General features: G+C 42.0%; 2 protein-coding genes across 4 annotated transcripts in view; both read left to right on the forward strand.

Annotated features, from left to right (window-relative positions):
* The first annotated feature begins 22,814 nt into the window (after positions 1-22,814).
* TSNAX (translin associated factor X) lies at positions 22,815-44,192 on the forward strand. 3 transcript variants are annotated; one of them, XM_042820584.1, is made up of 6 exons: positions 22,815-22,879; positions 24,959-25,066; positions 27,468-27,582; positions 29,120-29,250; positions 40,635-40,762; positions 42,424-44,192. In XM_042820584.1, the coding sequence occupies exons 1-6, from the start codon at positions 22,864-22,866 to the stop codon at positions 42,796-42,798; spliced, it is 873 nt and encodes a 290-aa protein (XP_042676518.1). In that variant the 5' UTR covers positions 22,815-22,863; the 3' UTR covers positions 42,799-44,192. The 3 variants fall into 3 exon arrangements, with proteins under 3 accessions (XP_042676518.1, XP_042676509.1, XP_042676528.1); XM_042820575.1 differs by having other exon boundaries at positions 22,826-22,885; XM_042820594.1 differs by lacking the exon at positions 22,815-22,879 and adding an exon at positions 22,974-24,016.
* Positions 44,193-62,514: 18,322 nt separating this feature from the next.
* Positions 62,515-71,685, forward strand: part of DISC1 (DISC1 scaffold protein) — a 192,295-nt gene continuing 183,124 nt past the window's right edge. The window contains 1 exon segment of the mRNA XM_042817335.1: positions 62,515-62,596. Within this exon segment, the coding sequence (XP_042673269.1) occupies positions 62,515-62,596 (82 nt within the window).

Genomic DNA, 71,685 nt, shown 5'->3' on the forward strand with positions numbered 1-71,685 from the left:
TTCTTTTTGGGTAAAACAATTTCTCAAGAATGAGCAGAAGCTTCATTTCCATTTGTTTTCCATGTGAACAATGGTGTCCTTCCCTTCTCTTGATCAGTGGGAATATAATATAGTTGTGTTTCATTAAACACTATATACTATATATTACTATATAAACTACTTAGCTTGCTTGCACATCAGTCCTGAAGAGCTTACTTTTTTCAGGGCTGCCTGAATACATGTTCATATGCATAAGCTTTGTGAGCCCCAGAGAGTCAGCACAGTCTAGGTGAGTTCCACGCAGCTCACACTCTGTTTGTAATTCTCCCAGGACAGTACCAGTGTGTTCCTATTGCGTGTCAGAATACAGCATCTTACTGTTCTCCTACATTGCCCAACCTCACTGTCCCACACCATTCCAAGGGCTTTTTGATGCCTTTTCCTACATTTCCAGCCTTCCCAAAGAGGCAGAATTATTCCATGCCGTTCTATTTGCTGACTGTGCTCTTGTGTCCCTCTCCAACATTTTCTTTGGTTTTGCTGCATTTAAGTCAGGGTGTTGAGCTGCTGGCCACCAAAAGAGGTGGTTGTGTGTCGTCCAGCAGCATACTCCTTCACCCTTCCTTACCTTAGCACCACACTTGTCTAGCCCTTGGTGAGTCAGTTCAAGAGAATGGTTTTCTGATGGATTAACAAGTTGGATCGGCTTACCATGTGGTTTGATGTGGTGCAAGAGAGGGTGTGGACCTGCAGGGCCAGGAGTCAGGGAGGGAAAGCTGGACCACCCAAGTCAGAGCAGTAAGCTGACTCAGTCACATTAGGTAGCTTCACCCTTTTTTACTTCATGTTATAGAACTTGACCCTTTCTACTCTATCGGACAGAAGCCTTTCCGTGTGACCTGTTAAAACAGTATGGAGAGAATCAGCAGATCCAAGGTGCTAGATATTGTTGTATACCTGGACAGCTGATTCTTCTTTCTATTGATTTGGGGAGTGGTGTTTTCTTCTGTTAGCTCCATGAACAGCATGCCAAGAACTCAAATGTTGGAGGTTATTTTTCAGATTTTACTAGATGAATGAGTCTGTCTGTTGATTAGAATAGTTCTTAATACTCCAGAACTGAATGGATGGGGAAATGAAAATTGTGATGTGTATCAACACCCAATATGATGGTGCTTCTGCATCCCCTTGTCTTCAGTGCTGACAAGCACAACCCTCTGTGTGAATACTGAGTCTAATATCAAAGTAGGAAGCTTTAGCATGTTCTAAAGTACTTCCCAAGCAATTTAACTTTTACTAAGAACAGATATTTGCTAAAACAGGAGCATAATGGATGTACAGTAATTTAAATACATATAATACTATGAAAAATTGTTGTTTCCCTCCCACAGGATCTGAGCCAATACTGCTTATTTCATCTATTTAAATGGACATTCAGTTGGCACAGTACTGTTAATGACTGGTAAAACATAATGCTGGAATTCTATTAATATTTATAAAATTGTGCCTTAATATTAGGTCCCAGAAAATTAAACTTAACAGGAGTTCTTGCAAACAGACAGCTGAACATTAATTATTAACATCTTTGTTTTGCTCTTGGAGTAATAGAGTACATGTTACTGAACTGTAATTAGGGCTGGGCTGGATCTGAGTCTTCTTATCATGCTGCATCAGTTTGTCCCTGTTGGAAGCATTACCCCTGAACCTGTTCCTGGCTTTGCCAGCCAGCCAATTAGTCACCTAGAGATAAGGTGGCATTTATTGGTAGTAGAAGAATGGCCTTTCATTTTTGTGCAGAAGCAAAAAACAGGTCAACAAGCAAATTACACATTCTTCATCCACCCACAGCTCAATGGAATCAGAGAATCATCGAATTGCTCATGTTGGAAAAGACCTTAAAGATATAGATATAGAATATCTATATCTATATATATATAGAATATATCAGGATATATATGGGATATAGAAGGAGATTTCACTGGAGGGAATAGGCAGAGAGAATAGATAGACTGTCCTCACCTATTTACTGAATTGTAAGTGTTGTTGAAATTCGGGTGGGAGGCAAAGCTCCTCCCTTGTGCAAACAGTAAAAGCCACGTGCTGCAGGCAGAAGTAGCTAAGAGCCTTTATGTCATTTTATTTTTTAAACAAACAGCAACTTATCAGTGTGGGAGACCAGATGTGGCTAGCTCATTTACACACAAAGGCTTGTGTGTTTGCGGATATACCTACTTGCTGTGTCCAGCCTGGTTGGTAACTTATTTTAGACCATTTATCCCCTATTTTAAAGAATATTCTGCATTTCAGTAAAAGAAATGATGAGTCAGAAAAAGCTATAGCATGAAGCTAAAAATTCTCACTTTGTATTACCTTAAGATATTGCTGGATCACAGACCTAGAATAAAAAATATTTGAGATTGTGGGGTCATGCTAGAGAGTCTAATTCTCATTTCTAATCCAGGTGTGGAAGAGGCACATAAAGAAGACTTTGAAGGTTCGTCAATGTGGTGTATAGCACCAAATGTCTGCCCCGTGCACTTGTGTACTGCAGGGGTCTTATGAATGCTATTTCAGGTTGGATATTAGGAAAAAATTATCCTCATCAAGAGTGGTGAGGCAGTGGCACAGGCTGCCCAGGGAGGTGATGAGGTGGTGCCATGCTGCTTGAAAGGGTGCTTTGAGTGTAGCCTTTATCACTGCATTCGTGTAGAAAACGTTCTATTGCTCGGATGGGCTGTCCTGTGTGAGATAATATGCTGACCCAGTAACCGCAAATGCAGCTCTAGAGAACATTCCTGGGGCAGAACACTTGAAACTTTGTTTCTAAAAGATATGTAAATATAGGAAGCAACCAGCTGACTGCTGCAGAGGCTGGGAAAAAAATGTCCTGCTACCACCCATGCCATTAACATAGGTTTCTTTATGGGGACAGCAGATTAAGAAGTCTTGTCTTACCAAACGTAGCCACGCTGTGTTTTCCAAGATTTATCTACAATTTAGACATGGACAAAAATTTATTCTGGACAAACACTGTGTGGTATTTTCAAAAGAAATAACTTTAAAAATGTGATTAAAAAAAAAATTGAGTACGGCTTCTGACACCTCAGCATCATGGAAACATCAAAATCTCTGTTGTTATACATTTGTTTGATTATCTGGGGGAAAGTCTAAAAATACAGAAAAGAAGCTTACTTTTCTCAAAATGCTGTGCTTTAGAACCAACAGTGCTGGTTTGGGAGACAGAATTCTGACTGTGGAAGAAGGAAAAATTAAAACCAATCATTTTCCTGCTCAAAGACTGCATATTGAACAAACTGAATTGCAAAGTTATTATTTGAGCTCAAAAAGCATTGGTGCATAATCGTTAAGCCTTTTTTTCTTCCTGTCTGCATGGTTTTAGCATTAAACAAGATCTTCATTTTGTTAGAAAAACATGGATATTACACACATAGGAGCACTGAGACGTTGCCCTGCAAAATAGTCATCTCTCTGCCCCGCTCCAAGTGTCATCCAGATACAAGTTATTTAGAGGTGTTGGAGGTGTGCTTTGTGCTTCTTTCAGTGTACTAAGTTTTTATGGTAGTGTTTTGAAATCAAAATAACCTAATCTTACATGTGCTGAAGTCTATGATAGTATGTGCTGATTACATGGCAAATTATAAGGAAAACAACAACAAAGAACAAATAACTTAGTCCAACGTATGGCTTCTTAATATGCTGTGGCAAAATAGGAAAAAATGGAAAGGGATTTCATGCAGTGGTGTGTATTAGCTCCCAAACCCTTCCCTTTGCTTTTTGATTGAGAGAGCAAAATGACCCTACTCTACTCCATACAGAGAGCAGGCTGATTTTTTTTCTAGAAACATGAAGCCCTAATGAAGGTCTACATCTTGACTAAAGCCTCACCCATGTTTGTCAAGAGCTTCTTGTGAGAGGAGGTGTTCTTGGACATAGACTTTGAGTCCTGACTTTTGCTATTTCTCAAGATGTGTGGTTCCTTGTCTATTGCAATCTGAAATGCCAGAGTGGGAAGAGTTTTCTTTATGTAAACAAGACTGTTTACATGCATGGGGAAGCAGTCACCCTGAAGTTAGTGTAATCCCTCTGAGCAGCTTCACAGAAACCTTAAGGCTGTACTTTTTAAAGTGGTGCACATACAGTGGATACACGTATGGTGGTTTTCAGAATGTTTGTTACTGTTTTACTAAGTGCTGAAGTACACTGTTCAGAAGTTTAGCTGGCTGCACACTGTGTTGGTATGAGAGTACCTGAGAAGGAAGGGAGAGGCTAGAACCTGCTTCTAAGTGGTTTATTGACTATTAAACTCTTTCAGTCAGATAAAAGCAACAGCAAATAACCCGATACATGCATTACGACAGTACATTGTCTCAGCATCTCCCTCCCTGCATCGTGTTTCCTATCTAGGTCACTGTGCAGTGTGAGGCTGTTGGTTTACCAGATAAAGTTTCTGCATGGTGACCCAGACCATAGCAGTGACAGGAACATTTTCAGGCTCTTTATGCAAACCACCAATATTCTGAGCATGTTCCTGGCACATCTTACCTTCTTATCTTACCTTCTTTCTGGCTGTTTCAGGGCTTGGTGCAGCTTGCCCAGCCCTACAGACAGAGTTGGCTATACTGGCTTTTGAACAGCTTTGGAGATAAAGCCATCTTGCCATCAGCCTGTCACACAAATTCCATTACTATCCTGCACTGCTGTGTAATTAAATCTCCTTCTGCTAGGCATACTCTGGTTTAACAAGTTTTGTGAGTCATGGCAGGAAACTGAGAGTCCCCAAAACCAAGAATGGGCACAAACACCCCCTTGATAATCATCTTATTTAGAGAGAATAAGATTGCCATCTGTCCAAGGCAGTGAACACCAGATCTCCTTGGATCCCTTATCAGAGTGTCTCAAACTGCTGTACACCAAGGTATGCAAAGAAAGTGATCTTGCAGGTCTGAATTAAATGAAGCTTTGTAGTACAGATGCTTGCAAGGAAGTGGTTTGGTTTGCAGCACATTGGTTTGAGAGTGCTTGAGAAGGAAGGAAGAGGTGAGGACTTGAAGATGCAGGTGTTTATTCTCACTAACTGAAACATGAACCTGTCTACACCACAGGACACTACTACGTGTGCAAGGAGAGTATTTCTCCTCTCTGTTGCACAGGCCTGGCAGCCAAGGTTCCAGCATTTAAAGCAGCACCAAACCCACTTATTACTAGCTGCAGGAAATATGGTGCGTGAAAGCAGCTGGAGCAAGAAGGCTGCTCAGTGGCACTGTTCTGGCCCTGGCTGAGGCAGCGGAGAGACTGCTGTGCATGCCCAGGTCCCCCCACACTGCTGTGCTTTCACACCTAATTGCAGCGGGGAGGGACTGTGCCCCAGCAGCATGTGCCAGGCAATAAAGCATTGCCTCCAGCATAGAGATATGTGCCAGCTTTAGAGGAAAAGGCCAGTTCAAGAGGCCTTTCTCTTACTGAAGGCCTCATTTGGTGGTTGTCCTAATCCATCAGCATGAGAGAACAGCATGAACTGCTTTGCAAACACTTGCCAACCTGAGACACGCGTGTGACCTGCAAAAAAGCAGTGGGATTCACACATAGCCTTCTCCTCTAGAAGAAGGAGATTTCCTGCTTCTTCCTTTTTCAGCCCTCCAGGCGGTTCTAGAAGTTGCCATGAAAGCAGATGCTTGAGGTACTGGCAGAAAAGAGCAGCCTGTGTGAGCAGGAATCATGCTCTGTAGGTGAAAAGGTCTAGCATACAGCACCTTCGGTTTGCACATCCCAGGAAAGATGAAACAGTAAATAAAACTGTGCTTTCTTTGGCTTGGGTGGCTGGAGGTTGTGACGACACATGATGTAGTGTAATTCACATTTCATTTCTCCTGTGTGCTGTGAAGTTCATGCTGATTTTCTGTATCTCATGACTTTCTCAGTCTTTACAGGCTTGAGCTCTGATCTCTTTTTAATCCCTGGTATCCATGCTATTTTTAGTCTTGCAGACTATTTTTGGTTAATATATACAAGACGTTGTCTATTTTTAGCTAGCCAAACCAGCATCCTTTCTCTGGCTGTGAGATCCACACATGCATGTGAATAAATGTGAGGGGCTTTCTTTGCTTGCCCTTTAATCAACCTTTTCCACTAACACCCTGATCTTGGTAGGAGAAGTGCTCATCCCACATATGTTGTGGATGAGTGTACTGTTCTGTATGAGCAGGTTGTCTTTCTGCAAAACCAGAGGAGGTCTAATGGGACCACACCCCTAAGAACTCAGTGTGAATGAACTGCTGACCTCCCCAGGACCACCTTTCTGTGTCCCATGTCCCCATGGCTGTCCCACAGAGAACACACACTGTTCCCATGGTGGAGCAGGGAGCCCTACGACAAGGCAGCATAGGGTCCCTGAAGAGCTGTCATTAAAGTCCTCCAGCCTGCAGCCTAATTGCTGTGAGCTCCAAGTGGCCCCAGGAAGTTGGTCGTCCCAGGAAGGCTCAAGGCCAAGTGACCTGGTTTTCTCTAGTATAATCCATGGCTGGCCACTGGGAAACTATCTGCACCTGCAGAGAGCTCAGAGCCTTCTTCCCTAGCAGAGTACCTGCCTGGAGCATGCAGAGATTCCTTGTCACTCACCAGTAATCCTCTCTCTGCTGCGATGCTGTGCATCCCATTTATTGTAAGCAACAGTACAGCACTTATCTGTACTTTTTCTAAGGTGCATGCTGTACATATGAAAATACCATAATGCTGCTCTCAACAAGCACAGATTGAGTTTCCCCTGATTTTAAACCATCAGACACAGCTACTTGCCTTTGCTTTCCAAAACCTTCCAATCCCACCTTTGAGGAGACATTGACACCAACCCCTGTCTGTACCTCTTCAACTTCATTCCTGCAACTTCATGTTCTATTTCACACTGACTTTGCAGGAGATGCTTCCCTTTCCCTTTCCAAAACCTTTCAAACAGTCCACAGCAACACTGATTATAGCCTTGCCCTTGGGCTGGCCTGGCAGTGATAACAGTGACAGTGCCATAGTGATACAAACCACAGCATTCATGTATTGCTAAATGGCTGTGATACCAAGCAGTATCACATACAGAATATTGCTCAATTTCTCTGCTCTAATTTCAGGGCTCTGCAAATATTATTTTTTATTATTTATTATTTTTTATAATTTCTTTGTGACTTCTGTTTTCTTGACATCACACCGTATTTGCATTGCAGATTAAGCCAGGGCATCAATCTATTCTTTTTTTTTTTTTTTTTTTTTTTAAGATGATAGTTTATTTATCCCCCAGACCTTGTTTTAATATTAGTGTTGTACAAAATACAGCAATTATTTAGATATTTTAGCTTGTCTACGATAGAAAATGTTGTAACTATGCAGAATTGGTCATCCCAACCTCCCATGCAGACAGTAAGGAAAAGTATTATAATAGAATAGCAGTTTCCAAATAATAACCAAAAGAAATTTAATAGCTTAAGTCACCTCTCGATCATCAAAAGTAGAGCTTTTGCCAGTATAAACTAGTTTGGTTACAAAACATCACAGTTCTGACAGTAATTATTATACCAGGAAAACTTGTAGATCCGGACTGCCTACAAAAACATGACTGCAGCAGCTGCTGATATCCTGAGGACTCATTATGCCAAAGTCAGTCCAGTTGTAACTCCAGATTTCATTGAGAGTTATTCTAAGAATGACTTTGACCCACTGGACTGGATTCTTTTTCAAAACAGGAGAGTAAAATGCACTTCTAGTAAAATGACATGTTCTGGGAAACATGTAAAAGGCATTTACTTGTTTGTTTATCTATTTATTTATTTCATTTGAGGAAGGGACTATGGGGTGAAAATGAGTCGCTTGTGAACTGTAGGAATTCTGCCACTCTATGAATACTCAGTCTCCCACAAGTGTGCTGCTCTGAGTGTTGTGCAGCTCCAAGTGGCCTCTTTTTTCCCTCCCAGATAGTGCAGCCAGGTCTCCTGGCAAATAAAATGACTAAACAGAACTTTTTTTAGCTTGATAAATATATCTGCTGTGAAGGTATCGCGCAACATGTGCGGATCCAAGTGGGGCTGAGGTGCGGACCGGGCACTGAGCAGCTCAGGACTTAGACAGTCACATGCTCGGCAGGAGGAACTTGCTCCCAGAGAGCACGTAAGCAATGGAAACTTACAGCACGTAGGGCACAGCAGCTCTAATCCCTCTCAGCTACACAGGCTCCCAGCCCTCTGCTTTGGTTTCTACAAGCACTCAGGTGGCTCTGTGTGGGGTGTGCAAGGTTACCTGCTGAGGCAGGTCAATGTCAGCCCCATAAGTTCCCCCCTTTGTGGGTCTTATCTGGGCTTTGCTGGATCCGCTCTGCTGCCCTGTGGATTTGCTAAGTTTGGCAGAAGAATAAAAGCACTGCCACCTTGTTGTCAGGGAAAATGGAGCTTCTTCTGGATACTGAGATGCCAAGGTACGAGGATAACATGAATCAAGCTTGACTCTCACCATCAGCAAAGGAAGCAGCTGGGAAGCAGTGATGGCTTTGCTACATACTGTAGCCAGGCTAGGTAGCAATGCTGCAAGAGAGGCTGGGATAGGAGGGGACTGTCCCTGCTCCCACCTCTGCTACCTCTGTCTCCTCCAGTGGCAGTAAGACAGTGTGTCCAATGCTCCTGTTTGGCCATTTCCATCTTCCTGTGAGGGGCATAAGCAGTTCCCAGCCCTCACCTCTTATCAAAGGAGTAGCAAAAGCCAGCCAGAGTAGGAAGTGAGGCTGAGACCCTGCTGCTGCAGGACTTGACCCATGCACACAGGTTCAACTCCTTTGTCTGTTTTCCTAAAGCACTGCAAAGTTTATGTATTTCATATCTATCCTATGCGCATATTAGTAATTTGTTAAAAGGCTGCTGGATATTCCCCTTCTTTATCTGTTACACTGAACTGCTGTTTATCCAATTTCGGCATTTGGAAAAATCTTGTCACCAAAATTACCTTAGCAGAAGGTGAAAGTGAGAATGGAGAAAACAAGGACAACTCCATTTATTCCATAGATAGATTACTTGTTCTTTTCCTATGGAACAACTGTGGATGTTTTTCTTAGGAAAAAAAAGAATAAAAGAGAGAGAAAAAAAAATTAAAAGAAAACCCCAAGCCCCTCTGGCTAATAACCAGCTTCAACTGCACCAGCTCCGCCCAGCTGTGTGCATGTCACTGAGCGCTGCCCCACAGAGAGGGCACATTTCAGCTACTTTGCTCTTTGGGATTAACTGTCCCTTCCATCAGGTTGGCCCGGACAAACAGTGCTGTTGATCATGTAGTGCAAATCTTCCTGAGAAAGACTCTTAGGCTATTGATTACAAAAGACAGCCATTACACAACATGATTCAACCCCTACGTGTTGCAGGCAGTTGCTGTAACAGATAGGAAATGCTTATTGATCACAGCCAGATATGAAAATACACATCCTTTACACTAAGTGATGTTTAATATCTAGTGTAGAAAGATCAAAGTCACCTTTATGCCACGTGGGGGAAAGATCTCTGCCAGAATGTGAGAGGACGTATATTATCTAACATCCTACCTTGCACACAATGGCTAAGAACAGACAGGAGGAGAATGTGCAATGCTTCTGCTTGTGAAATGCAGTGCCTGAGAAGCAGAAGGGCGTGGATGTACTCCCACCTCATGCTCAGTGCCTAAATGAAGGATCAGTGTCAGGAGCAGAGTCTCTCTTTGAGTGAGCTGTTCAAATTTTAGGAAGAAGAAGTTGCTCTCTGCAGGCACCTCCCTTCCAGGCACAGCAGAAGACCAGCCACCAGGGATGAGTCCGGCTGCAGTGAGGAGGCACAGAGAAGATGCTGCTGGTTGGGGCCATTGATAAGGAGAGGATGAGGGACACCCTGAAATGATGAGCTCAGGATTCCTCTGTCGAGGGGGTAAGACTGCAGCCAGCAGAAGTCAGCGCGCACAGCAGACCCTGTTATCTCCAGCCCAGAGGTGCGTGTGGGAGAAAGGTTGTGCTGGGACAGCCACTGTGAGTTAAGAACCTACTATGATCCCAACCCTGAAGCTATGCTGATTAACACTAGGATGAAAATAGCCTTTGGAGGTTTCATGCTCATGAAAGGTCAGTCAGACTAGGACATCACGACCAGTGTTTAAAGGAGTGGGAGAAATAGTACCTTTTGTCCCTGAGTGCTTAACTTCTGCTCTAAAAATATACTTCTGAACTATTTATTGGCAAGATTGTGTATCCCCTCTGCCCAGAAACAGGTTTACCACTGAATGCTGTCCCCATTCATATGGGTATCAGAGGGTTTTGAGGAGCCCTGGGCTCTAGCCAGGCTTGCATTCTATTGACAAAGAATTTGAAACACAGCCCTGTCCCACATCCACTGCTCTCAATGTGTTTGTTCTCAATCCATCCCTTGTGAATGCTCCCCACAAAGACACATCAGATCTCAAAGCCCACAGTGATCTAAGCCCAGGGCTGCCTCCACAGCAGCACAGCTCACACCCTGGCAAACTGCAAACAAAAATATTCTGTGCAACTCCTCAGAGCAAAGGTATGCTCTCTCTTTCCCAGCAGTGACAGCTCTCACTGGGGCAGAGGAATGCCCTACAGCTGCCCACTCCTTCACTGACAACAGAAGCAGCAGCAGAGGAGGAGGAGGGAGGGTGAAGGGTCGACTTCAGAAAGGCTTTGGAGTCATTTTAGTTGTGGCAAAGCCAGAACTGTGCTGGAGAGGTGGACAATTTGGTAAGTCCAGCTTGGCCAGCAGTGCCAAGATGACATGGGGTGTTTTTCTAAAGTCACTCTTGAGCTTGTGGGGTGGGTCAACTGCGTGACAAAGCAGTTGAGGTAGAAGTGAGCACTGCTGTAAGCACATGGACAAGGCTGCTCCTCAGGAGACAATCAATGGGGCCTGATGCTCTCCAGCTGGGTGGGCTCGACTGACAGTGCTCACACCCCACAGCCCTACATGGACCACTCTCTCCTCTGCCTATTCCAAGCACGGGCCTGGATGTTCGTAAACAAAGCAGAGCGCTCTGTGATCTGCATTAACACCTGGCTGCCCACCATGGCCAATATGTTGTTTTTTAGGTAGCTGGGTCTAGAGAAGATCACATTAAACTTTTCAAAACATGTATTTCTTTCTCCTGACGGTGGCTGACCCACCACAGACATATCCACAGCATGGACAATGAATGGTAGCTGCACACCTTCTTTCCCTCTCGCTCTCTCACTCCCTGTGATCTATGTGTGTTGTTCTGGCACAGGCCCTTTGTGCATTCCAACCAGGCCTGCTGCTTGCTCCACAAACCCTTGTGTCACTACAGCCAAGAGCATGGAACAGAGGCAAGCACAGCACGGGGCAGCTCAGCAGACTGCCTTCACAGTCTGGTTCTTCCCTCCTTCTTGGCAGAGGAAGCACCTGGGCTACAGAAATGAGCCATTTAACTACCACTGAAGATCAAAATGAAGAGCACTTTTGGAAACTGGCAAGTGTTAAGCAATGCCTGAGGCAGCAGGAGAAATAGAAAAGGATTTTGTATTTTGTAGTCATTCTGGAGAAAAGGGAGTGACCTTCCTTGAGGGCTGGGAGACAGAGGTTGAAAGATTTTGCCTCATTGCCTGTGCAATCAGTGAGGCACCTGCTTGTGTAAGATCAGAGACCAGGAATGCCACACTGGGTCATAGGAGAACAGAGGTGCGAAAGGCCCTCTCAGATGGCTGAGCCTGGTGCCCTCCATCACTGCAGGCAGCAGTGTGGCACAGGCCCCTTAGAAACTAGCTACTACTGAAAATTGGTAGCATTTGTTTGCTGCTGTCTCCTTGTGTGAGATGCTTGTTTTTTCATGCCTAAGATAACTAGGAACTTTCCTCTAATTTCAGGGCTGGTTTGCAGTCAGATGTTTTTGTGTTGCACTGTCCTTCAAGTTGAATAGTTTGTCTTTCCATACCCTGCTATTTAGGGAGAGAAATTATAAGCTCTCTCACCCTCTGTTTTGCTGAAATTCTTTCAGTGTCTCACAAGAGAGGCTGTCTAATCCACGTAATTTTCCTGCACATCTCTTCACAGTACCTCCTGTAGTTTGAGGGTTTTCTGATTGTATTATGTAGCTAAGTAGAACTCATACAGTATTTCAGACAGAGTTTCTCCTGTGCCTTTTTTTACAGTGATATCAGCATAATTTATGTCCTTTTCTTTCTAACTAACTGTATATCCCAAGATTAGATTTATTCTTTTTTTTTTCTTTTTTTTTTCTTATGGCTGTGTTGCTCTGGGGGCTCACAGGCATCCTGTTATCATCAGGTTTATCTTCTGGATTCAAGTTCACCTCTTCAGATATTTCAAGACCTGTTTGTTGCACATGTTCTTGTTCTTTGTTCCCTCATCTATGAATTTTTACTGCAGCATTTCACTCTGTTTGCATAACTTCAGCACTTAGGGACCTCTCCCTGTGATATCCATAACTCCTTGAGTACTGGTAACACCCTCCAGCTTTCTGTCATTGACAGATTTCATCACACATCAGTCCAGTTTCACAACACTTCTGTATTATGTTACTCTTTTTTTTATTATTATTATTATTATTATATTTAAATTGATGATAAAATATTAAAAAAAACTGAACTGATTTTTGTGAAATTCCCTGACTCCAGCATGAGACATTTCCAACATTACTTATCTTCTTCCTCCCTTCAGGCAGTTCCTCATCCTTTATGATTTGTCTGCTAACCTCCAACTTCTCCAGTTTGCCTTTTGATTATATAAGCAATGGCACTGAATCAAATGCTTTACTCAAGTCTGATAGCTGATATCTACCATCCTTCCTTTGCCTGAGAGTTTACTTATCACATCTGGAAAGATTGCTTAGTTTGGCATCATCTAGATTGGAAAGACTCATCTTGTATCTTTTCCTACTTCCCAACTACTTGTAATGTGCAATTTGTAATTAATCATTCCTCTGAGTTTGTTCTAATGGTCTCATACTGCAGCTTGCTGATATCTGGTGAGGACACTTCCTCATAAATCAGACACAGGATTTTTGTGTGACAGATCTAAAGAATACTCTATGCCTTCTTGTGCTTTAATGCAATCTATTTTTAATGCTTGTTTGAACACTTAGGTGAGTTCTTGCCCTTGGAGGTGTAGACAGGTTTATTGCCCTTATTCAAGACCTTCCATACACGCTTTATGTGTTCTCATGTATTTTATAATTTAGTTATCAGGTTATGCGCTGTGTGAATGCTTTATGCCTTCAGGTTCTGGGGAGAATGGGTTGTAAAATTTGCAAAGAGTTGCTGGACTGGCTGGTGAATACAGTAGTGTTTAAAGGGAAGAGCAAAATAGGGTAAATACTGTGTTTCTCCTTCAAGTCATGCAGGTTGTTTGGGAGCTGCTGTGTTGCAGTGGTAACCTGATGTCAGGGAGCACAGGAATTAGTTTCCCTCAGAGAGATGTTCTCCCTGCCAAGCTGGCAGCAACTGCATGGGTGAAGCTTCAGCAGGGAAGCACTTTTATCATCCCTGTTCTAGATGTGGAGTCCCCACCAGCAACTGAGACAGTATAATGATCCCCACCTCCTGATTCCTTTCCTTCTTTCTTCTGCCATATTTTTCTTGTGTAGGGAATTCTTGCCACATCCAAATTATAGTGATGTTTTTCACAGTGATCTCCACAAGCTCTCCAGCCATTTCTCCCTTACTCCCTAAGCAAGATGCTACATGGCAGTGAACATGTATCTCTAGGGATTTGCATATTGCAAGGGTAGAATTCATGAGGTAAAATGAACAATTATTGTGTAATTTTTACTTTTCCAGCTTAGTTTTCTTCAGTCTTCACTCTGTTTTACACTAACTTTTTGAGGATCATTTCAGTGGCCTGATTTGAGTAATGGAAGTTCTGGAGTAAGCTTATTTATAGCTTTCATCCTGAATTGGGCCTCTCTGGTTTGTGAGTCCAGTGGCCTCCCTACCAGGCAGGTGATCCACTGTTTTCATCTAGCCTAAGAGAGAGATTCCCTGCAGTTAAGCATCTGACTAAACCCCAGTGGGGCACAGCCCAAGATAACAGTTTGAAGGGATGTGGATGAGGCCAGCCTAGCGATCGTATTTGCACTTGTGCAAGTGATCTTAGTGGTGGAGGGTGTATGTCCTAGTCATGTGAGCAGACAGCAAAGGAAACATCTATTTGCAAGGGTGAAGAGGAGGTCAGAGACATGAGCATTGTGATTATTTGCTAGAATAGGGCCTTCTGGTGTTCTCTGTAGGATACACACACAAATTTGGGAAGCTAGGAAAAGATAGCCATGGCCCTGTGGATTTAGAAATACATGAAAACAGTCTCCGCCTCTTAAATTCTGTCTCAAATCCCTTGAGAATAGGCTACATTTTCATTGCTATGGCTATTTACGGGACTATTACAGAATAATTATTCATGTTTTGAAGGATGCTGTCTGCATGCACTTGAGAAATTACTGTCACATAGCCAGTCTAATCCACTTCTTGACTGCCAGGTACATAATGCAGATGTCTGTCATCACCAACTGCTTCTATCCCAGCCCAGTCCCTCAAAGGTATTCTCAATGCTGACTTGTGATTTTGCTGCTTTAGTCGTTACTGTATTTCCTGGCCTTCCTCAGGGTTGCTGTCTCTTCTTTCCTCTTCATGTTGAAATGGGGCTTTTTTAAGGACCTGGTTATCTGGCACTCTCAAAACATGGCCAAGGTCAATCTGTATTCTCCGCTGTACTGTTTGTACAGCTGTGGGTAATCACACAGGCTCTGAAATCTCTGCATTCCTTAAGCTCCCTGATTGCTTTATGATCACTGTCCCCTGCAGGCATCCCCATAGAAAGCACTTTGATTTCTGAGGAACAGACATGTTCTTCCAAGACTTCAACTTGTACAGGTGCATGTGTAATGTATTTTTAAAAATGGTGGCTCAAAAGAGTTTACAAGGAAGCTTAGCATTGATGCTGATGACTTCCATACGGGATGCTACCCTTGCTCCCAACACCTGGTAATAAGAGCAGCATAACCAATGCTTTTTTTAAAAGCAAACAGCCATTATCTCCAGATAACTTTTCACCTGCCTTAGTTCCCCCCACTTTTTGGCACTGTGAAAAGCACATTTGCTTGCCAGTGCAGTGAAAACCCCTGGCACAGAGACTCTAGGATGGGATGACCCCTGTCGTGAAGTAGGAAAGTAAAACAGCATTCTGCGTCTAGATCATGATAATTGCAATGCACAGTGATTATTAAGAAGTTGACCAGATCTGCAGAAGGACTAGGTGATTAAAACCCTGGCTAAAAATAAAGCTATGCTGATTGCTAAAAGTTCTAGGTAACAATAAGCTACATTGATAGCTATAAATGTGATAATGGAGCTCTAATTATAGTTGTAACGTTGTGATGTCCTCACTCTACCCATGATCCCTAAAGAACCTCCCTGTCCCCATAGTGTCGGGTGACAGGGAAATATTCTTGTCATGGAAACAGAGAAAAGATTCCACTCATTTCAATCTCATATTCTTAGAGCAATGAATAGAGATGTGCATGGTGTGTATAGGCATCCTGAAAAGCCCTCTGCTCCAAGCTCATGTAATGTGTTCTACTCTTATGCAGGCCATGGCAAATTTAGAAACTATTAATAAAGGCATTTATCACTGGGAAAACGTTAGGATTAATGTTTTTGCAGTTTTCTAAATGAGCATTGGTTCTATAGGATTGTTGGTACGAGTAAATTTTCCTGGAGGACAGGAAAATACAAACTTCATGCTGACCTGTTAAATACGGGGTTGTAAATGTACATATCAAACCTTTAGCAGTTTCCTGTCTGGGGCCTTTGCGCTGTGACAGAACAATAAAGTGTTCCGTCTCATAATGAACACAGTTTTGTTATGATTCCCATTATCAGGTTGGAACTGATCACGCAGCACACCAATTGGAGAGAACAAGGCCGAGCTTTTGGAGACGTGGTCAAGTAATAGACTGACCAGGTCACCACATTGGCATTGGCGTGGTAGATTCTCCAGGGAAGTTTCCATCAGCATCTTCAAGGTCATCACCCATGTAACAAAATTACAGTCTGAGAATAATTCCTCTTGGCTCTTGACTCTGCAGCTCACTTTCAGTGGATATATGTCTGAAGCACCGTGGTAGTTTATCTACTTGTCCTTAATTATTTGTCTTGATGCAGCCATGTATGGGACAAGAACGTCACTCTCCCCTGGGGCCCAACATAGACATTCTGATTTCTATGCCTGGACCATCATGTCTTTGCTTTTCTACAGAAAATGAGGAGGATCATAAGCTTTCTGGCACAGAGGCTGTGGATAGTCTGCTGGTGATATCAGACATTTTCCTAGAGCACCTAGATACAAAAGGCAGAACTAACTCTGTATTAGCATTTGAACAATGAGATGAAACCTGGACAGCACTGGCAATTACGACTCTATGGAGCAGATGCAAGGAGCAGCTAGGTGCAGGGAGGAATAAAATCATGTGGGAAGATAGATGGAAGACCACCAACACACGCAGGAGCTAAGGTGCACACATCTTCTTCTGTGTAAACCCCTTTAACATGAGATTTCTTCTGCCCCAGCTAGGAATAAATAATCCAGAAGAAGCCCAGATACAAATAGCTGGTGCAAATGTAACTACTGTTTGCAGAAAGGCAACCAGATTTACTTCAGTGTTAACATACGAAGTATCTTATCCTCTAACCTAATAAAAAGGAACAGACGATTCTTTATCTCTGCCCTTGTAATGGGTCTCCTCAGTGGAGTGGTGGATCAACCACGGAGAAAAGAGCCTGGCAAAACCAAAGAAGGCCCCTGAGACCAGCAGTACCAGCAGAGTTCATGCTCAAGGGGAATTTCTTAACATTCATTTTTCTCCCTGAACTGCCAAGGCCACTATGCATGCACCAGCCACTTATGTGAGAGTTGCAGAAGCCAGAGGGTTTTGCACTGAAGCGTGTGGGAGGGATGGGTATTTCATTTGTTTCTTTATCCCGCAGAACAAGGGAAATTTCTTGTTGGAGTCTGTCACTGGGAGTGGTTAATATGAGGCGTGAAGGTTCACCTAACCTGTCATTTCTTGTGTGGGTGTGTTTTGCCCCAGAGCAACCTTAACTGCTTTTTAACAGAACATTTTGGTGGGAATTGTTAAGAAAGCATTTCTCTAACTATTTGTGCCTTGCTGTTTTTTTGGCCCTACCTACATCACAGCATAAAACATTCTGTACTTTGGGAATTCTCAAAAGCAGATAGTCATCTCAGTGGTACCCAATTTAGACAGAATTATTTCTGATTTACATCAGCACGAATGAGGGTTTTCCATATGTAATATAATATTTTGCCCCTCTCACATGCAGACACAAACACCATTCCCAGCCTCTTTCATACAGAGTTAATAGCAGATCAGATTAGCTCTTTGGCTAAGAACCATTACCTCAAATCTCCAGCATTAGAGACAACCAAGACAGTGAAGGAAAAAAATGTATTTGGCACTGTTTTTCCAATGGGTACTGAGTTCTGAAGAGCATCACAAACTTCTCAGGATGGGTATTGTTCAGATCAGAGTGTTTCACCCAATGCTGTGTGAAGAGTTTTTGTAGGTAAAATGGATTCTGCATAGGATAAGGACTGGCCACAAGGGTTGTGCTTGTATTTAGAGCTTTATTATCTATGTATCTAAGTATCTAAGTATCTATGCATCTATCTATGCATGTATCTATCTATCTATCTATCTAAAAGCAGCATAGCTTACCGTTATCAAGAATTTTTAGCAGTCAGAATAGCTTATTGTTACACAGAATTTTTGGTAATTAGCATGCCCTTCTCGTTATAGAATTATAGAATCACCAAGGTTGGAAAAAATCTCTAAGATCATCCAGTCCAGCCATCCACCTATCACCAATATTTCCCCCTAAACTATGTACCTCAGTACAAAATCTAAATGTTCCTTGAACATCTCCAGGGCTGGTGACTCCACCACCTCCTTGGGCAGCCCGTTCCAGTGCCTGACCACTCTTTTGGAGAAGTATTTCCTAATATCCAACTTCAATCTATTAGTTTTCTCAAGAATTTTTAGTCACCTAGAACTTTTAGTCACAGGAATCCTCTGCAGATTGAGTTGATTTCTAAATAATTAATGCATGGTAAAATAATCACGATCTAGACTTGGAACACACATAATAGCATGAGGTACTCAGTCCTTGGAGGAAGGTGCTGATGGTGGAGATGTCCCTGACTGCTGGAGGATCATGGGGTTTTGCCATCAAGCAGCAGCTGCTTGATTATATGCTAGTATCTCGTGTGCCATTATGCTTCTGTGTTCCATGGTACCACCATGTGTACAACCTGCGTGACCCAGTGCCTGGACTTTCATAGTGCTGGTGGGCAAACCTTCTCATCACAATGACAACAGGAGGCTTTCCTGTCCTATAGCAGGTGTCACCACATCCTGGTGACAGTGCTGATGGGCAAATGTTCCTTTCACAATGCTGAAAAAGTGGGGAGAGAAGGGAAAGAAAGGGAGTGATAAATGTGATTACCCTGCTTACAAATAACAGCCATTCACCATATAAAATTCTGTTGGTTCTGATAGCTATATTACAAGATGTCAATTGCTGTGGGTACCTGCCACAGAGACCTAGATATGTGCAAAAACAGTATGCAAATTCTGCTATGATGTGATTAGACTTGCCTTTTCTATTGAGGACTGCACTTTCAGACTTCCTTGCTTTGGTGACCTCCATTTTGTGACACTCACAGCTGAAGGCAAATGTTTGCTTTTCCCTTGTTCGCAGCTCCAGTAGCATCGTCTTCTAAACTACAACATACTTCTGCTTAAGCCCACCCTTTTTCTGTGTCCTGTCACTATGATGACACTGTCCTGTCACTGTCTCACCTAGAGACCCACTGAGCTGGGTCAACTTTTCCCTAACTGAAGCAGCTAGAAGTGAAAAGGACTGCATTGCCCTAGTTGTATTTTGCAGGGAGCTCATGCTCAGAGAGGAACATGGGCTCCTCTCTGGGAGGCGACAAATTGTTAATCTCTGGATGGGGGATAAATGTTCATCTCTGCACTTCTACTGCACGAAGGGTGTTGGTGATGTAGACACAGAATAAAGATATTCTCACCTTGAATTCCTCCAAAGCAATTCTTTTATGTGGTTGCCTCAGTAGAATGAAATTGTTATGAAATTGCCAGCACACCCACCCAGACATAAGCCAGACACTATTTGTGTTTAGAAACAAATTTTCCCTATGGGTACATTATTCATAGCCTGTCATTTGCCAGTTTTCCCTGGGAAGGTATAAACTAAACATTGGAAGTAAAGACAATACACAGTTGGGTCTTTTTTTTTTTTTTTTTTTTGTTTGTTTGTTTGTTTGTTTGTTTCAGCTGAACATTGCAGCAAACCTGTAGGTTCTCTCAGTCCTCCTCTGCCACACACATTAACATATCAGCTAAATATGTGGAACATAACCAAAATCTCCTGCTGATTCACTCAGAGGCTGCGCCATGGTATATTTGCACTTGGCAGGATTTTGCTGCTTCCAAGAGAATTCCCAAATTCAACTATCTGAAAAACATTTGTGATTTTCAAACATTATTCGTGGAAAGAGGAAATCATCCTCTTGATCCATCCTGCCAAAAGAATATGGACATCTTTGCAGCCTGAGAAACGCAACAGGTTGTTGTTATAACAACTACAAACCAGATGACCTCCCATTTCCTCTCATCAGCCAGCTGCAAAAGTCCTGTAACAGTCTCAAACTGAACATCTGACCCCGGTTTATGCAACTCCCCTGTGACGGTTTCATAAGCTTTTTGTCACTTCACTCAATTGTTTGTTGAAAGTATTCACAGCTAGTTCGCCTAATGCAAATAGTTCAGTATGACAGATAGCCTTATAGTTAGGCTCTCCATCTCCAAGGCAACCTCACAACTTTGTTCTATGAGTACACTGTGTCATGAAATAAAAAAGAAAACAATAGGATACGCAGAGGTAATTCCAGCTCTAACAACCCATAGCGCTACTGTGTCAGTTAGCTGACTTAAAGAGACATTCTCAGGCTAGTTATTTCAGCGTGGGAAGGTGTTGCAAGTACAGCCTTTCTCCCTGATGTTATGTAAGCCATATGGTGTCCACGAAGAGGATGTTGTATACATTGCACTTAAACTTGGAACTCAGGATTTTAAAGTTTCCAAAGAGTTACATCGAATTGCTTGAGGGTATGAAGATATGGTGATCTCATGGCTTCACCAGAGCACTCAAACCCTACTTCTGTACAATTCCCTCCCTTAAGGCTGCAGGCATTGAAGAGGCTTCACTAACATGGTTTTGAGCTGGATGTATCACACTGCTCCTGTCCAGCTGTATCTGCCCATCACAGTGCTCAGCTGAGTTGGTACCAGGCTTGAGCTTTTCTAGAGGAAAGATTCATTCTTTCCTTTTAGCATCATTTCAAGGTGGCCTCTGCAGACAATGCTGCAGCAGTATCCTGTAGGAGTGTTATTAATATGGGTCCCTACTGAGAGTAGCAGATCTCAGCAATAAAATGAATGAAGTTTGTCAATCCTGTAGTGGTTACATATTCAGTTGGTTTGCCCACTCAGAAGGACAAAGATCATATGCAGTCCACTCAGTCTTGCTCTTTCCTTATGACCCTGAGTCTTAAAACTCATTTTTTCCATATGAAAGTTGTTGCCAGCCTTGTCTTCAAATCTGTATTATGCAATCTCTCAATGCAGCTTTAGACTCTGAGAAAACTTTGTTGTGAGGTTGTTTGGTGTTTTTTTCTTGCCCTACTCTAAACCCACACCTTCTTTTACTATGTTCTCCCCCAGAATGTTGCTATTCTTTCTTCACTAGAAGGAGTCAGAGGGGTCTCACAATCAGCAGAAAGAAAGGGAAAGATTTTACAAATAACAACCTGTTTCTAAAGAAGAGTAACACTGCCACACTTGAAGAGACTGTCTCAGGAGAAATCAGTTCTTATTGCTGAGGGATGCCAAGAGCTGCTGAATATCTCTGGGCAAGTGCAGAGTGTTGTTGAATCTCAGTGGAAGCTGACACCTCCACCTCCCACAGTCAGTTGGAAACTTTCCACTGCTGGGAAGCATGTGAACATCATTACTCTTTCCGCTATCCCAAGACAGCAGCATAACCAAAAATGCTCTGCTTTTTGTCCAAACGGCTGCTGAGAACACAGAAATAACACTGTTGGAGAAAAAAAAAAGTTAAAAAAAAAAAAAAGAGTAATTGTTTCTAAAAGCAGTTTTCTATGTCTTCTAAAATCAGAGGCTGAGAACAAATGTGTGCAGGGTTAACGCTGACACAAATCATTCCATGTTCTGATTCTGCTGCTCTCAAGGCTGGAAGCTCCTGTGCAGCTGGGAGCACAGCTATCAAAGCTGTTGTGCATCCCAATCCATGGGTTGGGCCTGAGGAAGTTCTGCTGGGATTCCCCTTGTACTCTGGCCTTCAAATGTGATTAACATCTGTTTTCTTAAATTAGGAAATAGGAGAGAGGCTTTATGCCTTTGAATACTTTTGAATGCTGCATGACAGTCATATATTCTAGGTATTTGGCAATATGAAGGTTTGGTGATTCTGCCTGGCTGCCTGAAGACTGCTTAGAGCTGTTGTCAAAGCTTCATTCACATACTATCTGAATTAAGTAATGTGTCACCCTTCTGCTGCTGTAATTTGGATCTTTGCATAGGAGTACCTCTGCCAACAGGACACTTTCTTCAGTGTTAGGACAGAAGCTGCCTTCTGCAATGAACTTTATACTACAAACAAGAGCTATTAGTTCACTTGCAATGTTCTCAGCACCTCTGACGGTCATCTTGCTCTGTAGCTTACAGATTCCCATTCTAGTAAGGTGGTTTTTTGTTTGTTTGTTTTTCCTTAGTTGTCGTTTTTGTGATTGTTTTTTGGCTGCTAACGTCCTGAATCAGTTGACACATTCACCTGGCATTCAAGCTGCCAACAGATGTATGTGTTTGTCGACACGCACAGGGCTAGGCCAGGGTCAGTGTCCCCGGGCTCAGCCTTGTGGACTCAGACGCGTTTGCATCTGCTATCCAGGACAGCTCGGTTCCCGGTGTAGTGCGAATTCCACCCGAATCTTTTCCCGTGGCCACGACGTTTATAATCGCTCTTGGAAACGCTTCCCCTCTGTCACACTGGACCAACTGATCAACAAGTTAAAAATTATTAAGGGTGTGGAAGAAGGAGAAGCACACACACACGCAGGCCCATACACAAAGGCTGCGAGCGCTCCGCCGACGTGCTCGGATGGGTCGTTTCACAGGCAGGCAGCAGCCGCGAGTAGGACCGGGCACCTGGCAGCGGGACAATGCGGCTGGCAACCCGCGAGCCACAGATTGCTTTCGCCTTCTGGTTTTGGGCACGTAGGGCCGCCCGTGCGGACAGCCATAGCGGGGCAGCGGGACCAGCACCTGCCCGTCACCCCGAGCTCGCCCCAGCCACGCAGCCCAACTCCGCCGGCCAGCAACACCACGCGGCCCGCCCTGCTCCGCGCTGGGGAAGCCCCCGAGGGGGCCTCAGCGCGGCCGTCCAGAGGAGAGCCTGCTCAAAACCACGGCGGGGCCCGAGCTCTGCTCCTAGTTTGAGGTCACCGAGCCCGGTATCGTCCACCGTCTCCCCGCGGCTCTGCTCCGCGCCTCCGTTCCCGTGGCCGACGGGCCGAGAGACCGCGCCGCGGCGGGTCTTGCCGTCAGGCAGGCTGACGGGCACCTCAGCGCAGTGCCTTGGGGCCCTGGAGGCGTTGTGGGGGGGGGGGGGGGGAAGCGACTCTACTTGGGGACGCCTGGCTCGGCGGCTGCAGCGAGATGAGCGGCAAGGAAGGTGACGGTGCGCCGCCTGCCGCTGCCTCCCGCGGGCCGGCGGAGCTCTCGGAGCCGGCGGGGAACGGGGCAGCGGGAGAGGCGTGAGGAGGGTGGACGGGGGGAGAGGACCGGCTCGGCTGGGCTGTGTGGTGCCCCAGCTGTTCCCTCGGCCGGGCCTGTGCTAGCTCTTGCAGTTCCCGTCCCTGCTGTTAAAAAACATGCAGTAAAACCTGAATTTGTTATTGGGCCTGTAAAATGTTAGGAAGTGTCTGCCAGATCTCGCCGTCAGCCTGTGTGCTGCTCAGACAGAGCCTCCTCCGACCAGAAAGCAGATAGTGTGGCCTTCCTTTGCTTTTCTCATCTATTTTCCTGTCGTTTTCTGAAATTCACATTGCTGTTTATGCAGCGGCCCCTCATCTCTCTCTATTTCTCTCCAATTTTTTGCCCCTGCTTCAGGAGGACCTGGTCTGTCTTATTTATCTATCTATCTATCTATCCATTTATTTATTTTCCTGTGAATTATTTTGATGTTCCTAACGTCTGGTGCAAGGCAGCGAGCTGAATGCTCTGCGCCGCTTCAAGGGCTTGTGTTTGTAACGTGCTCAGTGCTACAGGAAAAACAAAGCCCTGAACCCACGTCCTAACAGAAAAGAAGGGAAAAATGATGTTCAGTTTCCTCTTTTAGAAAGTAACAACGCCCACTTCTGGTTTGAGTTTGGGATAATAAACAAACGGAAGCATTTTAAAATCCAGTGTTCTTCTGTAACTTCTAAGTAGCTTCCTTTTGTTTGTCTTTTAAGGAAATTAAGAGAACTACACGTGTTCAGAAAGGTTTGCTAGTATGCAAATGTGCCAAATATTGGCCTCTGCTCGGAACACAAAGCTTGCAGCTGTCACGAGGAGGAGATAACAAAGAGAAGCGGTTACAATGTGAATGATTCTCTCCTTGGTGAAGGAGAGACTGAAGGAAGGAACAGGACCAAGTGCAAGTTGACAGTAAAAGGCAATCCAGAAGAGAGGGGTTTTGAGTAATGGTTTGAAAAGGGACACTAAGACGGGAGCAAGTAATGGCAGTTGAAGGAAACAGCTTTTGCAGGGTGAAAAGAAGCCTTTAAATGAGTGGAGTGTAAGGACCTAAGGTGCTGCACCACAGGAGGTAAATCTAGATAGATGAATAGTGGCAGTCTGCCTAATTTATGCCTTGAGTACTTTTTTTATTACCGAAGACCAATGACAAAAATTATGGTCACTTAGGAGAAGAAGGCTGAGAGGAAACTATAATTGTCTTCAAATTGTCTTCAAATACCTGTGAGGTGATTGCACTCAGAGCGGGGTGGGTTTCTTCTCACTGGTGACAAGATGAGGAGAAATGGCCTCAAGGTGCACCAGGGGAGGTTTAGGTTGTATGTCAGGAAAAACTTCTTTACTGAAAGAGTTGTTAAGCACTGGAATAGGCTTCCCAGGGAGGTGGTTGAGTCACCATCCCTGGATGTGTTAAGAACTGTTTAGGTGTGCTCAAGGACATGATATAGCAGAGGGTTGTGAGAGTTAGGGTGTTATGATTAGGTTGCGGTTTGACTTGATGATCTTAAGGTCTTTTCCAACCTGAGCATTCTGTGATTTGGTAATTATTGTACAATAAACTGCTACTGGTAGGAGTTTAAATATTTTCTGTCAAGTTGGATATTAAAAAAAAAATTAATTTAATTTAATTTAAATAATTAAAAAAAAAGCACAACAAAACATTGTCGAATGCTGTAGATCCTTTCTAACGCAATAATTTCCATGCAGTTATTCCTTTATGGAAAGGAAACATAAAAGAATATGAACAGCTTATGACAAAAGTACTTGGGATCCTACTCTGGTCATCCATTAGAATTGGTAAAAGTTGTCCCATTATTCACTAGGAATGTGGTGGAACAAATAGTGTGGTATTGTAGAGATGACAGCAGCTGCTAATAAAAGTTACTTCATTCTATCATGCAAAATATCAATGGAGCCATAAATCCTCTGAAGACAGCGTTCTGACATTACGCATGTTCTGGCAAAACTAGTTTATTTTTAAATATTTTTGTTTATGTTTGTTTTTTATTAATAGGATCAGGTGGCTTCAGAAAACGAAAGCACGATAATTTTCCACATGGTCAAAGAAGAGAGGAAAAAGAGAATGTTAATCCTTCTTCTCCTTTGATGACATCTTTTAAATGTAAGAAAGAATTTGGAAAGCCAGATTATGAGAAGTGTGCATTGTGGAATTTGCTAGGAATGATGTATTTAGTGATGGAATAAGCCAACTTTCTCAGGGGGAGAGATTTGAAACTAGTGTAACTCATGCTTTCTACATTTAGAAGATGCTGTTTTGCTGTTTATACAATCAAGGCCTGAGAGAAGGGTTTGGCATGGCTGCACCTGGCGTGTGACCTGCTCCCTTTTTCATCTTGCATCCTGTTCCCCTTTCCCACCCTGCTGAACCTGATGCTAAGTAAACTGCAGCATTCCAGCAGGCACGGGGCCCTTTGGTAGCAGGGAAATGCACGAACTGCACAGATGCAAAATCTTGTCTGTTGTGACAAAAGGACATGGCTGCCTTTGGGGAGGTTGAGAAGGTTCCCAACTGCTGACCATAGTTATGGTGGTGCATGGATGACCAAGTTTCTTAAATAGAAATCTGGATGCGTGGATTTATGAATTGGTATCTGCTTATACGTGTGCTTTCTGAGAATCTGAGTTTAACAAACTGCAGTAGGCCTTTATGGAGACACTTTGATTGCCTTTTTTAAGAACAGCTTATATTTCAGTTGTTGTTGTTTTTCCCCAAATAAGCAGGTGTGAACTGCCCTCAAGCAAAACTGCTTTCAGAGTATTTACGTCAGACTCAAATGTTAGTTAGTCAATTCAGTTTGATTCTCTCAAACTCTCTCATTAGGTAAGCCCTGACAAGCAAAAGGTCTTCAGAAATGAGGAGCATTAACAGATGAAGGAAGGGAATGTGATACAGGGCACAGATCAGATCTCAGTGTACAATTTTCCCTGCTTCCCGTATTATTTTTTTTCCTAAAGAAGATGAAGAAATAAAAGCTGGATGACTGTTAGAGATGATGCCTTCAGCACCATAAAATTTCCTTGGTGTCTTTAACCACATGTTAAAGCAGCTGTATGAGTCAGCTTGGCAGATTACTAACTTTGACTCCAGCACTTTTATCTTGAGTAATGTATATACGCTTGTACTCTAAATTGAGTAGTGCAATTGTACTTTCAAGTTTAATTTTTCACTCTCAAATGTATCAGGATTTTTCTTGAGGATGCTGCTAATTTGAATTCAAAACATCCCTTATTTCCCTCCTTTCTCATGAGATCCAATCAGTAGTGTTTGATAAATTTCAGAACAGAGTAAGGGATGCAGTTCATCCTGACTTTTCAGGGTTGTAGTGTTTGTGTTCCACAGAGTTATGAAGTATTTCTTGTTGGTAATTCACTGGTGGACTCAACTCAAATAACTTGGTGGAGACAGACCAGTCATGCATATGAAAGACTTGGAGCTCAGCAGGAGCATTTGTGCTCATGTTTCAGAAGAACAAAAAAAAAAAACCCAAACCATATTTTTTCTCAAGGCAATGGGAATTTTTAGCTTCATCTAAACTTTGTAAACTGCTACACTTTTCTGAGAGATATTCACTTGTTAGATACTCTATTAAAAAAAAAAAGAGAGAGACCTCTTAGCTTGCTTTCACCATCTTCTTGCGTGGATCCATTAATGCCTCAGATAGTTATGCAGGAAATGTACTTAAACACTTCTAAGTATCTATTAATAGTTTATTTAGTGGACTAATGGCGTATAAAATGTTAATGTTGTATGTGAAACATTTGTTCACAGTTTTCACTAAGAAAATTACATATGCATCCTCTCTTAATCTTCTTTCTCATTAGGCAGAGAAAATTTATGTCAGTAAGTCAGAAATCTTATTTTAAATCTTTATTTTAAATAATTGGCCTCACTTTTCTATTTTTAGTTCTTAGGGATATTAAAATACTTTTGCTCAATTCTAGTTTTGATGTAAAATAGAACCTTTCTTTTTAGTATTCTGTTCATTTTTAAGTGTATGGTTTGGGCTGCTTAAAACAGTATCGGGGTTGATGTGTATTTAAACCTGACTTACTAAACAAAAAATTATATTAATGATGAATTTTGCTGCTCAAGACTGAGGTTTCATAGATACGTAGCTGTCTAAATATACAGGTTGATCCATCAAGGAGGCTTTTCAGAAATATGTGCGGTTTTTGAAGAGCCAAAAATGGGACCTGGGTTCCTGCATACTTGTGAGTCCTTGCCTGGTGCATACCTGCACCATAAGACCTGCTGTATTTTGTTCAGAAGTTCTTCTGTGCCTTTGCTCAGCGTTGAGCTGCAGGGTTGCGCAGTAGCTGTGGCAGGCAGGGGGCAATGGTGGTCTCCACAGCTATGTCCTATGCAGGAGCACTGCCCACACTGGGGAAAGGCTGATGGGGACGGGGACCCACAGCTGGTACTGTGGCGCAGGATCTGAGCTTTTCCCTTACGCTGTATACTGTGATAATCATGCTTATTTCTGTAAACACTGCCTCTGCAGCATTTCAGCTGGAGCTCGACACCAGGCATGATAAGTATGAACGGCTTGTGAAGCTCAGTCGTGATATAACAATCGAAAGCAAAAGAACGATATTTCTACTCCACAGGTATATCAGGTGAGTCACACCGAGAGCTAAAGTGTTTGTGGAAACCTATAAACTGTCTTTTGTTTGTGATTAATAGCTGAGATGTTTTGTTGAGCAAGATTAATTTCTCATAAACGTTCTTTAGCAGCTGATTGCATGCACCAGTTAGAGAATTAATAGATGCTGGCTCAGGTTTTTTAGTTGGTTTTATTGGAATGTTAAACAGGTTCAAAGTAGAGCGTAACAGCAGATGAGAGCTTTTCAGCTTCCAGCAAGCTGGGAGAGAGGAGCATGCAGCCTTCCTTCACATTAGTCACCTCTGCTGTTACTTCCCCTTTTGGGTTCTTGTAACCTCACCCTCAGTGATCAGTGCAAAAAGTGTAGGTAGCCTGGGTTGTTCACTGCATTCTTCAATCTAAGAGACTTGTCTGTGAAGTTTTGAACTTCTGTATGTTTTGTGTCCTCCAAAGCCTTCAAGCAATCACTGGAAGCCAGAAACGAAGCAGGAAAAGAATGGGAAAATTTAGAGCTTTGTGTATCCAGCTGAATAAAATATTTATTCGTCCTACATGTAACTGCTATAAACAGCTCTCCCTGTTCCTTCTCCCAGACTTATTTTTTTCTTTCTTACCTGTGCACATCTGTTGTGGTAGTATCTATTTATAGTTACTACAGTAGTAACAGTTATAAATAGGGATTAGGAAATTGCCCTCTTTTTAACTTGGTCTTCTGTGAGGAGCTACTGCGATAATTCTAGTAACTGCCTCAACCTTGACTGTGAATAGCTGTTCCCACTGCAGGGGCTAGATGTGCTGGCAACTGGAAGAGGAAAGAACAATAATGAGACACTCATTTATTCTGAATTTTAGATTCCTGTTTTTAAGATACGTGTGTTATTGTGAGAGTGGAAGCTTTCTGTGCTATATTTTGATTTCCCAGTCCTTTGGTTTTAGCCATTATTATGGCTTTACTTTCTGAAGTCTGTTTGCTTTAAATGTTTTCTTCAGACCAGTCTATCTGTGGTCTCCACATAGCCAATAAACCTATTAATATACTACGTTGATAGTTTGAGGTTGGAGGAGGAATGGTTTTAAACTAAATCTTATATGCCAAATATATATTGTTTGTTAATCAGGTATTTCAGCTGTTCTTTCACAACACAGTTCATAATTACTTTCTAAAAATGTATATACTTTACGTGTGTTCTGTAACATGTTGCAGAATAGTGATATATTTTTTTAATGAACTTCTGCAAATACTGCTTGTTTCTCAGAATACTCTAATGAAGCATTTGTTCTTACTCAAGCAGTTGTTTAAAATTATTAATTAATTGTTAAAATTATTACCTGGAATAAATGTCGTGCTCCCAGAGCATTTGACTAGCTGGTTCTGCGTAGTCTCTCTTTCAGAGTCTACAATAAGTGTCAATGAAAGTTAAACCATTTCTGATTCCAATGTCTGCTTTATTTTCTTCCTTGAAGTCTATGAATGTGTATTAGTAATAGAAAACCTGTAACATTTTTTTTAAGTGTCTGCTCGTATTCTGAAAGCTGCTGTTTCATTTCAGTGCTCCCAATGGTGAAGAAGTACTAAATGAATCAGAGGTCAAGTTAGATGGTGTCAGACGGAAGATTAAGCAGGTTGCACAAGAGCTGATAGGTGAAGACATGTATCAGTTTCACAGAGCTATATCTCCAGGTAAATTATTTTAAGATACACAAGCTGCTATTTTGCACTGAACTCGATTTCTTGCCTAGCAGTGGTTCCTCTTCATGCAGCAGGTTTGAATGTAGCTCATTTCTGTGATTATAAAGCAGGACTCAGAGTTATCTTTGTGGTTAGCTGAGTTAGCTCTGATACTCTGAGAGTATCACACAGTCTTGTTAGCACTGCTGTTAAACAAGGATTTGCTGAAACTGGAAAACTTTGTACCCTGACCTACACTAAAGTTGGGAGTGGTTCTAATGAATGTACTGGTCAGTTGTCTTTGACTGGGAGGAGTATGTGCTACATACATACATACATTTACCCGAGTTGAAAAGGTTGTAACCTCAGGGAGGAAGAAGGAATGACTAGCTTGTGAAATAATACCTTTGTGAATTCATCAAGTTCATAAATTAAAATCCCTAGATGAGCATTTTCTTTCTTCTAAAGACTTGTAATGTGCACTTTGTATGTTTCAGTTACATCTTTTTCTGCTCTTCTCTGTAAAATAGCAATTTTTACTACCATCCTGGTGACAGTATGTACCAGTGCTTTCATCACTCTTGCTTGACTTTTTTTTGCTATGGAATTTGATTCTTACCTAAAATTCTTTTGCCTTGTTTATGGCAAAATATAAGTAGTATCTGTAACTGCTTCTTTCCTATCTTGGTCATGCTCTGGAAGTATCTTGCATTTACCTATTTTATATATATATTCCTGTGCATCTTTACTTGTTTAGGCAAGAATTCTTCAGTGACTTCAGGGGATTTCAGGGGAGAGCTGCCCAGATTTAATTTTTAGAAAGTATTTTACTTTTATAAACTGTTGATAAATAAGTCTGTGAAGAGATGTAATTTACAAGACAAACAGAGCACAGGTAAACTTTTACTTATGTGTGTGAGCTTAAGGTCATCTAAGAGTGAAATGTCTCTTAACTTACAGTACCAATTTTCAGTGGTTCTAATTCAATTCCACAGCTTGCTTGTGGTGGTGCATTTGGCTATTCAATTCAAATGTGAACAGTTACTTTTAGGAGAGCCATTTACAACCTGTGTGAATCTTGCTGCTCTCTGTCACTTAGTATTTTAACAAGGCAGTGAAAAAAGTGGTTCAAAACACTGTCACTACAGATGACCTTGAACTGTGAACAGTAATTGTTCCAAGTGTTTGGATTTTCATTTTAAGTTCTGTTTATAAATGCTGAGAATCCAGTCCATTCATTCAGTTTTATGAATTAAGGCTTTTTAAAGCTTCCTTAAGACCTGTAAACATTGTCTGAATAACCTGTGAAGTTCATATTTTCTTTGCTATCTATATAACAGCATTGCTTGAGGTGTGTGAATCTTTGTGAGACCTCATGCTGCAAGCTATCAGCTTTGCCACTTGGGCAGTTATTACAAGGTAACCAGCTACCACCTGTTGGTTGCTTTACGCTAGTTCCTCCTAGTTTCTTAGTATGGGGCATAGCGTGGGTGAATTCAAGGAGACATACCTACTTCTGTTTTTACAGAAAGTAGATTTTAGTTTTTAAATAAATGCTTTCTTGCCAACCTGAATAATTAGAGTTTTATGTAAAAGATAAGTAAACTTAGTTTATTTATTTTCAGGTTGTTATTACTAGCTTAACAAGTTTCTGTTCAGGTTTGCTTTGTTTGATAAGCACTCATATACAGTTACGCTAATTCGCCTTTGCTGATCTGTGACTTGCATAAAGATACCTATTAATATCAAAATGGACCAGAATAAGCTCTTCACAAAGCAACTGGAAATACCCTGTCAGCTGCAATTCAACATTTCTCAAACTTATCTTTGCTGTTTTAAATACCAGACTTTTAAAATAACAAACACATGTCCGTCCACTGTAGAACAGGTTGAATATAGACCTGTAGTAGAGGAAATTAGTTGCCTGCTGTGTATGTATGATGACTCAGTGCCTCCACAGCTGCAAAGCTTTTATATACACAGTATATCCCCAACACTTGCATGTGGCTTGCAGTGAAGTGAGACTGTAGTAGAATTACAAAAAATCTTAGTAGTCTTAAGACAAAGAGAATTAATCTACTGACTTCTCTAGGTTTAAAAAACAAAAAGGAAGTCAAAGAGGTATTGAGCACTAGATCATGAGGAGGAATAGAAGAGTAGAAGCAGGCTTTGCTGTCTATGTTTTCTTTTGATCAGGTATGCATACAAATGCCTGAAATTTAGCAGTTTTGTGGACTAATGCAGAAGATATAAAAATGCAGCCCTTCCATTGGACTTTTCCTTGTAGGTTGTTATTGACTGGACTTGGACTGTTTGGGTTAGAAATGGAAATGGTTGTGCTTTCACCTTTGTTTGCTCTTTAGATGTCCATGAACCAATGGCAAGTCTGGAATCTCCTCAGTTGTATAATACTGCCTAGCCCAGGGAGCTCCCAGTTGTTTCTGCAATTAGGTAGTTCTTTCCTCATTATAAAATATATATTGTATAAAATCCAACTGAAGTACAGTGACCTTCATTCTGTTTCTGCAGGTCACCTGCATGGTTTATTGAATCATAGAATGGCTTGGGGTGGAAAGGACCTTGATGTTAGTTCCAACCTTAGTTCCATGTTAGACCTTAGTTCCAACCCCATGCTGTGGGCAGTGTTGCCACTCATCAGTTCAGGCTGCCCATCCAGTCTGGCCTTGAGCACGTTTAGGGATGAGGCATCCCCAGCTAATCTGGGTAGCACGTGCCAAGGCTTCACTGCCCTCTGAGTAAAAATCTTGCTCCTAATACATGATCTAAATCTCCCCTCTTTTTACTTTTAAACCATTTCCCCTTGTCCTGTCATGATCTGCCCATGTCAAAAAAAAAAAAGTCAGTACTTAAATTTTGGCTCTTCCCTCAGTAGGCAGAGTTTGTGTTTGCTGGTGCCTGCTATGCATGTTTTGTAAGGGAGCATGCTAGAATATAGGAGTGTATCACTGGGAAGACAGAGATGTTTAGGCATTGATTATATGAGCTCATGTCTATGCCAAGTATGAAAGGCGAACTTGTAGCACAAACATTCCTCTCACCTTGTTTGTTGAATCCTCCACTCTTCAGTTAGTCATTGGGATGGAAAAAAGAGTTGCTTAAAGACTTGTAGATTTTGATGCAGCTGACAGTGGGATCAAGGTGACAGATATGAAGATGCTTGCTGTCAGGATCATGAAGCTGAGATAGAAAACCTAGAAGCACGAGGAAAGAAGGAACAATTAGAATAAGAACAACTATGAGAGGGAATGCTTTGTCCCACCTGACCACACTGTTTATGAAATACTGTAATTGTAAGGGAAAACACTGATAAGAGTTAAGAATGTTGCTTTTGGTTTTGTTTTTAAGTCTAGTGATTTTTAATTGTTGCCTTGCTTTTTTCACAGTGGAAAAGTTTGCATGCCTTTCTGAGAACAAACATAATTAGGAAAAGTGCTAGATTGTTTAGGTATTTCCTGAAGCTGTAAGTCTTGACTTTCTCTTAGTATTCAAGTCTGATTTTGTGTTCTGAAGAATTTCTGGAGAATTTGTTGAAAGTGTTCTCATGAGCAAAAACATTGCAGTTAAAGTGTGGTTTTTTTCTTCCAAAAAGAATAAAGAAACGCCTGTGTCCCATATCTCAAAAGCAGCATGTCCAATTAACCTCAAACTTCCTAAAAATATTCTCCTTTGTCTTGAAACCAAACATGAAACATCCTCCTGTTCCCCACCCTATGTCTCTCTGAGTAAAAGGGATCAAAACTGGGCTCGTAATGGAAACTACCGTCGCAGCCTCAGTTAAGGAGTCACAACTGTCTGCATCATAAAGCTGCCTAATACATATTTTATTCAGTATAATAACTGTTCACCTATAAATAGAACAGTGCTATGAGTATAATGCTTGGGAATATTGTTTTCCACTTGTAATTGTTAAATGCTTTTTTTGGGGTTACTCCAAACAGTTGTTCTTTTGACTCGAAGATAAAACAATTCTGGCAGAGCACTAAAGGAGTTTCATGCTTTCCCTCATTAAGATTAGTGCTAATGGCACGCAGGACGTTTCCCCAAAGGACACTTGCATGAGCTCAAACACTGAGTATAGCACTAATTGAACAACAACAAAAACTGATGACTGTTTTCTACACGTTTCTTAACAGTACAGATTGTCCCAGGGGATGATTAAACAAGCAAACAAAGAGATACTGAAATAATGAAGTCTTTTTTTAATGTGGAGCTCTTCATTTGTTATGTTAGGATGTTCGGCTTTGTTGATATTTTTAAAGCTTTACTATTTGTAATATAGAATTCCTGCTCTTTGCCCCACTTTGCAGTGTATACCTTATATATCCTGTGAGGAAATGTGTACTGTTTCTTTAAAATTCTTGAAAGATGCTGTGCAAGAAAAGGGCTGAGAAAGAGGTTATGAACGTATGAAGTAAAGGGAATAAACTTTTCAGGATTTTATTTATGTAGTATTATATTATTTATGAAAAACTCCAAAATATTACTGCAAAATATCAGCAAAGGACAGGAAAAAGCTGTGTAAACTCTAAAGACAGAGTATGCTCTGAACATTTTAGAATTTATGTAAATATTCCAAGTATGACCTGCATGTGCACTGCATAAATGCAAAACATATATTGCAGAGGGGAGCTTTGAGTCTGTGGCAGGTTGGCATTGGGTGGGAATGAATGCAGCACCATTCTAACATGGCTTATGAAGTGAAATCTCTAACTGGTGGAAGCAAGTCTTGCCCAGTTTTTGTCCCTTAACAGTATGGGGTGGGATCATGAGTGAGAATTGTAAGGCTGTTAAAGTGGTAAACCGTTTCCTATAGGAAACCTTGGCTGAGCAATCTGTTAAGAGCGATCATTTAAGGTACGTGTCGGTGTCTTTACAGTGAGGTCAAGATTTTGCTAGGGACAAGTATAGGTGTGGCATTATCTTCGCAGCTGATAGGCGTGCGTAGCTCCTTATGGAATGAGGAACCCATGTTTCTTTTGGGGCTTCTTTGCTAATACAGTGGAGAGTGATGATAACAGATGTAACTGGAAAGCTGTTGGCTGACCTTTCTGTTTGCTGTGTGTCAGTACTAGCAGTAACAGTGAATGGAGTGGGTTGCACAGAGGAGCTCATTAGCTCTTTATCATGTCTGCACTTGCTCTGAATGGGATTAGATGATGAGGCTGTAAAATGTCAGCACCTTGTCAAAACTACTGCCCTGTGACTGCTTCTCTGATGTTGATGCGGGAAATTCTGTGTAAAAGTTCAGCATTGACGCAGTGGATTTATCTTGTGCACACGCTATTTATGTTCTGAGAGAATGTTATAATGTAGCTTATTTCTGTCTCCTACCTTATGCCATCTGAAGGCACTTCGGAATTCTTAGTGTGCTGCAGTAAATTGCACTGTTGGAGTGGATAAAGCAAACTGTGCTACCTTTTCCTATATATGTATTTGTAAAACAAAGCTAGGGTCAAGAACAATGATGTACCGCTGAAAAAGAACTTTTTTTTTTTTTTTGGTCTTACAATTTAAGAACTGTAATAAAGTAGGTGACATACAGAGGAAAAGCTTTTTACTGCTTAAGGAAGGGTATCATGAATTGTAATCATCTCACCCAGGAAAAAATTTCAATACACCTAAAACTTGAAAGGAAAGCTATCCGTGGAGGAAGCAATCAGATTTCTGCAAGATGGTGGGAAAACATAATAACACAGGAACAGGATGTAGCTAAAGAATTAAGTTCATCTCTTTGCTGTTGTGGGTGAGAGGTAAAACGCCAGAAATGGAATCAAAGTTTCCTGATTATACTGAAAAATTAATGGAATTTGCAGTGTAGAAGCCAATATTTATCAGATACAATTTTGTTAATTTCTGTTTTCTTACTTTGTGCATTTCTTTGTTCTTGCACAGCCAAGAGTGCCAACAAACTATAAAACTGATTTCCAGTAAGTAAACTGCTTGTTTGAAACTCACTGTTATATTTTACTACTCTTAGACTATTTCTAGCTCATGCCTATTTTCTAGGTTCTTCCAAGGAAGGTGAAAAATCAGTATAGTAACTGTGCTGAATTCAGCAAGTAACCTTGGTACATCCCTCAGATCTTCAAGGGGGGATGAAATAAAAGGTTGTGAACTTATTTTCCATAGTGTCTCCTGCAAGAAAACCATTGTCTATTTGTACACTTGTTTCTAAAATTAATAACATAAGCTCAATTAAATTGATCTCTACAATGAGAGAATAAAACTCTCTGCAATTCTCTGTGGAGTTTTTGTGTCTGAGAAATAATTTAACTGTCATGGGCACTTATGCCTATTAAGTAGGAAGCCTGTGTTTGTTTCTTTAGTTTTGAGGAACACAGGCAAACCTCTGGTTTACCTTTCCCCTAGCTGTGGTGTGTATGCAGCTTTAGATGAAGTGCAAACAATGCTAACGCTTCAGCATCTGAGATTTATCACTTACACATACAGCTGGAAAGGAGCAGAGCTGCAGGATGGTCTTGGATGTGTCACATAGCAATTGACTAATCAATAAAGCATTTGGGATTTAATAAGAGAGATTTTCACCAATTTAATTATTGATTTGATCGTAAACCAGCTTAGATAAGTCGTTGCTAGATGCAGTATATGTTCTGGTTTCAGTTGCTACCTTGAACTGATTAGTGATAGAATGCATACAGTATCTTTCTCTGACAAATATTCCTATATGAGCTTGCACTGACTGTCAAAGTGATTTCAAAACTGAATTGTTAAAATGGAGCAGTTTATCTGGAAATGGACTTGGCTGTGTTTTTCTCTTCCTCAGTTCCCTTTAAAATTCAAAAGCTGTATATAGCTCTGCATGACATACATACCTGGCTCCATGAACTTAGTACTCAGTGAGTAGAAATAGCAGATTTTTTTTTTTTTTTCAAATTCATGTGCTTTTAGTTGTATGTGGTAGTTATCCCCATTGTTCAAAACCTGCTCTTCAGGAGTAATATGAAGCCTTTTTTACAGGTGGTATGTCTGAGTATAGCTGGTTTTACAGCTGGCTTTAGAATCTTTCTGTAAGCTGTTAGAAAATTAACCTTTGATTTCGTACTCACAATCAACTAAGAAGCTGTTGGATTGTTTCATAGCCTCAGTTTTAATTACTTTCTGGACAGAAAGAAGTGTGAATCTAGGAATTGTTGCTGCCATCTGTGGACAAATTGAAATGAGTTAGGTGTGAGTTGTCAGTTTCGTCTTAATAGGATGGCAATGATGAGGTATGATTATTTTCTAATTGTCATTTGTTTATGGATGCATTTAAATTTATTGCTTGCACTTGTTTCAGTTGGTTTACTTGGTCCATGTAGTTATTTTACCAGTTCTCATTGATCAGCAGGCTTGTAGAAGTGGGCTCTTCTCATTCTACCATCTTCCTTGGGTTCTGCAGAGTTCACTGACAGAAGCTCTCCAGTTATCTTTGTTTTTTTTTCTCAGTTTGGATTTTCCACAACAATTTGACTTTTTTTTTTTTCTTTCTTCCTATTTTTAAGAGAGGGTCACTTACTAGCCTAAGTGTGATAAGGTTGTGTTGCTTTGATTTGATGATGAATTCACAATTGGGTAGCTTCATGTGACTTGCCCTAAAAATAATGTTCTGCACCGGTGATGCTGGAAGAAAACTGTTGTAACTGTGTATGTTTTCAGACAGCCCTTTTGGTGACTGCTGTTGGTTTGTGATTCCTGCTTCATGGTTTAGGGGAGGAGCTGGGAAAGGTAACAGAGGCTGTCTGTGTGAGCAAAAAGATGCAGGTAGGGAGGAAAGCAAGAGGATGAAGGAAGAGAAGGAAGATAACTTGAGAAGAAATAGGGACCAACATCATTCAGGAAACTGGCAGATAGTGTTGGTGTTTATAACTTCAAGACCTGAGATGCATGGAACCCATCTTAACCCATTTTTAAGTGTTGAACAGATACTTAAATGAAAAAATCCAATAAATTAAATGTGAAGAGACACTTTCCCCTTCTTTGATCTGTCATTTCAGTACATGCATGCATGTACATCTTAGGTAGAATTAGATTGTATTTACCTTAATCTGACTCCTCTAATTAAGGGACTGTTACCCATTTTTAAAACAGAAACATCTTTTCCTTCCTCTTACATGGTCATTTTTTTCTTGGAGAGAGTGCTACAATGAGCTGAGAGTTTGAAGAGACCCGATTCCTTGCTAGTACGATATTAGTTTTGTTTGTTGGTTTTTTTCATTGTTTTAGAGAAATTGCTTAACTCTTCTCAGAGTCTGTATATGCAGATGAATATTATCAGATGATTCAACTGGAAAAAAATTGCACAAACTTTTAGGCATGAAATTTCCTCCTCGGTAGATGTGTGCTGAGAAGATACCTCTGTGTAACTTTCCAGTTTGTATGCAAAAAATATATTTTCAAAATATAGAAGGAAGATATTATATGTGTGATGGTAGCCTATCACTAGTACAAGCTATTTATACAGAATAAATATAATAAGATATCAAAATATTTAACTTTTCTGTAGTTTCACCTTTCTAATTTTAAGAAATGCTAGTGGAAGTAACGCCATGCTTTTATTTGCAGTTTCCTATGTGTGTTCTAAGAAAAAACATGCATAAAAACAGTTTTACGAACTATTACTGGCAGCTCAACCTGTAAATAATCAAGTTTTGGAATAAATCCAAAATAAAAGCATGAGGGGAAAGGTACTGTTGGATAGTGTAGTGAAATGGGATGGAGCTTTTCACCTTGGGGATTATTTGCTGAACATAGCGGATGTCCTTCCATGAAGCTAAAACATAACATATTCAAACATTCTTCTACCTGCGTATAAAAACGCCTTCTTTCAAGGTCTTGGGTCGCTAAAAGGTTATGTTGCAGCTACTTTTGGAAGGACTTAAAATATAAATATTTTTGCAGAGGAGTTGCTACCAGTCTATTTGTGATGCTAACAGTGTCACATAACGTTTTGTAACCTTACTTGTCAATACTGTGAGGTAGATTCCCAAACTGTGCAAGGTGAAATAACAAACCAGAGTGTGTGTACAATATTCACATCGTGGTGTTAAAGAGAAGGGAGGAAAATAGTGGAACAGCTTGGATTGGAAAGGAGGAGGTAGAAATGTGCATGTATTTGCGTGTGTGTGTGTGTGTATATATGGAGAGAGAGAAAGGAAAATAAATACATATAGATACAGAAATGAAAGGAGGAACCAAACACCCTGGAAAATGTGCGTGGAGGAGTTAAAGTGAAATGAGTTGAAGCTGGGGAGTTAAGATCAAGAAACCTGTATATTGGAAGGTTTGAGAGCTGATTTGATCACTTTGAGAACTTGGGTAAGTGCCACGTTGATTTTCCATATCTGATAGTGTTCTCCATAGGTAGGAGATTCTCACAGATGTTGTCGTATTAAGTGCTGTAGTATTAGGTAACTTACAGCTTATCCATAGAAAAAGCCAAAATGTCATAATGAATTACTGGTTGTGTTATATCAGCAGAGTAAATCAGGGGAAGAAGCAATTGAATAAATCTTCCTCTCTGCAACTTCTGAAGTTACTAGTTTTGGAAAATCCCAAGTAGTTTTCCTTTATTATTCCTCTGTGACTTCTGCCCAGAATGCTTCACCCAAACTCAGTTGATGAAGCTATTGCATTTAATTGGCCTTGCAGTTCCCTGTGTACGAGAAATGAGTGTGGCTCTGGTTGCTGGATCTTATTCTACTTTTCAAGCTACTGCTGGGTAGGAGCATGAAGGATGCAAACTGAAATGCCTTTCTCAATTGCCCTCACTCACTTTGCAAATTCGTATTTCGAAGGAAGAAATGCAGGTCATTCCTTAAGCTTTTTTGATTGTAACATGAAAAGCATTTTCCCTTGTGGTCTCCTCTAGTTTTCTGGGGATCGTTCGGCTTTCCTCTGTTACTCAAGGCTGTGTTCCCTTGTTATTGATTTAGACTTTCTCTTTGATCCAAATGAAGCCTAAATTCTTTGCTTCCTAGATATCTCTTGTGGCCCTAGAGTGGTCAGTTGGAGTTTCTAAAATTATTCCAATGGAAACAGGATTCTGCTGCTAGTTACCTTGGGTACCTCCATTTTTTTTCACTTGACATATTGGCAAAGCTGTTGTCTATTCATGGCCCTTTTCAGCGTGTTACAGCAGTGTCACCTCTGAGCTTCTCTCAAAGTGAAACCATCCCCTTAGAATTGTTCAGTTCTTCTGCTAAGATCGATCATGTTACAGTATGTTCCTTTAACTTCCTCTGTTGGCTCTCTCTCTGCCCCTTGGTCAGATACACACGTATTGTTAGTGTCTTTAAAACTTTTTAGCTTAATCCTGCTGTGGCTGTTTGCTCCAGATTCATTTCTGCTTTTTATTTTTCCACCATCAGAGCCAATTTCAGATTTGTGCTGAAATCCCACATGCTTCCCCCAGATTTCTCCTCTACATATAAGGAAAAATTAACAGAACCTATGAATCACCGTCTCAACATTCAAGCTGTATTTTTGATCTCATTTTTGTTACTAATGCATACAGAAAATTGCCATCTGCTGAGTTGATAGTGAGAGGTAATTGTGACAGGTGGCTGCAGATGGCATATAAATCTGGAACAAGCTGTATTTGTTATCCTATCTTTTATTTCCTTGCTGGCACACCTTTTGTTCTTCCTGCATGCCTTATTTTCAGAGTGTAAGTTCTTGACGATAGGGCTGTCCTTCATTGTATTCATCTTGCCAAACATTGCAGTCTTGTCTGGCTTATTGTAATTATAACAATAATAGTTTTTGGTCTGGATTTGTTTGTAAGAAAATGTGCTTTGTCCTGAACATGAATGTCACCTAGCCTGTCTTTTAAGGAGCCTATTCACTAATTCCTACAAAACAAAGAAATGGGAAATGAAGTTTTAAACAGACATTTTCTGTTGCTGACAACAGATTTAAAGGAAACATTACCTGTATTTTGTGGACCATCTGCCTTGTTTTTGATTTATCTGCAGTCTTTTTTTTGTGTTGTGCCCCATGTCTGTGACCTCGTGTAATATAAATGCAACGCTTTAGCAGCTTCGTTATGGGGAGCAACTTCTTAATATGTCTCTGGGAGTGAGTAGCACTATACTTTCTACTGATATACTGAAGGATCTGAATAAAAAATGCACTTGTAGTAAAAACTCGAAAATGTTGATCTGCTGTTCTTCTGGTCTCATATGTCAGAAGTGTGCTATGTTAAACAGCTTTTCAGTGTTATTTCTGGATTTCACTTTCTGCTCGTAATCTTAAAATAGTTTCACATACAAATTTTCTAAAAAAAAAAAAAAAGCAAGCATGGGTCATGGGTCATTGCTCTAAAGTTTGAATCATTTGCTTAATAATTTTGTGGTTTGGTTGGTTTTTTTTTTCAGGACTTCAAGAATATATTGAAGCTGTTTCATTTCAGTATTTTATCAAAACCCGATCTTTAATTAGTGTTGAAGAGATCAACAAACAACTAATATTTACAGCAGAAGACAGAGAAGAAACAACAAACATGGTAAAAGTTCTTCTCTTCTCATATGACATATCTTTCTGGAATGGTAATGCAACGACTGAGCTTAGTCATACTTTTGGCATTTGATTAAATAAGTTCAGTTAATGGAATGGTATTAGATATACATGTGGGCTTTGACTCAGTCATTCAAAACGTGCTTTTTATTCTGAGACGTATTAAACTAGGTCAGTAGGCTTCAAGTTTATTCACTTCACATCCCCTTTAGGGCAAAATGAACACCTTCTGGCAGGGAGAAGGATTTGGGATTGTAAAATACCGGGAAGCAAATATGGAAAAGGGATTTTTAATTTCTGTGTTTGTGTCTGTAACATCCACCAGTGTATGGTGGTATAGCAAAAGTTGGAGGAGACTAATGAATTTGAGACAAAATGAAATCTTCCTACCTCATACTAAGCTAATCAGGGCAGGCACTCTGATTAGCTGCTGTTAGTATTCATTATGTGTTTTAGCTTGGTAATTTGTAGCATTCCTAGAGTTGCTCTTTATGTTTTCAGGGCACAAACTCATTTACTCTTGTACCTTACACCTCATGTTGTATCTGCTGTTTCTTGATGTGGCCATACCTTTACCCTGCCCTACACAATTATTTGCACAGACACTGCTGCCAACGGCAACAGTAAACTGGGAACACTTTGCAGATGGGGCTCAGAGGCTGTCTGTGGTAAAGTATAGAAATGGTCATGCAGTGCACATGCAATGTACAGTAATACACAGCATTAGTGCTTTAGAGACTACTTCTGTTGAAGAGATTCTGTTCTACAGCACTTTTTTTTTTTTCCTTCCTCATTCTTTTAGTAAGATATTTGTAAAGAAGCCAGGTTTTCAGCTTAAGTTCTCTTTTTCTTACCTACAATGGCATGCTTCTTTTCCCTGTTTGCAAAGTTATTGATGTCTGCATGCACACCTGACCAGATTGGTGATGTTTGGGTGGGTGTTCCCTTGTGGGAACAAGGGGATAGAAGCAAACCTGTGCTGTCTCCAATATCACCAGTATTTCGGAAATCAAAAATATTGTAGCTTGGAGAGCAAATTTGTCACTTGTGGTAATTTTTTTCATGAATATTTATTTAGATATTTTGATGAATTCAATTGATATAAAAAACAGATCTGAGAGGAATCCACTTGTCAGCTTCTTCTAGAAAGCATTTTGAAATTCAAGATATTATTCAAAATGATGTGATTTGTTTTTATAATGCAGACTCCCTTATTGTTTCTTGAATGTTTGGATTTGTGTATCTTTGGACAAGACCATTCAACCAAAATTTAAATCCATTAGGCTGAAGTCTGCAAACCCTCCCCCCCCAAAAAAAAGGCAAATACAAATAAATGTTCATACAAAAAAAATGTTTATTCTATTTGCATGTAAAAATTGTAGAAGCGTGGTATGTTTGATATGTTCATCATGCTTTTCAGAGAGGAAGTCACATCTCAATGGAATGGATACTTTTATATCTTACAGCACGCTGGAGGAAGGATTAGTAAATAGTACTTCTGAAATCAGACTGTGGAAGTGGCATGCACTAGAATGTTTGTAATTCCTATTGCTTTACAGTGCATTAGGTAAATTAGTGTGCATTTGAACCATTTTGGACTGTCTTTTTCCATAATTCTCTGAAAGGAACTTTGCTCTATTCTGTCCTCAGACCTCCAGTTCCCAGGATAAACAACCACACACTTGGAGCCTGAAGGTGACACCTGTAGATTACCTGCTGGGAGTGGCTGATCTAACCGGAGAGCTGATGCGACTGTGTATCAGCAGCGTTGGCAATGGTGACATCGACACACCTTTTGAACTGAGCCAGTTCTTACGTCAGATTTATGACGGTTTTACTTTCATTGGCAACACTGGACCTTATGAAGTATCCAAGAAACTGTACACTTTGAAACAGAGTCTGGCAAAAGTAGAGAATGCCTGCTACACGTTAAAAGTACGGGGCTCTGAAATCCCAAAGCACATGTTGGCTGATGTGTTCTCCACCAAAACAGAATTGATTGACCAAGAGGAAGGCCTTTCTTAAAATAAGGAGACTGTCACAGCCCAGAAAGGGAGAGGACTTACACGGAGAAATCTTGTTAGTTATGATTTTTAGGTTTTTGACCCTCAACGCTTTTTAGGTAGAGACATTTTTAGTTTTATCTACGACAAGATTGTTTGCAATAGTGATTTGTAACCAAAAATACTTTTTTATGGTGTGCAAGAGAACAAATGTTTGACTTTGTCCTCTCGGCATGGAATTTCCTGTATTGCTCCATTGTATCCTCTTTCAGAACGACCAAATGTTCCACTGCGTTTTGCACCAGTGACTGTCAGTAGTGCCAGTCACCTTGAACAGGTGTGGTTGCTCTTATCACTAATTAGCAGTGGAAAAAAATGGTCAGGTACTGGTTGTTCAGCATTATCCGCAGGTTTTTTGCTGAGCTTTGTTTTCTGACTGTTTGGGTTCTATCTTCACATTGTATCTAAAATAGCACACCTACATGTGTGAAAGTTCGACCTTTGACTTGGAGTTGAGGTGGTCTTGAAACTGAAGCTAAGTCAGCTTTTCTCCAGTTGGTAATGAGGCTAATTGCACCAGGCATGTGTTACTGTGTACTCATCATTCTGGGACTCGGTTAAAATTGAGCTCTGTTTTGGTTACACAGATTCTTTAGATATTTTGATATGAGTTAGGAAATCATTTAAAAATGTGGAACTTAATGGTTTACATTGGTAACGTGTTTTAATGCAGAATCTGCCATTTTTGTAGACAAAAGCAGAAGAAAGACCTGCCAAGGATGCTTAACACACACAAATTGGTTAAGGCAAGAGCTTCTTGAACAAAACCAATGAGGCTTTGTGCTGGAAGTCTGTTCTCTGGTGTTTGTGCTGCCCTGAGGACCTCCAGTGGGGCTGAGCTGGTAGAAGTATAGGAAGGGCCAGCAAAGCTTTAAATATCTGTTAGCAGGAACTATATCATGTGCATGTTCCTATGGAAAGGAAATTGCAACCAGAAATAAGGCAGACATTCTGACTTCCAGGTTTATCTTTGAGGTGGGTATGTCACCGCTGGCAAAAAATCAGGGCTTTCTGCCGGTGTCTGAAGTTATGGAAGTCTGATAATGTACGTTATGCTAAAGGAAAACAGATAAAACAACATGATCTTTAGACTCCAGGAAATAGGCCTCCCAACTGCAATTGAAAATACTGCATGTTTTTTATTTTCACTTCCATATGCTGTGATAGTGCCAATATTTTTCCCATGAGCATGTCCTGAGTAGCACGGATCATCTGATACATGGACAGGAACGGGTAAATATATTTCTGTCACATTTTTCCATTGTTTCCACATAAAGCAATATGTGGTGGGTGCTTTATTTTCTTCCTATTATTACTTTTTTTTATTTTTTAAACAATAAATTCTGAAAGCAGTCACTGCCTGGATGTTGTTGGTTTGTTGTTGGTTTTTTTGTTTCTTTTTTTTTTTTTTTTTTTTTTTTGCTATTTAGTCCTAGAGGTAAGTAAAGGTGTGAGTTTCCCCCTGATGTGCAGAACTACTTTCTCAGCCATTTTATTCAGGGAAGTCTAATAGTAGCTAGGTTTGAAACTTCATGTGATCCTCTTGAGTTAAAAAAAACAAACAACAATTAAAAAAATCAGCAAGGGATTCAGATGGCAGAACAATTTTACACTAGTATAAATCTGCAATGGTAGGCAATATTTTTTCTTGTTGTTTTCCTTTTTTGGTGAGGGGGGGGAGGAGAAGTGAGGAGGAGTAAGTGAAACCTATTCATAAGGAATCCTTTTTAAAATTTTTTCTTAAGTTTACGTATGCTTTTAGTATTTCACTTGAAACAGGTGCAAGAGTAGTACTGTGTCTTTTGGCACTGCTAAATTTACTGCAAGTAATTGCAGGAGGACGTGTGTGAGTTGAAAGCCTATCATATCATTATTAGATGTATTGTCTGATACTAAACAGAAGGCTGTATGTTGTCTGTCCCAGCAACTACTGGGCAGAAGCTGAACGTTTTCATGTCACAGTGTGACAAGGGATGAGATGAGTGACATTGAAAGCCTGCCACAGAATGAGCACAGAGCGGCCACTGCTGCAGTCAAACCACTGTTATCCCCGTACAGTCGTTCGTGATTATGAAATTACGGATGTATAAAAATTGTATTTTTTAGCAGAATTTAGAGGTTTCTTCAAAGAATATGTTTTGATTCCAACCATTAAGCCTAGAGAACTTCCTTAAGGGCAGATGAGATTTCTGAATTCCTTTAGGCTGCCTGTTTATAATCAGAAGCCATAGTAATCCCTAATAGGGAGGAAGGTGTGTGTGTGGTGTATTAGAGCAGCAGCAGAGATGGGAAATTGCTAGCGGCCTGCAAACCTCCTGCTCAAGGAAATATTTTCCCCAAAAAACAATTAGACTGTAGCTATTTGAAAAGTGACAGACATTTATCAGCAAAACAAGTTCCTAAACAAGCAATGGCAATTTTCCCATTTCTTATCCCATTGCTCTGTGGAGCCATTGATATGCTTGGTCTACAGCCAGAGCAGGACTACGTCATAGCAGATGTTTCATGGGGGCAGCTCTGTGTGCTAAAAACCATCTGCCTTTCTGAAATCTTTCTCAGAGGTGATATTTCTTCATGCTTGACTTTTGTCCTGGCTACTAATTTGCAGAGAGGAAAATAGATTCAATCACATTTAGCTTTCCAGAACTGCAGTGAAGTTATATAAGAGAAACTTCCTGTTGACAGGACACGTGTGTCTATCTACTCGGTCTTCCTTACTTGGATTTTTCCGTGAGTTTATTCAAAATAATTTAAAAATAATAATAATAAAAATTAGAATAGACTTTATATTATATATTTTGCCTTCTAGAATTCTATGGACTAGACTCTGGGACTACCCTCAAAGAGTTTCTGAACTTCAGAGCAGACAAAGGAACAGCCAAGAAAAATAAAGGGAAGATGGTGGAGGAAAGCGATGAGGTGGAAGTGGGAGGACAGGACCTTTACCAGAAGACTGCCGGATAGCAGTTTGGTTTAACGCTTCTGATTTTGGAAAGGGAACTTTTCAAAACTTTTTAAAGTCTGAAATGTTGACAGTAAAGAGTTAGTTGGGAAGGAAGAAGGCAGTAGAGCAGGAAAATGGAAGGAAGTAAGGTGAAAACAAAGAGGGGAAGAGTGGCAAGGAGTGGGAGAGCATGGAGGAGGAGCAGGATGAGCTGCAGGACAGAAGGGACACGCTTAGGGTGGGACTTGGGGAGGACATGGGACAGGAAGGCAGCCCTGCAAGAAGCTGGAAACTGCTTTGCAACTGAGTGTCTCAGCTATGAAAGTCTTGGAGCTGACCTGTAGGAATGGTAGGACCACAAGATACCCAAACCATCTACTCTTGAGTAGTGAGTAAAGGGAACTTAATTTTCTGAGCTGTGAGAACCTGCAAGTCCTGCTTTGAGCAGGGTTTGTAGCATCCAGCTGTGCTGTCACAGATTTAGCTCTTTGTTCCCATACCACCCCACCTCCCATGCTTGTTCACCATCATTCCCATACTGGTAGCCATAGTCACTGATTGGTGATCTACCAGTGTTTGCAACTGCTAGAAACAAGGTTAGATGTATTCTGTAACATAAAGGAATGCTTACTGTGACCACTGTTTTCCACTTGCATGCTGTTAATCTGTCAGTTTCGCTGTCACTGTTGTTGCTGCTTCAACTCTTCCTTTTCTTCCCTTTCTTAACTTGTAATTTCTTGCACTTTACTGTTCTTTTGATTCATTGCATCCATTCCATGGTTTGGTCTTTTCCTTGTCTAGCTGATGTCTTGGGGTAAACCGTCTCCATGCAGGAAGAAGAATCAGTTGGTTTCTTAAGCAGGCTTGTCTATTCACACCTCCAAATCTGAAAACATCACTCAGCTGTGGGGGGAGAGTTCTGCTATTCCTGCACTCCAAAGACCCGGTGCTATGTCCTACGGCAGCCATGGTGCTGTGTGTCAGGATGGGTGGGTAAGCACATCTCGTGATGCTTTTGTGGCTGTGCAAACCTCAGTTATTTTGAGGCCTGCAATCATCGCAAGCCAAGAGAAATGATCTACAAAGATGGAGGCAGCTGCTTCTCCAGTTCTCAGGAAGGTTGTCATTGAGGAGTATTCCCACCAGTCCCACCTTTCTTTACCTAACTGATTACCCCTTTGAAAAGCCTGTTTGCAGACTGCAGCAGGAGAGGCTTGCCTATGGGTTCTTCTGGAGCCAGTCAGTATCTTCCTGAACACTGGCCAGACTTGAGGAGATGGCTCCTCTCAGCTCCTCCCACAGGCTGACACCGCTGGTCCTGGTTGTCCCTCCTGCTCCCCAGTGAGGGGGGCTGAGAGCCCAGCCTGCCCTACTGGATTTCACAGACCAGTGTCATGTGGGTTCATCTTCTTTCTTCCTACTGTTCTTTTCATTCAGATGTTTACTCCTCCCGAAGAAAGCAGCTGTTGTGTGAGCTCTGCTCCTCCACTGCCACAACAGGCCAGATGACCTCCTAAGCCCATCGTTAGATGCTGTTCCTTGGCTCCTGATGCACAGCAGGTTTTGTGGGACATAGTTTATCTTTGGGCACTTCTCCCACAGCTCTTTGCTTTCTTTCAGGCTTATGAATTCCTTTTAATCTGGTTGGGTCCCACCACTTCTGTTAAGTTCCTTCTCAAGGTCCTCTCCTCTCATGGCTTCAGGAAAAAAAACCTGGCAAAACTGACTCTCCGTAAGCGGGTTTGGAAATAGCCCAGGTTTTGTTAAAATTAACTTTTTGAGGAGAGGAATCAGGTGTTTAAAGGATGCAATTGTATGAACGGTTTCAATGTCACAGGAATACTGTTAAGTGCTGGCTGTCTTGTGTTAGATGTGTATAAAGGGGTGGATCTCTCCTCGCAGCAAGGGCTTAGGTTAAGAAGATTTTGCTTTGTATACCTCACACCTCCAGGTGAAGATGACAGACAGGAGATGCCATGACCATGAAGGAAAATAAGTAAGATGAAATGGTGTAAGGTCATATAGCAAATCAGTCAGGAGCCAGGAGTTGGACTTGGCTCTTTCAGCTTCCAGTCCAGCTCATACGGCTGCTGATCTGAGCACTTGTTGCATTCCAGAGCCTGTGAGCTCGTGGGGCAGCCCAAGCCCTTTTATGGGGCTGAAATGCTAAGGTCCCTCATGTGCCATCCAGTCATGTGCAAAGTGTGTGCAGCATCCCGCAGGCAGATAGCAACATTAGAAGCACTCATTCTGAACTTCCAGCTGGTTTTAGTGAGCTGCTGTGCTTTATGCTCTTGGTGGAACCTGTTTTTCTGCTGGTTTCCCATTCATTGAGCTGCCCTGGGCTACTGGATCTCCAGACCTTGCCCCATCCTTCAGCTCAAGGCAAAGCCAGAGCTGGGCCACGCTTGGGGCACAAACCTTGAGCGAGCAGTGTCTGGTGCCTGCAGAGATCTCATAGTGCTCAACAGTCCTGCTTGGTTCTTCTCAGGTCTTTTTTTTTTGCAGCATTTTCAGCCCAGCATTTACTCATGATTACTCTTAATTATTTAACTGTTTAAATAGGTATATTCTTCCTCTGGAAGAAGTGTTGCTTTGAGGGAGCAAATAATTTAGATTCTAATTACATAATGGTATCTACCCATGAAGAGCATTCCACTGATTGGCAGCTGCACTGACGTTCCTAAATTGCTTGAGCTCAATTGAGGTTTCTTATCTGCATCTAAAAACTTGTATCACCCACTCAGAGTTGTGGTAGAGTTTTCCTGTGTCCTACTTTAAACGTGTTGTGTGAGAGAAGGGAAGATGCTGGCGTTTGTTCAGGGAGATGGGAGTTCGTGACTATCACCAAATTGAAGGTAACACTCATGGTGAAGGACATAAAAAGTTTAAACCTCGTCTTATCAGAGCCTGTGCTCTACAGGAGCTGATTGGCCCAAGTGGAAAAGCTGTAGGCTTTCCATTTATTTCAGATATAGTCTATTTCAGCTCTCTGGTCCTGCCTTGCTATTAAAAGGATGCCTCTTAGGAAATTGTTAGAGAATGTTTATTTGTTCTGCCATCTAGTGTCCATCTCTAGAAATACAAGAGGCTTTTTTTCTTTTCCAGTCACAAGTTATTTATTGTTTGCCTTTTATGCCCTTAAAACACAGTTAGCAGTGCAGCATAAGCTTCATTTTTAGACTTTAGCTACATCTCTGGTAGTAATAAATGATATGCAGCACCTTCTGCTATTCAGAAATTTGGGGAATATGAGGGAAAAGCGTATCTCATCATGTGTGTATGGTGGTTTGGAGAGAAAGAAAGAAAGAAAAATGCATGAGAAAGTTTTGCCAGACATGTACTTGCAGACCTGTACATTATACAAATGCTTTATCTGAAGCAGTACACTGGAGAGTACTGGTGCTAATAAGGATTCATAGACCAGAACCCTAATTCCTTAATATATATTATAATTACATTTCCCATATAAGAAAATGCAAGTCTTTTAGCTGTTGAACTTCTGGTATAAAAGCAAACAGTCCGGCATGTGTGAACATGTCTGTGTGCCTACCTACTGTGACCATGCTTGTCATAAAAACCCCTTGGTTAGACAGCAGTTGTCCCCAGGCCACCAGGAGAGACCCAGCACACTCCATAGAGCATCACCAGACACCACAGCAGGCTTTGAAAGGGGATCACGCAGCCTGAGCTGTTCCTTGTGCTGGGCATGACTTGTGTGTCTAAGAATGTGTTGGAAATGGCTATTGCTGCCCAGGCACCTCTGCAATACAAAGTTGTCCCTGTAGTACATCATATGGTCACGGTCCTATCCGAGCATCTTTGGCTTAGCAAAGCTGGGGGCTCAATTCCCCATTCATGTAAACTGTTTTCTGGATTGCAGCCACAGGAGGAAGGAGATGCTGGTTTGTTTTAGGGCAGTTCCTTTGCCTTTGGAAGATCACAGGTTTCAGAGGGATTTCCGTCTTTTTCTACTGCTGTTTAACAAATATTGAGATCTTGTATGAGCCTCTGAATTTCTAGGATGTAACTTGCACTGCGAGTAAAGGAAGGAGAGTGCTGGAGTCCCTTGAGTTTCCTGGATGAAATTGAGTGAAATTCCAGCTGTGGTCCTCCACAACAACATTCTGAAATGACTGGCTCTGGTGGGAAACTCAGCGGCTCTATCCTGCGGCTGTGCCTCAGGTCAGAGCTCTCCCTAGAGTCACCAGGAGCTTTGCACTGATGAGACACTCTCTCTGGGTACCAGGAAAGCCCTAGGACAGCTGCTACACGTGTTCTCTGTGCCCCACAGCCTTTCCGTGGCCATCTATGGACCTGCTTCATTGCTGATGCCGGGCTCCTTTGCTTTCGGGAATTGCATTTTGCTGTATTGTTACCAGCAGGGTTTGCTAGTGCAGCACCTGAAAGCAGAACAGCTGGCACGTGGGGGTGTTCCTGTAGTTTTGCCTTGTTTCCTGGGCGCTTCTTCCTTGAAATGCACTCTGAGCATATCCATGAAGTTGTGGAAAAAGAGGTGAGCGATGCAGTGAACAAGTTTGTTAATAGAACAGAATATTCTGAGCTCCATGAGGATCGTGGAGCCCAATCCTTGGCTTTGCACAGCACCACCCAAAATCCAAACCTTATGTTTGAGAGCAGTGTCCAACTGCTCCTTGAGCTCCAGCACTTGTGGCTGTGCTACACAGGTTTCCATGTCAATATCCTTAAATTGTTTGCCTGTGCTTGTGACAGGCTTGTATTGATTTAGGTTAATTTGGTTTCCCAAAAAGGGTTGTGCTGATTGCTCTAAATGGATTAAATAGTGATTTTAGTTAAACTGATGGTTGGATGGTGTGTAGACAGGGCCTGGAGCTTTGTAAGCTAATGACTTGGCAGTAGTACAACAAGTTTTTTTTTTAGACACCTGAGTCCAAGCTGTTGTTTTAAATATAGGACTGTAAGTGTTACTGTTCTAGAAATTGTTCCCAAGCATAAGAATTTTCCAGTAGATCAGTTTCCTGGCACATCTCTTTACCAACTCATGCTTTTCTGATAAAAATTTGACAAGCACTCTTAATATAAATGGATTTGGGATTAAATTCAAATGAATAACATGGAAAAAAATTTTTTTGCAAGGTTCCTTAATTTTTGTCTACTTTTCCAGCCTGCAATTTTTTTTCTCCCACATTTCTGGCAATGAAGAAAAAAAGTTGTATTCATTTTTATAAAAATTCAGATATTTTGAAGAAAAATGTGAATGTGATCACCTCCTGCCAACACCAGCAAATCTTTCTCCCAGGTGAGACCTGATAGGAGGGGTCTAGGAGCAGCCACCATTTAACTTTTCACTCAAGAAAGTACAAACAGGTTGCACCTCACCTTGTGAGGTTATGCCTTTCAAGCCCACATCATCTCAGTTTGAAGAAAACCTTGCATCTGCATAAAGAGAAAGGAGTACAGGAGGACGGAAAAGCTGAGGTCTGCCTACAGGACTGTGATCGCCTATTGAGCTTATGTATCCTCTCTGGTTTGCATCGGGTGGTGACTGATTTCCTTCTAAACACCTTCAAAGCTGCCCTGGGCTCATACCACTAGCCCTGTCCTTGAGGGATACCACACCCTGGACCATGGTTCTCCCTGGGCTGTGAATCATAAGATAAAAACTCAGATCTGAATGGCCAGCTTTGCAACAGAGGGGTACAAAGCTCACAGTCAACAAAACAATATCCTACAGAATCCTCCTTCATAATTTGCTGAGCCTCTTCCATGGAACAATTAGTGGATGCTCTTGTTTGGAACTCCATGACTCACTCCTGTTCTTCAGTCGTGGTTTGTGGTCACTCAAGTCACTCAGTGCACCATGGGGAAACAGGCAATTGTGAGAATTTCCTCCCATTCTGTGCTATGTGACACCACAGCTCCATATGTTCATGGGCTCTGTGTTCATGTCCTGGATGTGTGGGCTCACCCCTCAGGCAGCACTTTATGGCCTCAGTGATCAGCAAGATTTGTCAGAAAGGAAACGCATTTCACAGCATGTTACAGTACTTTGTAATCTATCTGCAGGCATAATTCTTTTGTCATTGAGCTGTAACTCTTACATCGTGGCTCGGTTCCAGTAGAATTTTATTTCTACCTGTGTATCTTTGTGTATGCATGTGTGTGCCTGTGCCTGTGCGCTCTTGTAGAAGCTCAAGTAGAAATAGTAAACACCATTAAAGAGGTTACACTAGCTCATGCCTCCCACATTCTTTGCTGTTAGCCATACTCAGATTTGCCAGTCGGCAATGAACTGCTAGGAACTAGTAGGTGATCTTAGCCATTCTGCATCACCTAAACATCTTTGTAACTTTCCAAGTATGTGGTGGATGTGAAGGACTCTTAACAACTAAAGTTCCAGGGATTTTTCCAGGGATATTTCCATGGATATTTCCAGCAATTCCCAGCATCCAAAGAATACATGGAGGCTTCTGTGAGCTCACCTTGCCTTGATCATGCTGTGATCACTTTGGTAGCAGATCAGGTAAAAAGCCTTCAGTAATTTGCAAACTTTTGCAGATCTAAGAGAGAATGAAAACAAAACTGTGGTGTACTGCTGGTATCAAGCATCAGAGACCTTGCTTGATGTCCATCAAACAGTGTCATGGGCTTGTCACGATGGGCAGATCATTTCATTCTGGCTGCTGTCTTCCAGGTATTGCTCCCCTGTGAGGTTTGAGGCTTTTCCACGGAAAGCACAAATTTCTCACTTGTCAGCTTTTGATTTTCCCCTGCTCGATCCCCTGCTCCTACTCCTTGTTCTCTTGGTCTCTTTGCTGTTTCCCTTTCGTGGTTGCTTTCATTCTTACCACTCATCTTCATTTTGTTCCGTTTCTCCTCTTTCCCCTCTTTTCACTTCCCTTTTTCTTATTTTTCCCTCTGACTGCCTAACAGCACACACCACCTTCTCTCTTGCACATCATTTTCCAATGCACTTAACTGTGGCAACTCTTTTTTCATGTTCTAGAGTCATCTCCCTTAGTGTGTATCTCTTGGCTGAGGAATGCAATCTACCTGGGGAAAGAAGAGGGCCTCCAGAAGGTGCCTCAGCCCCTACAGGAGCTTGTGAAGACTCTGCTCTCTTGCCATGGTCTGCCAGTAACACAGACAAATCAGAATCAGATGTTTTGAACTGGGGGCCCAAAGTTAGAACAAGTTTCTTCCACTCAATCTTCTGCTTTAGACAGTGAGCTCCAAGCAGGGCATTTTCCCTCTGCCCAAGGTGCCCGCCTTGTGGTGAACATATGACATGTTCAGAGAAGCTGCAGCCTTGCTGGCAGAGCCTTGCAGCACCTTTCTTCCCCCATCATCCTGCTTCTGTGCTACAGACAGGGCATTCAGTAATGCATTCAGAAGACAAGGAAGCATTTTCAGTCCTGTTCCATTTTCGCTCTAAAAGTAGGCGTAGTGTAAGGAATAAGGAAATGAAAGTGAAAAGGGAAGAACAACTTTAATCCATAGCCAGGTGCTCTGAAAGCAGTCTTCTGTACTGTTTCAGCGGCTTTCACTCCACCAGTTCTCCTAGGGGCTGGCATCAACACTGTGAGTGGAGCTGTGCTTTGGCCTTTTCTGTAGCAAATCACACAGGAACTGTGAACTCCAAATACAGCCTTATTTCCACCCAGACGTTCATTCCTGGAGAGATTTTTCAGTTTGCTGTGATCAGACCCAGAAAATGCAAGAGGCGTTATGGCAACCCCCCCAGAGTTTCTGTGCAGGCACTCTGCTGAACATAGTGGCTGCAGACAAGCTGCTGCATGGTAAAGGTCTATTTTGCAGCCAAGACTCTGGTCCCACCACCTGCCTGTGAGATGTTCTCAATGGCTTTTCTATGATTTCTCCCCCAGTCTGGATCATTATTTTTGTTATATACTGGCCCAGCAATGCAAAGGTTTGTTGAAGTCACAAGCCTCCTTCCCTCTTCGTGCATCTCTGCCTTCCTATCATGGGGGATAAATATGGGGGACGCTGGAGGGACAGCTGCTCTCCAATGCAGGTCACTTCCCCAGGGCAGAAACACTCTGCACTGGCCCAGTGGGACCCTTATCCCCTCTCTTAGGTCACTGGTGAGGGAAAGCTGGGTCCATATCCATGTGTTCCTTGGCACAAATAGCTGTTGGGAGCAATTTCGTTCAGTTTCATCACTGACCATGAGAAATGATGGACCGTTGGTCTTGTATCTGACTCAGGGGCTGTCCTGGCAGTGCCTGTGTGACTCTCTTTCTCCCCACCATTGCCATCCTGTGCACAGCTGCCCCTGTGACTTTGATAATCAATTTTTTATTGGCTTGTTAAATAAAGAACTGGCACCGAGCCATTGGCAAGTTACAAAGCTGGCCAAATAATTGGAATAATAATTCACTCACATGGGAAGTGATCCGTTTAAAGGTGTTGTGTATTTCCTGGATGGAAATGAATCTCTTCTAAGGGTTTGGTTTAGATTAGTTCTCCATGCAGTTTACAGGAGCCCTATTATATTACCACTGATACATAAAATAGGCTCATAAATACAGTGATAGAACCGGACCTTGGCTGTGCTAGGAGATAGTGCTGTGCATTAATGTGTATTATAAATGTAAAGCTAGAAAACCTAACAAGCCCAGCTGGCAGACTTCCATGTATTATCTCAAAATAATTGCTTCCAGCCAGTAGACATTTTTTTGTACTGCAGAAGACAGGTTATTTATATTATATATTTAGCCTAAAACTGTAATAACATCCTCTGGCAAAAGTATTATCTGATGGCATCTGAAATGGAACCAGCTTTCCTATTTCCAGGCATTAAGAGATGACAATCTTTGAGTCCTCTCGTGGCATTTCCTGAATTTGTGAATAAAATGCGGATGATTTTTTAATATGTATCGTTTATTTCTTAAAAAGTAAAGATGTATTTCTGACAACCAAGGTTTCCCAGAATTGTTACATGTGGTTTGTACCGCTGACCATGGGGAATATTTCCTTTGTGATTCTGGTCAGGCTAAAACAACGGTAGTGCTGTCAGGGTTGCTGCTTGGTTTAGCACAGTCAGAAAAATACCTGTGAGCAGCAAGGGATGCAGAGGTCACAGAAAACATTGTGTTTCTTCCTGTTGCCTCAGACATATTTGGATGCTCGCTCTTTTGCCCACCGGTGCATTTTCAGGCAAACAGTAGTGAGGATGTGAAGTGTGAGAGAGATAGGATAAGAGGGGCTGATTCTAAACTAAAAGAGGGGAGATTCAGGTTAGATATTAAGCAGAAATTATGCACTCAGAAGGTTGTGAGGCACTGGCACAGGTTGTTTGAAGAAGAATCAGATAATAGATTTATTTGTATATCATTTAATTTTTTACTTTTTAGAAACTTTGTACTATGTATAAAATCAATATGTTAAATGTCATGAGACTTGGCGGACTGAAAAAATGTAAATGTCTCAGGAGGGCTGTTAAAGAACGGGTGCTACTATAGTGAAGTCTGTATAGAGCAGTATTAGACTTAGTGCTATTCAGCGTTTTTTTAGCAATCTGATCTAGCTGTTGGTGTCCCTGTTCATTGACGGGGAGTTGGACTAGATGACCTTTAAAAGTCCCTTCCAACTCAAACGATTCTGTGAGTTCTGTGAGTTTTTAATCTGTGAGTTAAGGAAAATAGGAAGTGGAAACAATTACCAGATGGCAAATAATGACAAGAACAAGAATCACACGGAGTTGCCAGGACTGCTCTGTAGGGAGCCCATCCCAACAAGACATGTCTCAGTACAGTTTTGAGATACCTAGCTAAATTAGGTACCTAAAAAGAAGAAATGCGGGTTATATTTGCAGGAGGTGAGTTTCAAAGAGTATACAGTGACTCTGAAATACTTAAGAAAGGTCAGAACAGAGAAGCAACTCAGTAGGACCTCCCAGTGTGATGGGGAATAAGGTGTTGACCATCTTTGGATACACAATTGGTGAGAAGTGGGCAGGGATCAAAAGCACTGTGTGAAACCATTTCTGGAATACATATCCTGCTGGAGTGACCCCATTTAAAAAGAGCACTGAAGGATTCTCTGCCAGCACATCAAAGAGTCACAGAAGTAAAGGCTCTTCATCAGCAGCTGTAGAGTTACTTAGTTGGAAGAGGAAGATAGCAGTCTTCATCACCTTGGGTATAAACACAGATACTGGAGTAAAACCCCAAGGAGGGACGTGATTGCCTGAAGTGTGCTCCCCTCCTCCTCTGGGCAGAGGGAAGGCATAGTAAATTCTCAGTGCCTTGCGCTGTCCTGTATCCAGACTCACAGCAAGGAACTGCCTGCATTCTCTGTACAACGACCCTCAGCCTTCCTCTGGCAGTGAGTTCCCCCAGCTGCTCTAATGGCAGAGCACCAAAAGAAGCCCAAACTCACAGTTATTGCCAATGTAGTCACATACACTCAGTGTATAACCTGCAGCTCCTGGTGTGAAGGTGGTTTCAGTGCAGATATACATGGATCAAGTGCTTCATGCTGGATTAGAAGCCAGACCGCACCAACCAGCTACAGACAAAATGCTTTACGTGTTCACACTTTTAATACTGTGTGCTTAATAAGTCATTCAAGTACTGCTACATATGTAAGATGTACTGGCAAATGAGGAAATCAAAGGAGCTTGGTGGTAAAGCTAATGTATTTGTGTGCTCTTTGTGTTGCATTTGAGGGTGCCTTGGGGACCCCTGTACAACCCAGGACACTGACTTCCCACCTCTCGAGTCTGAGAAATACTGATTCCCTCAGCATTCCCACCAGCATGCTCAGGCAGTTGCAGGAGAACATGCATGCAGCTACCCAGGTATGAGTGCATCATGGGTGCTCCCACATGGCCTCAGCCAGTCCCTATGCCCTGATGCTGGTACATGCTCCCATGAGAGAAACTCATGCCAGCTCTTTGTCTGTGTGAGAGAAATGAATTGGAGATGATCCAGCATTTGTGAGGCACAATAAAAAGGATAGTGGTGGAGAAAAACACACTTATTCTGCTTTTCAAAACACCAGTTTTGTTCCTTACTGAATTACTAAGAGTTCATTCTGTCTAGTCCACACTAGCATGAACAACACATGGCCAACACCCATTTTTGAAGCAACAGCAATATGAACTTGTTGGCTTTTTGGCTACTGATCAGGGCGTCTTCAGGGAAACTAACTCTTTTCTTGTTCTAATTTAAATTTACAGGAAAGCAGTGAAAATAGGCATTCATGCTTAACTTTTTGATTTGTCTACCCAGCAGATTAGGGCTTGAAACATTTCTAAGTTATCATTGATATATGACTCTTAATCCTGTAAATATTTTGAGCTGACTGGTAACAAGCTACCAGCTTTACTCTTGTTTTGAAGTCTGTCCCGACACCAGAAACAAATCAAATCAAAACAAAACAAAACAAAACAAAACAGCAACCCCATGCAGTTGAGCCACTGTCTTTGGAAAAAAATCAGAAAATGATGGCCTGAACCACTGATTGAGGACCTGGGGAAAGGACCCAGTCAGCTGCAGGAGCACAGGTGAAGGCAATTCAGCTATGTGACTGGAAGGGGTGGAGCCTGGCTGCACCTCTCTTAGATCTCATTTAAGGGCTGACTGACCACTAGGAAGGATCTGTGGTTGGAGATCCCTTCTTTATGGAGCTTTCCTCTTCATACTTGGAATCTTCTGGTATAGATGGGCAATCTTCTTCCCTTCCTTTATTGTGATTTTCTATTGTGCCAGTTCTTCCATCGTTACACCTTTGTTGCAATGTATTTCCTGTTGTCTAACTGCTACAACAAGCAAGCCATGTTTGGGCATGTGCCTCATCACCAAAGTTGAAACTGGTTCTTTTGGTCTGGAATATGAAAATGAAGTAAATGTGGAAGGAAGAGCCAACCTTCCCTGTGAAGGATGTTGCTGGGGAAAGATGAGGTGGCAGGCTGAGTGATGCAGTGAATGGATGACAAGGCAACAGCTCAGAGCTCTGGCTCTGGCAGGACCTAGCCATGGAAAGGCACTCTGTAGGTTCCTCCCTATGCAGAGCACAGCAGTGTGGAGATAAGGAAGCCACAGCTGTGGCACATCATTGCTGTCAGCTGCCGTTTTCCAGCCCCTGGCTGGCTCTGGTCATTGTCCTACCTTGCCCTGGGTCTGATGGTGAGATGCAGTGTCCCCAGCCTGCACTGACACCAGCCTTTGAAAGATGTCAGGTTTCTAAACTGTGAAGAAGATATGAGGATAAAAGAACAGCTTGAGAATGTCTGTAGCTGTGTGCTGTCTGATAGATATTGAGATGCCCTGTGTGAACCTAACTTAAAAAATTTGAGATGTCCTGATACTGGAAAGATCAAAATACATGGCTCTAGCATTTCTGGATTTTCTCATTTGTATGCTAGGTAAAAACCCTGTTTTTTTTTTTCTGCTTGATTTGCCTAAAATTTGCAAGTAGAGTTGGCTTGACTACGGCGGCATGTTTTGGTGAATGTTATTTACCACTGGAGTAGAAAAGCTCTCTGGTGTAACAATGAATGAATGAAAAATAAAAAAGAAAGATAAACATGAGAATAGGAAAAGGGGAGTTTGCAGGTGAGTTTTGAGATGAAACAGAGGTCATAAAGGACAGAGAGGGCTACAGGAATCCCATTCATGATGGCAGCAGGTGCATGTAAGAGTTCTCATAAACTGATGTCAATCTGGTGTGAAAGTACCATACAAACAAGCAGCCATGTGTAGATGATGAGAATCAGAGAGACTGAGACAAGGAATGGAAAGCAGAGAGGACAATTTTCAGCTGGCATGGGGTCTCAAGAAGTGGCTTGAGGAGGAAAGGGCACATGGGAGAGATTGTTAGGATTTGCCAGGATTTCTGGTGCAGTGAGTAGTGCTGTTGTTACACAATCACCTTCAATTGGAGAAAGGCTTTTGGTGAGAAAGATAAAAGGTTTAAACTCACGCCTCTTCTCAGTGTGCTGTATAACAAATGCTTGCCAGCATAGAGCAGACAGTAGCATGGTGATGGGGAGGAAGGCGCAGCTGGGGAGGAGTGAGGGGCGGGGAGGGGGGGGGGTGGGGGAGGGAACAGGCACGGCTGTTTTTCCTGGCAGCTGTGCCTTGCATATACCAGCTCACTGGAAACCTGAAATGGAGAAGCAGCCAGACACTCCAACTAGCTCCTGTGTAATCTAAAATAGAAGATAGCCATGCAGTACACACCAATAAATAAGCTCTGCTGAGCAATTTCGTACAACATCTATCTCACTTTAAACACCAGAACACCATCTGTAAGTTATTAGGTCTTAACTGTAGGTGGAAGGTTTCTTTTGTAAGATCTCGTCTGGTCACTCGGGTCAGACATTCCATGAAGGATGCAATTTGAAAAGCATTAAAAACAGAAATTCTGTTCTCATGTGCTAATATGTGCTTCAGTTGTGTGTCTTCCTCCTGTGCCTTTTTCTCCAAGTATATTTCAGTCCTCTGTGAAATCTCCCTGCAGACCTCCCTCCAGGCCCTTCCTGACAGACTGGTGCTTGAGTAAGGATGGTTATCAGAAAGCAACTCTGTTCTTAATAAGGGGACAGATTCACATCCACTCTGCCTGACAAACACTGCTGATTATCTACCCAGCTAATTAATTATAGTCTGCTGTATTCTGTTATGGTGTAGAATTTGATTTCTTTGTTTAAATGTATGCGTTATGTGAGTAAGTATGCGATAAGACAAAGCCACTTCAAGCTGAAGCATTGAAGTTTTGGGTTAAACTTCAGCTTTTGGAGTAGGTTCAGACTTCCAGAGTAGGAAAACTGATTAAAAGGGTCTCCTATCTGAGGATGGATTACGATTCTTTAGAATATTAGCATATAGAACTGCTGCCTTCTGGTAGCTTTGGGCAGTTTAGCTTCTCTAGGACCTCTGCTGTTCAACATCAGAGTGGTTGAAGCAAGCCTGCTGATGGTACTGAGTCATCTGCTGCAGTATGAACAAGAGCTGACTGCAAAGAAGTGCAGAAGGAGCAGTCAAACAACAAGTGGTGCATAAGCTGAATTGCTGCCTTCCACTATGAACAATACCAACTTCCCATTTAAGGTGAAAAGCTATGATACAACCACTACCCCTGAGAAGGAAGCTGTGGGGTTAGCTACATATCAGAACATATCAGCCAAGTGTGTGTCAGGAGTCAGAGGAAAGCAAATCAAATGCTATGACCTTCTGGTAGTGGAACATGGAATATGGCAGGAAACACAAAGATAACACTGCTGTAGCAATCCATAGCTAACCTTATCTGGAAAAACACAAAGAAAAGGTTTAGAGATGGGCAACAATGGCAAAGATATGAAGCAGTTTCTGTATAAGGCAAGTCTGAATAACTCTGCACCATGTAGTGTGGAAAGGGGTCACAAGATGTGATAGCACATACAAAAGGCATGAGCAGTTGGACAAGTATGTTCCTTCCAGCATAAAAACCTGGCATCTGTAGAAGGAAGCCAGCCATAGCTGGGCCTGAAGCAAACGTCAGGAGCTAGTGCAATGCACAGTGCTGGAGACCTGGGGGAGTTTGCAATGAAGGGTGCTGAAGTGAGCTCCAAGGAAGGTTGGACAAGTAGCAGGGAGTCAGTGAGACCCAAACAAATCACTAACTAACAATGTGAATGGAGTAAGGAAACCCATAGGCTGACATTGGTCAGGGGGAGGGAGAGGCAAAAGAGGAAGTGCTATGTGCACTGGCCTCATTCCTGCTCTTGAGGCCACTGCCTTGGGCTCAAGTTGGAGGCGTGCTGTGCTGGATGAGCCCTTTATTTGCACCCGTGCAGCTGTTCTTTTATAACAAATTGATCTCTGAGTGATGGGAGCTAGTACTGATATAAGCTGACATCATCTGAATCAGCAACAGCACAGCACATTTGAAGAAAGGAGGATGTGTGTCTATTTTTGGCTTGCAAGGCACAGCTGCCCATTGTCTTCTCTCACAAGACAGGAAGGGCACAGCCTGGAGTATGAGGTTACATCTCTCTTAGCATGTCCTGTATTTCTTAATAAATGGACCAAAACCCAAGAACATTAGTAAGTTCTTAGCTGTTAAATAAATCAGGGCTTTTTTGTAGCAGCATCTCTGGATGTCATGAAAACTTCTCAGCATGAGAGGTGATGTTTTAATGTATAGAAGCACTATGCATATCTGAGAAGACATTTTTGAATTCTAGGATGGAGGACATCTTGAAAAACGCTTAATGTGAAATTAAAATTGAAGAATGGTTGATGTAGTGGATGTGATGATAGCTAAGGAGAGATTCAGGTCATATATCAGTGAAAATTTCTTCTCCCAAAGAGCGGTGAGGCAGTGGCACAGGCTGCCCAGGGAGGTGGTGGAGTCACTGTCCCTGAATGTGTTCAAGAAATGTGTAGATGTGGCACTGAGGGATGTGGTTAGTGGGCGTGGTGGGCATGGGCTGATAACTGGACTAAAAGATCTTAGTGTTTTTTTCCAAACCTAATGATTCTATGATTCTATAATTGAAGCAGGTAGTACTTGAGCAGACTTGATACAAAGCTGTTGTCGATAGACAGTCATGAGCTTCTATAAAGCTGATAATTATGGCTATCGAAAGATGTAAAATTACCAGTTTAGGAAAACCAGTGAAAGCAAAATAGGCATGTGCTAAGGAGGAGAAGATACCTCATAAATGAGAGAGCTCTAAAATTAACTACAACACAAAATGGGAGAGAGTTTTAGCAGAAATTTATGCTGTTGCTGTTAAATGTAACTTAAAGGGGAGAGCCTGAAAATGTACAGTGACCTCAGCAGAAAAAAAGTATATGAAATGTTGGGTTGTATATAAGGATGATAGCAGAACAAAACAAAATCGAGAAGTTGTGTTTGACTTTGATAGATCACAGTATTTAGTGAAGCCTTGCAAAAGTGATAGTGACAGGACAAGGGGGAATGGTTTTAAATTAAAAAATGAAAGATTTAGATTAGATATCAGGGGGAAATCTTTCGCTGTGAGGGCAGTGAGGCCCTGGCACAAATGCCCAGAGAAGTTGTGGGTGCCCCAACCCTGAAGGTGCTTGAGGCCAAGTTGGACGGGAGCCTGGCCAGCCTGAGCTGGAACAGGAGGTTGGTGCTGGGTGGGCTTTAAGTCCCTTTCACCCTAAGCTGTTCCGTGATTCTATGGAAAGTAATGGAAGCACTGCAGTCGTTGGTGCCGAGTTTGAACTACAGAAAGCCAATGAGCAGTGTGTTACCTTGTTGCATGCAAGCCTTGTTGAATTCAGCAACGATCTGGCAGGATGCGGGGATAGGGTAGGGCTCGAGAACAGTCACATGATGGCTGTAAGACTAAAAAAAAAATGTGCAATGTGGATGAATCCTACAGCAAATTATTTCCTGATGGCGTGCTCGGTGCTCAGCGCCCTCAGCAGTACCCCCATGTGAAATAGCGCGGGGCTTGCAGCAACCAGGGGGCACGGGGAGGAGGCCGAATGCCTCTGGGTGCGTGTAGAAGCAGCCCTTCAGCTTGCTGCAGTCGGGGCTTCGGGCCACAGCCCCCATCTTCCCCCTAGTCTAATCTAACGCCCGTGCGCTGCAAAGCCGGGGCTGCCCGCGGCTCGCAGGAGGCCGGCCCGGAGGAGGGGCAGCGGGTGCCGCCGGGCGGGCCGCGCCCCGTGGCTCCGAGCCGCCGGGGGTGTGGCCGGGGACGCCGCTTTCCGCCCCGCTCGACGCGCCCGGGGAGAGCCGCTTCGTCCCCCCGGGGGCGGGATGTGGCGCCCGCAGCCCCGTTCGGGCGGCACCGACAGGCGGCGCCGCGACGGTGGCAGCGGGAAGGAGGCGGCTGGCCCAGGTGAGCGGGGCCGGGGGCTGCGGGGCGGCACGGCGCCTGGGAGGGAGCCGGGAGGAGCCCCGTGAGCGCGACGGAGCCGTGATGGGGCCCGGGTCGTCCCGCAGCGGCTCTCTCCGCTGCCGGAGGGGTCTGGGCGCTGCGCCCGGCCCCTTCGAGTGGGATCCGAAGTTTGGGTGGGTCGGACGGCTTTGGGACGCTCGGTGCGGGCGGGCGGTGCGGAGGAATTAGATACAAAGACTCGTTGCTTGCTTCTTAGTTTCAAGCCCGCTTTGCTTTCTTAGTTTTCAGTCCCCGGAGGTTTTGTCTTGGCGAGGGTTCTCGCAGCGTTGCCTAGGAAACTTTGTTATAATGCTGAAATAATACTTTTTTTTCCCTTCTTGCTTTAACCCTAAAATTCCTATTATTCCCCCTCTGCTAGTGTGGAAGCAGTTACATTACTACATAAATGCGTGTGATTTGTACGTGTGTGTATATATATACATACATACATATGTTTGTGTATATAAGTGGATGTGTATGTGTACGTACATCTACATAACCATGTGCTGCGAGGGAAGTAGATGCACTCTTAGAAGTCAGCAGTCTGGTACCTCCAAACTTGGTTTAAAAAGGAAGCTGCCATTTTCATGAGAAAAAGGCAAGCTCATGTATCAGTCCGTGCATAAACGAACACTGAATGGCTGCGGCTGGCGGGGCAGGTGAGCTGCTCTCCCTCCATCATGCAGCTGGTAGCCTGAGCAGGAATCATCTCTGACAGTGGTGCTGGTGAAGGGCTGGAGCTGTGGGTAACACAAAAAAGTAACGTGCCCTTCTCAAGAGAGTTCAGGAGGGAAGGCACAGCACGCACCAGGCACATCAGCTGCCTTTCTGGCTTTTTTGGATACGCAGTACTCGGAAGCAAAACTTCCTGCAAACACTCCAGTCATCCTTGCCAACATATCAGTGGAGAGCAGCTCATTCATGTTTGGGTAATCCACGCTAATCTCTGTGTACAAGTGGTTGAGTAACTTTCTGCTGTGCTTCTGAATAGTGCTTTAAGAGCTCTGTGGTGAAGTGCCTTTAGCATAGAAGCTTTTCTATGTATATTACCGAGCATATACCGCCAAGTGCTGCTAGCAATTAAAGTAGAGTTTTGAAAGAGATGCACAAAGTACCTTGAGGTGCATTATCTCTGTTTTTGTCCTTTTATTTTTGTTCATTTACTTGCTAATTTGCAATTGGCCTTGCAATAACTCTTGAAAACGGGAGAAAAGTGCCTCTTTACTTAGTTTTGTTTAATTTCCAAGTATCTTTAGTTATCTTGTATTAGTGTTCTCTCATATTATTGCTGAAATCGAAGTTGTGGTTTCTTTTGGGAAGAGATGGACAGTGGTGTTACAGCCAAAGTTCTAGAGCATCATTTCCTATCAATAGGATTTTTAGGCACTTTGCAAACTAAGAAGGAGGGTTTTAAAATATGTGGTCAAAAAGAAAAATAGTTGAGTTTAGAGGTTTGTGATCCCTTAGAAATGGGACCGGGGATCTAAAGGACATGGTCTTAATATCAAATGTACAGAACATTTGTGAGTTCCATCTGTGTGTTTTTTCTTGCTTCCTGGTGCTATTAAACTTATCAATTTTCTGTATGGTTCTTTTAGATCGGTCAGTGAAAATAACCTAACATACACTGTACTTACATACACTTAGCAGCACAAAGCTCTGAAGTGTGGTCACAGGCAAGTGCTATATTGCCACTGGCTTTCTCCCTCTTTAAATTCAGATAAATCAGTCTTTGTTCTCTTCAGCAAAATGAAGTCAAAAAGTTTGGGCCTAAGACGCTGCTTCTGGAATTGTAGTGGGGTCGTGCAAGAAAGGAGGATTTATTAGCACCAGTATGAATTAATTGTAAGGAACAGAAGGACAGAAAGCACTGCAAACAATGTTTTGTACTCACAAAAGCACAGCACCCTAAAGGTTAATTCTGACTTAGTTCACAAATTAGGCACACTCGGGTAGGTTTTTTTTTTTTTTTTTACTCAGCATAACTTGGGCCTCCCGCAGCTCCTGATCCACCTGACCTCTCAATCGAGATCTACTGGAGTGTGTGGCACACCCTGAGTGCTCATCAGGAGTTATGATTCTTTCATTTCAGTGTTTGGTTTCCTTGAGCAAATGTTCTTCCCAATTAAGTGTCAGGCAGTCTGCAGCCTTTCCTGCTTTTGGACGTAATACATATTAACAACTCATGTGACAATAGCTTTTCTTACTTCTTTTGGAGGACCAGGCGCAAAGGTAAACGGGGAGGAACCTGTGGAGTTGCCGTAGAGATTTCCAAGTTCATCCTTAGCACTGTTGCGTCTCTTTCCAGACAGCAGCCCTTTCTTGCTGTGTCACTTGGATTAGGATTGAGTGTGTGGTACTCAATCCTACTCGGTGTTCTTGGAGGAAAACTGCCGCAAAGCCCTTATGTGTGAGGAATGAATGTGCCCTTTGTAAATCAGCAGTCACACAGGAAAAACTTGGCCCTCTGGTACTGAACAAAGGCTTCTGTGCCCATGTGAAGGTCTGTAGTACCCTTGTTTGGAGGTGTTTACTTAATTCAGCGTAACATTAACAGTTTAACAGTGCAATTTGTGCTCTGTTTTATCACTGCATTAACTGCTCACCTGAAAAGTGCTTTCAGGGAGAGATGTTTCTTTACCCAGTCTCCCAATCACAGATGCTATGTAACAGGAGCTGAGATTAACTGCTGATATTCTTTGTTTGCTAAATGTGAGTTTACCATATGAAAACTGAATCAGCAGTTGTCATATTTTATTGACTTATAAATGTGCAGTTATTTCCCTGTTCATTGATGCTGCAAATGTAAAATGGCTTAATGACTAATCTGAAGTCTACAGGCAGAGTGGTGAAATCATGTGCTTGCCTGAAGTACGGTTCCTTTGTTCAGCATGATTCCTTTGGTGCACGCAGAATTTGGATTCTGTCTCCCCTTTGTGTGATGTGCCACATCTGCGTGCTGTACAATAATGCCGTTTTTATCTCAGATCCTCCTTCACCTAACAGCCTCTTCCCAACACACGCATCTCTTATTATCTCAGTATGATATTTAATAACAGGAACACTGTTGTCTAATGAATCAAATTGGTGGTACTTTCTATTCTTTCCCACAACCTCCCCCCCCCCCCCCCTTACTTACCTACCTTTCTTTCTGTCTTACAAATAAGTTTGTTTGATGTCAGAGTAGTTTATCTCGTTTCTTGGCTCTTTTTGCCTTCTCTCAGTATGCTTATTTGTAGCAGCACCAAGTGCAAAAACATTTGGATTTTACATTGAAAAAGCAAATACTTTCTACATAAGCAGTTGTGTAATCAGGATTAGAGATGGAAAATGCATTTTCTTGATAGTACTTATCTATCTCCCTTCTTTTCAAAGATAGGTGTTACCTGCGTTTGTAGATAGTATCAAACTGTACACAAGTCAGAACTGGAACTGCAGATGAGCTAAGCAAGGTGTATATGCTAAGATGATAAAATCTTCATGTAAAAGAACTGTATGAGAGAAGTGTCTGCTTCAACCTAAGAATAGAATAAATGTCATATATGTGAAATTCTCTTCCACCTTTCCCTCCTATGCACAGTGGCAGAGGAATGGGATTTAGCGGGCTCTGGCTGAGAGGTTTCTTTGTTAGGGTCATCAGGGCAGGAAACCATTATAGAGGAAAATCTCTTAGTGGAGCAACTCTGAGGCAACCTGTGGAGTGAAAAGTCAAGAGGTTGATGGTGGGTATTGTAAAACTAAGTGAAAATGGAAGGGTTGGTATCCATGGACAAAACAGGAAATGGGAATTGCAATAATTAGATACTCTGAACTGTTCTGCAGGTCTCCGTATTAGTACAAGATGAGGCATGTGGCATTGGTGTAGCTTTTCAAAACCTTGCTAAATTCCATATGGTAATATTAATGCAAAGTAGAGTCAAATGGTAGGGTTGTTTTCAATGTGCCTGTGTATAATCAAGTTTGACAGTGGCTTCATGACCTTAGTGATTGATGGGGTGAGCAGGATAGTCCCTAGCTCAGCTCATTTAGCTGGCCCCACTTCTGGATTTATTGTTAGTCGTGCTTTGGGTCTAAAAAGTGTTTTGAGCATTCTTAGAGTCTTTTGTTTTAGTTTTGGAAGACTCTAAGGTCTCCAGAGAGCCTGGGAAGGGAAGGCCTGGGTTGCTAGGCTGAGGCGCTTCCTGTTGCAGACTGTCCGTAAAGACCTGGGGGATGTGGAGCAGTGAGCTGGACAGCTGCTTCAGAACTGGGGGTAGGCTCTTCCTGTTAATAGAAAAGTGCATTGCCCTCTGAGTCTGCACTGATGCTTTGAACTGTGATCTGTGGGAGCCGAGCTGTTGATCTGTGAGCCCTGCTCCTCTCATGAAAGTGAAGGCATGCCAGCCTCAGGAGAGTGGGACAGACAGTTGCTCGGTTTGGTGGTGTTTTGCACTTCCTGCCAGATCTCTTGCCTAGCAGAACAGTGCATTTCTGTTTGTTTAGAGCAGTGAAAATCCTGAGAAACCCTTGCTGAAACTGCGTGAGAAATCTCCTGGCTGCCGTCACGTGTAGTGCAACACCAGCACAGATGTTCCTCAGTGTGGTTTTGCTCCTTCATGTCAAACTCATTAATAATCAACAGGTATTGCATTTCCTTTCCCTGGGAAATCTGAACTTGGTTGTGCTGAGACTGCTGCTGTAGTATTCACATATTTGTGGTCTGCCTGAGTCCTGTATGGACTTGGCTGGGAGACGGGCTGCTCAGCTAATGAGCAGTGGGAAAGGCTGCTTGCAGGCTTCCTGAGCAAATGAGGACAGGAGAAGGAAAATCATCTTTGTCAGGTGGTCTCAGTTTGCTGCAAGGTGAGCAGAGGCTAACTTTCACTTCTCACTTTGTATGTGGTGAGCACTAGTAGTTGTGTATCTGCTCTTTCAGCAGGAAGCAGGGGATTTTCCTGATTATGTTGCCAGTTTTGACAATAGCAAAATTTTCCATGAGATTGTCTGCTCTGAAACCAAGTGAAAAACCATTTCACATCAGCTGAGAGGTGTTCTCTATGTGTCCTTAGTGCATAATTCATAAGATGCTTACTTCCTTAGAACTGTGTTTTTTGGTTTTTCTTGTGTGTGGTAGGACTGTGGGTTTATAATCAGTGCTACCATTCCGGAAAAGACAATCTATGGAACTTCTCATCACTCTTTGTGAATTGTGCTGGTGCCCTGTTCTTGTTGGTTCCTTTTGTTATCTCTTGTGGAATGGATGGTAAGGTTTTTAATCATTGCTGAGTACTATAGGCTGTGTATATTGATGCCATTCACTTTCTGAATTGATTATTATCATTTAAAGATAACTTACCCTTGTTCTGACTCTGTGATAAATGTGCACAGCCATGTTTCTGGTGAGCATGGAGTAGCACTGGAGTCCTAGGTGAGAGCTTGCACTTCTCAAATAGGTTTGCACACACTTGTTATGTGTGTACTTGCTTTCTGTGTTGCCAGGTCTTAGTGAAACTGTGTGCTTTGTGCATTAAATTGGAAGTCTGTGACCATACCAAATGTACAGTAGCTGTGTTTTTAATATTGAAAAGCCAGCATGAATGTTCTGTGCACTCATGTGAGAGGTGCCTCTAGCAGATGGTACCCTCTTGTCTTTCAGTTGAAAAGCAGCCTAGAAAAAGGTATCAGAATAATTTTTTTTTTATAGCAAGCTGAATAATGCCTTGAGAGAAATGCTTTCCAGTGATTGTACAGCCAATAAAGAAGCCTTGGAAATAAACATTTTTGTGAAATAACTGCAGTAGATCAAAGTGACATTTAAGTGATGCTCGTGAGCATCATTTAATCACCAGCTAACTACTAAAGGTCTGCTGCTTTGGAACAATAGGAGTTTTTATACTATAATGCCTTATTGTGTCTATCTTGCTTATGGCACTGACTGTCACTGAAGCCTGTGATTTCTGTGTGTGTGTATGTATGTGTGTGTTGAATGCTATTTTTTTTTTTTATTTTTGAGAACCTATTTACTTCAAGTACTTAACTTTATTCTTAATATTGTTGATAGAAAGCCAGCTGTTTTCATCTTCCAGGATGTGCTGAAACTACTGTTTACAAACTTCCTTGTGATTTTAACTTCACTTCCTTTGTGAAGTTAGACCAGCTAAATTACGTTCGTTCTGAGTTGGATGTCTCGTCATGGATTGTATGCTTGAACTTCTGTTGTATGTAGAGAACACACAGTGAAATATTGTATATATATTTAAAGCTTGGTTGTATAGTGTGAGACTGCTTGAGTTGGAGGGCTAGCAAGTCTCTGGTCCTATACATAGCAGAGTTGGCTGAGGCTGGAGCAGGTTGCTCTGAGCTTCATCCTGCTGGGCCATGCATTGCTCCGAAGGCTGCACAACTGACTTGCCGTGGTCACTTCCTCCGCTGCTTGTCTTGCCTCGAGATGAAGGAGTTTTTATTCATACCCAGTCTGAAGCTCTCTTCTTTCCACTTTTCTCTGTTTCCTGCCTTTCCACGACATGTTGGTTTGGTTTTAACCTCACTGTATGTACCTAGCAGCTTGGGAACATCGTTGCTAGAAAATGGAATCAGACTTCACTTACAATCTAATTAAAAGTTTTAGAGTAGAATACTTAGCATTCTTTTATTTTTGCTTTCCTCCCTGTGGCATAAAATAGCAACTGTATTTGATGAAAATTGCTGCAAGTATATCCTTATACCCAAAGAGGGCATTCTAACCTTAAAGATGTCCTTATTTCTGTCTTCATGATTTCTCTGTTACAGAAGTCCTTGCTTATGACTCAGACTTTAAGGTAATATAAATTTAAGACATTTCATATGTTTTTGTTCAGTAACATGCTATGACATTTTTATTGTACAGAAATGAAAATCTATGCATCTTCTCAGTATCTCTCACAGCCTTGTTGTCACCTCTGTTTTTGTAGGCTGTTCTTGCAGCTCGCTCACTCATGTTTCTGCTCTCTAAGGGCTGGAGGGAGAGGATGACTTTAGGTTGCAGAGCTTTTGCAAATCACTTCAAAATCCTTTGAGTTGTCCCTTCTGTAGTCAGTAGAGGATTTAAAAGGCTTCCAGCTTAAAGGTGGAACTGTTTCACTTGGGAATTATAGGAGCCTATCAGTGAACCTATTCTTCCAATAAACTATCCTTCTGGACTGACTTGACATGGATATTTTATAAATAAATCTGCTCTCCTGTATCAGCTCTGTGGATTAATATAAACCAGTTGAGTTCAGAGCTCAAATTGCATTATAGGTAAGCTGAGGAGTTATTTAAATAGGATGCTTGTATTTCTTTCAAATTTGCAGTGAAAAGTTATGTTAAACCTGAGTTTTCCAATGAAATTCTCACTTAAAATAGCATAATTGGCAGGATCTGCCTTGGGGAGATCTGTGGCTCCAGTTTGAGTTTTGAGAACATTAAATGTTGTTTTTCACATCTCTAGTCTTTTCAGTAGAGAAAGGAATTCTAAAGGCGCAAAGCCTTATGTGTATTTTTATAATGACTTTTTTTTCCTATTGCTCATTTAGGAATCCTGTGTAAGTCATTAGCTCTTGTGGCGTGGCTCACTTGTAGTCTGTTTTAACCACAAACCAATGCATCAGATTACTGCTGTACCTCAGGACTGGGGGGGATCAAGTGTCTCCAAAAATGCCAAGCTTCTCCTGAGAGGGAGCAGCAGCAGTGCTGTCTGCTGCTTTCTAATAACAAGGATACTGTGTGCAAAAGTGCTGTGCAACAAAAGTACTCTGCCCACTGGGTGGGACTGGCCACTGCCAGTTACCTGGTGGGGGACTCCGACAACCCTAGATTCTGAATTCATCTTTTTTAAAGCTTGCAGTAGATTAAAGAAAAAGCGTTGAAAATCATTACGTGCATGACCTATGGTAAGTCTGGAAGATGGTTTGAATGATACTCAAATTGTGGGGTTTTTTTTTTTTTTTTCCTTTGGCTAAGCATTTTGATGTTCAAGATGATCTTTTCAGGTGTGTGTGCTTAGCACCATGTGTTACAATCAACACTTTTTACCCCCTTTAAAATCCTAAGTTGAACTGAGAATATATTGACACGAAAGACCTTTTCATTAGCTTGCTCAAACCAAACTTCCTTTGTGTAGAGGATATTTTCCAAGGGTCAGTCTGAATGCTGGTTTTTTTTTTTTTTTTTTGGTGACTTAAAGTATTTTATCTAAGATTTCGTTTCATTTCAGTGTTATACAGGGCCTTTAGTGCCCAGAAAACATCTGCAAGCCATCTCATGAAAGGCCATGATTTCTTTGAAGAGAAGTACTGTTCTTTAACTTTCTTGGGTAACAAGAGCAGACAGGAAGGGTTCAACGAAAGGTGGAATAGCCTGTAGCCTCATACTTAGATAGGAATGCTTAGGGAAGGAGTTACAAATAAGTTGTGACAGAAGGTGGGGTTTTTTTATTAAACCTCTGGCAAAAATCTATGGTTTTGTTGAACATTAATAAATGTAACCTGTATTATTGGCCGAGGGAGAATGTCAGAGTAAATTGTGGCAAGTAATTGTTTTGATTTCCTAGATGTGAATAGCAGCAATTTACTGTCTTGAGAAAGAAGCTCTTAAAATAGTGTTTTCATAGAGATGATCTCCAATGGGATGAATGGAGCCATTGTACGCTTAAAGTGGAATAGAGTTTTTATGAAAGAGGTAACAGGAGCCCTTCGGACTTGCTTGTCCTTGCAGCCAAAATGCTGCACACCTTGAGGTGATCAAAGAAATCAGTGGGTACAGCTGATGTAGGATGGGACTGCTTTTAAATGGGATTGGAGAAGCCTGGAGACCTATTAGTTGTGCTAATGGGGCAAGTGAAGTAGAAGGGCTCTTCACTTGGGAAGGGATGGGGTGGTATGGAAGGGCTCAGAGTTCAGGAATGTTGTGCAGGAGGGATTTTTTTGCAGCATACTTGTTTGTTGTTGTGAGGGGTGTGCTGATAGAGGGGTTATGGCAGAGAGGAGAAACTGGAAAGGGCCAAAGAGCTGGTACTGAGCGATGGTGCAGGGAAATCTGTGTGACTCTGATTG

Source organism: Centrocercus urophasianus, unplaced genomic scaffold, assembly GCF_019232065.1.
Source record: "Centrocercus urophasianus isolate 14NV4802_14NV808 unplaced genomic scaffold, USGS_Curo_1.0 seq_10, whole genome shotgun sequence".
In the NCBI taxonomy this organism is placed as follows: Eukaryota; Metazoa; Chordata; class Aves; order Galliformes; family Phasianidae; genus Centrocercus; species Centrocercus urophasianus.

Excerpts from the sequence above, each read along its gene's own strand:
- TSNAX (XM_042820575.1), top strand. The coding sequence starts at position 22,864 with ATGAGCGGCAAGGAAGGTGACG. Across the intron at positions 27,583-29,119 it reads CTACTCCACAGGTATATCAG|TGCTCCCAATGGTGAAGAAG; the intron begins GTGAGTCACACC and ends GTTTCATTTCAG. Across the intron at positions 40,763-42,423 it reads GAGAAGAAACAACAAACATG|ACCTCCAGTTCCCAGGATAA; the intron begins GTAAAAGTTCTT and ends TTCTGTCCTCAG.